At 46.6% G+C, this 60,948-nt stretch overlaps 2 protein-coding genes and 2 long non-coding RNA genes across 5 annotated transcripts in view; 3 read left to right on the top strand and 1 right to left on the bottom strand.

Moving 5' to 3' along the window:
* The first annotated feature begins 4,765 nt into the window (after positions 1 to 4,765).
* LOC137475666 (serine/arginine-rich splicing factor 5-like) lies at positions 4,766 to 20,053 on the top strand. The gene is made up of 8 exons (XM_068193195.1): positions 4,766 to 4,917; positions 7,019 to 7,157; positions 10,621 to 10,691; positions 11,446 to 11,532; positions 12,941 to 13,013; positions 16,780 to 16,853; positions 17,770 to 17,880; positions 18,891 to 20,053. The coding sequence occupies exons 2-8, from the start codon at positions 7,032 to 7,034 to the stop codon at positions 19,180 to 19,182; spliced, it is 834 nt and encodes a 277-aa protein (XP_068049296.1). The 5' UTR covers positions 4,766 to 4,917; positions 7,019 to 7,031; the 3' UTR covers positions 19,183 to 20,053.
* A 3,914-nt stretch (positions 20,054 to 23,967) lies between these two features.
* LOC137475665 (uncharacterized) lies at positions 23,968 to 47,582 on the bottom strand. The gene is made up of 3 exons (XR_011000015.1): positions 44,219 to 47,582; positions 41,845 to 44,133; positions 23,968 to 24,948 (listed from the first exon to the last, which is right to left on the bottom strand). It is a non-coding gene; the product is annotated as an uncharacterized lncRNA (long non-coding RNA).
* A 1,223-nt stretch (positions 47,583 to 48,805) lies between these two features.
* ZFP36L1 (ZFP36 ring finger protein like 1) lies at positions 48,806 to 52,533 on the top strand. Its single transcript, XM_068193193.1, has 2 exons — positions 48,806 to 49,168; positions 50,010 to 52,533. The coding sequence occupies exons 1-2, from the start codon at positions 49,112 to 49,114 to the stop codon at positions 50,958 to 50,960; spliced, it is 1,008 nt and encodes a 335-aa protein (XP_068049294.1). The 5' UTR covers positions 48,806 to 49,111; the 3' UTR covers positions 50,961 to 52,533.
* Positions 52,534 to 57,549: 5,016 nt separating this feature from the next.
* Positions 57,550 to 60,948, top strand: part of LOC137475664 (uncharacterized) — a 4,269-nt gene continuing 870 nt past the window's right edge. Inside the window, exons 1-3 of one of the 2 annotated variants that reach the window (XR_011000013.1) lie at positions 57,550 to 57,751; positions 57,839 to 58,057; positions 58,551 to 58,648. This is a non-coding gene — a long non-coding RNA (uncharacterized lncRNA). The remainder of the gene's footprint in view (positions 57,752 to 57,838; positions 58,058 to 58,550; positions 58,649 to 60,948) is intronic. The other variant, XR_011000014.1, reaches the window with a different exon arrangement.

The raw sequence follows: 60,948 nt of genomic DNA, 5'->3' as shown, positions 1-60,948 counted from the left end.
CAACATGAAGATTATTTGTACATTACTTGAAGGTTATTTGTACAACATTACTTGCACTACAGACACTGAAGTTGGACAGACTATGAAAAAACTTAATCCTGTTGAAATAATTAAACTCTTGAGGTGATTCTGGCTACTGAAAGAGTTGCTACTGTGCAAACCCTTAAAATCCGCTGCATTAGCACTAAGCTGCTGGGAAAGTCTTAGCATAGTAAACATAGATTAACAAAGTCTAGGGCATATCCTGATGCAAACAGGTAATCAGAACATTCCCCAGCAGACACTGAGAAAATGTGCTAAGTGCTACAGTCAGTAGAGAAGTCAGCCATTGCAAAGGATGAAGTTGGATGATTGCATCTTGTACAGGGAGGCATGGTCTAAGGCTATTTCAGATTTAAATCTCAGCAATTTAAACGTACTGAAAATGAAAGGAGAAAATCTCTTCTACATTCTGAGGACTCAGTGCTACTGTAGACTAGATCTCACCAATAAGATATTAAAATACATTCTTCTCATCATTGAATACCATGCAACAGCCAGGTAACAGGGTCTTAGTTTTGTTCTCTGCTTTGATTTCTGGGACATACATGCATGAAAATATGTTGACAGAAACTGCATTGCCTCCTGTCACTGTCTTACCTCTTCTCAGCAAGTCTCTTTACACCTGCTTTCTATTAGTCAGTAGTTCACATCCTGGTGGCCAAATCAGCATTCAAGCAAAATATTGAGGCCCTCTAGTTACCATCATGCCTCAGTGACCCTGACCCTCAGCCTGTCTGCAAAAGCACGATCTCTCACTGCTGCTGCAGCAAACATCTAGTGTTACTCCCACTGTGCAGATAAAGAAGGCACGGAGGGAAAAGGCCTAGATGTCACTAGAAGGTAGAAATATGAAGCCTTTATTTAGAGTTGCAATCCAAACTGGTGCTCAACTCCGGAGTATTGCTTACTAGGCTTTTCCCTGTTGCTCCTAAACCTTATCTGCACACCTCTGTTTCTACGTCTGGAGTGGGAATTTGAAACTATTGGACACCTGGTCCCATGGGACAGTCCCCTTCAGAGCCCAAGCACCCCTTTTGCAAACAGCCCATATCACCAGGGGCCACAGATCTCACCTCATGTAAAAAAAGCAGTACAAATCAGCAAGTCTGGCTGCTTCCTTTGCCAAGTGTCAAGGTTGGTTTGCCACCCCTTTGCTCCATAAAAGCCTAGTTGCCTAAAATACCTTCACATTAGGAGAGTAATGCAAATTCAACACTTCATCCCTCCTCAGGATGCACATCTTCTAACCCTACACCCTAACCAGCAGGAAACCTAATAGGCTGGGCCAGGGAGCATCACCTCAGCCCTCACTCAGTCTCTCTCTGAAATAATCAAGCACTCAAGCAATAGAAGAGAAAGTATGAGCCCATATCCTCATGGTTTAAGCAATGGGTTTGCAGAAAGAATGCTGCATTTCTGTCCCTGACACAGGTATCTTTTAGGTATTTTCTATTAAACAGCTACAGGATAAAGACCCTTAGGATGGGAAACAGGCCCTAGCATGCTTCTCTCAGCACCCCAACCACTAGGCTGCTCCTTACACTTGCTCTCCCTCAGCTATCTGCTCCAAAGTGGTAGAATTTGAGTGAGAGGAGCCTCCCTCCTCCACCACCACAGGCTCACACTGTGGTTAGGACACTGGTGGGTGGGAGCCTGAATCTTCAATCTGAGGAAGACAGCAAACCTGAGCTTCCAGAGTAATGAGTGTTTCAAATGATAAGCTATTTTACAGAAGGCAGCTGTTGGTCTGAACACATCTCTTGACAGCCAAAGAAAAGAACAAGCCCTAGTTAGTCCTCGTTACAAACAGAAGTTGGCACTCTTCTTGGAGACAAGACCATCCTTTGAATCCCAGATGGAAGAAGGCTCTGGCTTCCCAGCTGCAGGCAGATGCATTTATGTTGAGCAGAAGCAGGATATTCAGACCTACACCTCTCACCAGTGCTTCCTAGCAGCACCTCACACATTTGCATTTTCATTTGCTAGCATTTTTGGTCCCCAAATGTCCTGTACAAGACCTAGCTTTACATCTTGGCTTGGATTCTTTCTGGATGGCTGGCACCTGTTAAGTGCTGCAGTGGTTATTGTCTCCAGCCAGAGGTGACTTGCCTGTGGTGCTCAGGAAGGTTCATGGCGGAGCAATGAACTGGCCCAGCTCTGCCACCTTCTAGTCTGAGTGCTGCAGTCATCCTACAAGTAGTTAAAACTTTTCTCAGACCATCCCCTAGATTATTAATTGCTGTTGTGGCTTTTTTGTATGACCCTGTGTCTTTCATTGTACAGATTTGCCTAAAAATAAGGACTACTTTAATCTGCAGAGTTAAGAAAGCAATTTATACCTTTATTATTAAGCACATTCAAACATCATCATTATCATCACCATCACTTTAATGAAGACTTTCATTCCTTAATGAATAGGACATAATATTCAATCTGTGGTGCAGAGCCACAGCATCCCGCTTTCTGGGACAGAGAAAATAAAATTTCTTCTTCAGGGAAGTGAGAAAGTAGTTAATTTGCCCCAACAATAAACAGATTGGGGTTTTTACGTATTCTGATTCCAGATAAGTGTTTGTTTACATTTGTAGATGTGCAGTCAGGACAGTAATAGTTCCCAGAGGGCTTTCAGATGTGCTTCTGAGAGACCAATCTTTTTTTGCAAGCAAAATAATGAGGGAACTGAAACACAGTGTTATTATTAAAGTTGATTTTGCACGTGATAGCTTCCAGAAACACTACCCACACACAAGAGGCAATGCTGCAGATTCTCCTACTGATATATTTCATGCCTTTTACCACCCATGCAGAGTGTCCACAGCCAAGAAAGGGAAAGCAGGACTCCAGCCTGGCTCAGGCACTACTGGAGCAGCCGGAGCTGCGTTCCAAATGCACAGCCGCATTCTTCCCTGCTGACACCATCCCAGGGGCTAAAGAGAAACAAGACAAAACCAAAAATCTTTAATTGGGCTTCTAGCATGACTTATCTTCATTACTGCCAGTAACTCCAATCCCTATTACATCCATACCATTCCAAGACTGCCACTTAAGGAGCTTTTTTCTGCTTCTGAGCTTCTTAACACAGCAGTTCAAGCACACAGTCACACAGAGACTCTACTGCTGCTCCTGTAATAGTCCAGCTCTGCCCCCTACACAGAATTTGTTCAAAAAGTCACAGCACTGCCTTTTGAGTGTCCTGGACTGTCTTCTCATATAAAGAAGTAAAGCAGCCTTACCACTACACATTGTATTCAGAGTTGTAAGGCATACTTGCACCAGCTATAGCTACCCACATTTTCTATTTTAACCACAGCTAGCTGTGTTCTGTTGTCACATTTCTCCATTTTCTTACCGAGTAAGAGTTCACATCAGCTGCCTTGTGGCAACAGTCGACAGCATCTTGGGCTGCACTAGCTAGGGCACCACTGGAAGATCAAGAGCTGTGATTCTGCCCCTCTACACAGCACTGGTGAGGCCACATCTGGGGTGTTATGGCCACAAAAGAGACATGGACTTACTGAAGCAAATCCAGCACATCACCACAAAGATGACTGTGAGACTGGAGCACTTCTCATATAAGGAGAGACCGAGAGCTGGGATTGTTCAGCCTGGAGAAGGCTGAGTGTGTATCAATACCTGAATGGGAAAGAATGAAGAGGAGGGTGCTAGCCTCTTCTCAGTAGCATCCACTGACAACTGAAACCCATGACACTTCATCTAAACACAGGAAAATACTTTTTTTCTGCTCTAAGGGTGGTCAAACATTAGGTCAGGTTGTCCAGAGAGGTTGTGGAGCCTACATCTTGAGAGATACTAAAAAGCTGGCTGGACATGGTCCTGGAAATCCTGGGGGATTAGACCAGATGATCTCAAAGGATCACTTCCAACGTAAAAGATTCTGTTTATTATATGGATGTTTAATGTATAGGTTATTTCCCTCCTAGAGAGGGCAATAAATTTGAATGATGCCTGAATCTAACATACAATATCATAAGTGCAACTTAGATATTTACTCCAAGTTAAAACAGGAAATCCAGAGATGATGCTGTCAGACAAGGGGGAAAAATGGGCAAACCAAACTGTAGTTATATTTTAAGCATTAGGACAGTGAAGACTTAACATGCTATGCTGCATTGACAAAACAGATGATTTTCATCTCGGTCATCATACTGTAAACTGTCATTAATTACAGTGTAAGAAGTCCATAAAGTGAGTATATCTGACGCTGATAAAGCAGGAAAGTAGTGTGCTGCTTATTCATGGAAAAGCTGCTTCTGCCATACAGGCCTGGACCTTCTCTAGACGCTTTTCCCCAGCCAAGGTTTCCCCCTGGTGTCAGCGATTAACAACACTGCGGCGTTGTCCAAAGCAGCGTCATTCCGTGTGCCGAAGAGAAGATGGTAGGAAAGGGCCGGCCGCAGCACGCTCCTCCTGGCAGAACTGAGCTGCCGAGTGCAGCACTCCAGATGAATTCTCTGGACGCGGGACTTTTCTCCTCCACTTGTTAAGCGGAATTGTTACCCATCTTTTGCCATGTCTTAGACAAAAAGTCACAGGCAGTTCAGCCCGAACAGGCTGCCCAGGGAAGCTGTGGATGCCCCAGCCGCGGCAGTGTGCAAGGCCAGGCTGGACGGGGCTCTGCGGATCCCGGCCTAGCGGAGGCGTCCCGGCCCGAGCGGGGCGCTGAGCTCCCGCCGTTTCCCCCGCGCCTACATCTCCCGTCGTGCCGCGCGGCGCGCTGCGGGCGGGGCCGCGCGGGCGGCTGTGCGCAGGCGCGGCGGTCGCGCGGCGGTCGGTCGGTGGAGCAGCCGGCAGCCATTGTCGCCGCGGCCGCAGAGCGGTTCCCTCACGGCCAGCAGGACTCGCCGCTCCGCGACGGTGCGTGGCCGCCCCTCCACCGCGGGGGGCTCGGGACGGGTGCGGGGAGCCGCCGGCGGGGTTCTGGCGGCGGTACCCTGCGGTGGGGCGGGAACGGGCCGAGGCCCGGGGGCCGCGGGCGGAGGCCGCGCTGGCGCCGCGCGGCGCCGCAGGCCCGGGCGGCCGTGGGGGAGGAGTGGGGGGGGGGAACCGCCATCCATCGCTGCCCCGAGGGGGGAGGGATGATCCCGGCGGGATGGTCGGGAGGAGCCGTCGCGGATTGGAGGCGAGCGCAAAGCTTCGAAGAGCCGAAGGGCCAGGCGCCGCTGCGTGGGCCGGCGCCGCGATGGCGGCGGGCCCGTGAAGAGGGCCCGGCTGCCTTGGGTAGGCCGCAGGCCTGGCGCAGTCCCGGGTTCTCATGGCGTCTCGAAAGGAGGGAGGAGCAGATGGCCGTTTGCTGCGGGTCCGTGCTTCCCGAGGGCTTTTCCGCACCTACTGAGTCGTCAGCGAGCGGACTCGGTTTCATTGCGGTAGGAGCGACGTGTGAAGCTCGGCGCCTCGCAGGTGTCAATGCAGATCTCGCATCCATTGTGCTCCCTGATTATGAGTAAATAACGCGCGGATGGGTTGTTAGTAAGTCTTTCGCAGTATATTTGACAGGTTCAGTGGTGATCAGTTCCACCCACCCACCCCGTGTTCATTTCCTTTTGTGATTCTTCTCCCCACTTTATTTTTCTAGAACTAAAAATATGGAACAGCAGTTACGCAGTCATTTTAATCTTTCAAATCTCTGTTGTTCCCAAAATGAGCGCTGTTGCCAAAGTGGCTGTTCTTGCCGTGTTTTAAAGCATACAGTTACGTAAGGCTGTGCTTCCTCTACGAGGGCCTGCCTTTCCCTTAATACCCGCGGCTGGCCTGGCCAGTGTTTGTGTGGTAAGGGTGCGCCAGGCAAACCCTGTGTTGGAAGCGCTCCGCGAGGGAGCTGAACCAGCCCCCTGAACTGGATTTCCGTGTGGCCATCAAAATGCACGGGTGAGCACAGAGGAGAGAATGGCTACAAAGGGCAGCGTAGGCTCTTCCGAGGCTCGGGGATTGAGGCCAGTCTCAGTAAGTGCTGTCACAGTTCAAGCCCTCGCCCCATAGAAAACCCAGTACCCAGGTTTCCAAAACTCCGGCACTTGGTAAGTCTGAGTAAAGAAAGTATTCAATAGAAACCTAGTGGGTGTACGTTAACAAAGAAGGTAAATCACATTAATTCAAAATATTGCATCCAAACTGACTGGAATTATTTTCACTGTTAACATGATATGTTTACTCTGCCTGCATTAGAGCCCAGTATTGTTATGCAAAATCACGTCATATTTCTATTCCTTAGGGCTCGAATTCTTTGTTTTTTTCTATGACAGCAAGCTCATTGAGTGAGCCAAGTGATTAATATTTTCCAGTTTTGAGATCTTAAAAATTTTTAAACCACATAAACTGAAAAAGTGACACCTTAAGGTAAAAGATGGAGTTTTACATAGAAAATCTCAAATTATATATCCTGGATCAGTGGATAGCTTTAGAAATCTGAATGCCTCAAATAGCCTTTTTTAATTTTTGCTATTGTTGAAATCTCATAATGAAAATTCTTCAAAACCAGATAGACTGTTAAAATAACTTATATTTATGGTTACTGGAAATCAAAGTAATTTGATGTATACCATTTATCTTTTGTGTGCTAATAAAATTTTATTGCAAAGATTTTTCTAGATAAAACAAAAGTTTTAAGAATGTTTTATGTTGTTTGTTGTTATTCTAATGATTGGCATACAAATTTTGTTCTTTTTTTCTTTTTTCAGCAGCTGCTAAGCCAGTAAAATCGTTGAAGTTACAGATTTGGGATTTTAAGTTTCATGATTAAAAAGTACAAAACTGGAAGTTCTTTGTAGGTTCTGCTAGAAGTCAGCAAGACAGGATTTTATCCCTTCACTGGCTGTAGAGAATCAGGCTTTTAACATGTATACTTGGAGGACAGTAAAATCAAATCCTGTTTAACCAAGATTTCTGAGATGTGAAAGTGATCTTAATCACCCTATTTTAAGTTTGTTAATCTGATAAACAGTGCCGTTTTCTTTTTTAGCATCAACCTTAAGATGAGTGGCTGCCGTGTCTTTGTTGGGCACTTGAGCTCACGTGCTCGTGAACGGGATGTAGAGAAGTTCTTCAAAGGATATGGTCGCATACGAGAAATCCATCTAAAAAATGGATTTGGGTTTGTGGTAAGTAACAGCTTTGTTTTCCTTGCTCTTGATTACAGGTACTAACCTTGCTAAGATGATGTCAAGGAAAGGAAGATGTTTAAGATAATAGTTGCAGTGGGAAATAGCAAATATTAATAAACGTTTCAGAATGCTTTTCATAATTTTGGCTTGCAGTTATGGCCAAGTTTTGTTCAAAATCTTGGTAATATTCCAGCTGCATTGAATACATTGTTTGATCATAGTCTTCTGTGGGTTTAAAATTTACCCCTCATTTCTGAAGACTCTATAAGTATCCTGTTATGGCAATACAAAATTTTGCAGTCTTGACCCAGAAGAAAAGTTTATAAGAACCACTTCAGCTCCTCTCTCACCCCTTCTAGTCTGCTTGGTTGTATTTCTTAAATAATGGCTTGACATAAAAGCAGAGTAGTTGGCTAAGACAGCAGGTGTAATAGGTGCTGGCTGGTGGATTCAAGCAGCACAGCTTCGAAGTCTTGTGCAGCTGAAGTTCAACATAATCATTATCAGTACATGTTTACAGGGCATATATGCCTGCCAGACTATTAAATTGACAGTTTATTGTATCTCAGTTACCTACCACTGCTTTCTTGAGCTCTGTGCTCCTAAATGTCCAAATTTTGCAGTTTTACAGGCTCACAGATTGACTCAGAATCAGCCTGTGTTTTAACTGTTATCTCATGAGAATTGAGAATTAGCTGTTGTACAGCACTTAGTTCGGACTCGAAAGGCTGATACTGCCCTTGCATAATGGCAGGCTTACGTGCCACTCTTTCTGCCAAGATCAATCCCTTGAGTGAAGTTATTGGAAAAGAACAAAAGGACAGGCATTGCCTACTTTAGTTTCATGTGAATATTGCTCCTTTAACTCCTACACTTGGTGGTTTCTGGTTCCCCTGCATTATGAGCTGCTTCTTGCTGACTGCCAGCAGGTAAGTACCTGTCTCTTGAAAGTCCGGAGGTAAATGGCTGATGTAGACATGAGCCTGAGTTTATTTAGAGTGCTCTTTCCAATTGCTGCTATTTCTCAGTCCCCTGTCCTTGAGTGTTCCTCTTCTCTTCCTGGACAGGGCTGTTGACTGATTCAGGAACAACTTCTGTTCAGCTCTAGTAAGCGAGTCAGTCAATCCTCTCTCCTCTCTAGTTCCTAGGTGGAACCATTTTCTTTTCAAAGATCACTAATAAGCTTGAATAATTGTCTGATAAATTTATCTAAAAAATGTAATTGTTGTCTGGATAAATTTTTTTTTCCTTTGCAGCTAAACAACTTTCCCTCCCATACTTGTCATCCCATCATTGCGCACCCAATATCAGAAATCACTTCCATTGTTTGTGTAACTGTGTTCTAGGTTTTGGAAGGCTGACTGTGTTCCCTTGAAGCTGCCTTTTCTTCCTGCTGAACAAACACAGCTCTCTCAACGTTTCTTTGTTATCAAACCTTCTGATCAGTTTTGGTTGCCCTCTCCTAGTCTCAGTCCAGTTTCAATGTCTTTTATGAGCTGGAGAGACCAAAACCGGACACAGTGTTCCAGATGTGGCCTAATGAATGTCAAGTAGGGTGCAATAATAGCACCCCTTGGTCTGCTGATTGTACTCCTGCGGATGCAGCCCAGGATGCAATTTGCTGTCATTGCAGCAAGGCCATGCTGCTGACTCATGCTTAGCTGACTCTCCACGAGGATTTCCATGTCCTTTTCAGCAGAGCTGCACTCCAGCCACTCAGCCCCCAGCACATTCTGCTGCTTAGGATTGTCTTATGCCACATGCAGCACTTCATGTTTTTATCTTTCGTTAAGACTTGTGATCCTTGTTTGCTTAATCTTTCAGCTTATCTAGGTCTTTATGTGGGATGTTTTTTCATTCTGGTATATCTATTTCTCCTCTCACTTCAGTGTCAGACATAAAACTGGTGAGGCTGTGCTTGATCCTGTCATCCATGTCATTTATAAACACATGGAATGGCATTATCCTTCATGGCACTTTACTTGCCATGTGCTGTCAGTTCATCTTTATTTTCTCTTATTTAAGACTTGTATTTATAAAACATATTACAAAACCAAGTGAACGTTGTTACAGTGTTAAAAGCATGTTTTGTTGTGCTTGATTGAAATCATTGCTTAATCTTTTAAGCTAATTATATTTACTTGAATTTTGTAGATTTCAGGGCATAGTGTTTTCAAACTTCAAACCGTAAAGCTAGATAGACTTGAAGATGTTCACTTTGTTAGAAAGTAGTTGACATAGTGGGACTTGTAGTTGCCAACTACTGATACTTTTAAACGCTGAACCTAAATTATGTCTGAAGATAATCTTTGCATCATCATGCAAGGATGTGTGATGTTTCACTTGGTAGTGAAACAAATTTCAGTGCAGAAGGATGAAGATTGCTTAAGCCAGTATTGCTTCTGAAAAGCAGTTTATAGTTATGCAAACACTTTCTTCAACTTGAGAAGCTTCTTCTCTGTTGTTTGTTCCTTGAAAGCTGCAGTTCAACAATTTTTTCTCTCCATCTGCACTGTTGCTGCCAGCAGTCCCTACCCAGCTGCTTGTTCTCTCTGCTTTATTTCTTTCCTTTGTCCCCTTGCCTCTCGGTGTTGCTGCAATTGTCCAGTCACATATAATGAACCTACCTGGGAAGCTGATCTGGTTGAAAAGTAACACTTTTTGACCCCCACCTCCTGCAGAAAGTGTGCTGTTTTTCATCTGGGTAGGTTTCTTGACCTAGTTTCCTGCAGAGCTGTACAAGCAGCTTTGCCAAGAACCAGTGGGCTGGATAGTGGGCAGAGGCTACTCGGGCTGACTAAAGCAGCGTTTCTGCCAAAAGCGAAGTGACAGATTCCATTGCAGCAGTAAATGGAATTACGCTCGTTATAGCTGATCTGACCCGCAGGTGGCCAGCGCTGAAGAAGGGCTTATGTTTCATACTCTTCTTACTTGGGCATCTTTTTGCCCAGCTAGTGAACTGAATTCACTCAGAAAAAAATTAGTAGGGCTTTTTTTTCTGGTTCACTCTTTCTTTGCCGGTTCAGTAAGACTCTTGAGAGAGTTTTGGGAGCGCACAACTCTCCTGCATTTGACTGGTTTATGCTGTTATATTCCATTATCCTGTATGTGGAGCTGTGTTTTAAATTATATGCCTTGAAGTAATTTCCCCCACTTCTCCCCAAAAGCTTTTTAGATATTTCTTAGCAAGCCAGTTAATTTAATTAATAGGTCCTGCATATAAGTTATACTGAAACAATTGCGGAGGCAAAAAGGAGTTTGTGGGATGGAGGGAGAAGAAATTAACATGAATAGGAACATCTTGTCTTTTCAGTCATAAATGTACTAGGAACTAGCTTCCTTATTCAAAGTTCTTGGTGATACTTGCTGTAGAAATGTAAAATTTATAAAGAAAGCATGTTTATTAGTATTTGCATATACTGTGAGGGAAAATACATTTTTATTCCAATTTTCTTTTCAGGAATTTGAAGACCACAGGGATGCTGATGATGCAATTTATGAACTAAATGGTAAAGAGCTGTGTGATGAAAGGTAAGTGTGATACCATAATTTCCCTTAAGAATCGAAAAAGTGCTTTGCATCAAAATGCAGTGCATCTTGTGTTCTGACACCCATTTCCTGTGGTTCTGTGGTGGGATATACCTTCCATAACTTTCAAGACATTCATTAGTCTTGTTTAAGACAAAGATTAGTTTGGGACTGGAGGACGAGTAGTTTGGAGCAGGGCTGACCATTTTCTCTACTTGAACTTAGTTCTCTTTCAAAGGTAACTCAGGATCTTCTCATTAGGAATATTAGTAAGAGTGAATTGGACTTATTTAGTATTTATCTGTCTATTGACCAGAAAATAAGCTGATGATAGCCTGTTATCATTTGGATCGTTGCCCTTCAGTTTGCAGTAATGTGGACTATAGTCATTGAATGTTGCAGTAATTTTTATTGTGATTATGGAAGCTGTATTTTAGGTCATTAGGTTGTTGTTAGTTATTTTAGTATTCTTTTCTCTCTGTGAGTACACCTGGACTCTGGTTGAGCAAATTCAGTGTTTGTCTGAATTACAGATTCATGACAATTTTAATGAAAATCTGAGGGAGGCCAGTGAGACACCGATGTGGCTCTTTAAGAAATGCCAGTGGTTGTGTTATAAATCATTGCTTGCAAGGGCAAGATAATTCTTGTTTGTGCACATTTGCTTCCAGTTGTGACAAGATTAAAGTCAATGTCAAATACTTAAAGTTTGTTGTTTTAATTTATGTGCTTGGGTTTTTTTTGTTCCTGTCATAAGGGTCACCATTGAACATGCTCGAGCCCGAAGAGGAAGGGGAAGATTCTCACAACGGTTCAGTTATTACCAGTCGCAGAGTGGATCTAGGTCGGTGTTCTGGGCTCTCTGTCCTTTTCCAATAACAAAAGAACTGGAGTTTTCTTTTTGTGACTTAGGGATCCAGCTCTGTTTCCCTGTATAGCTTCACGAAAGAAGTTCTATGTTCTCAAACCTGCAGATTCATTATGATTACTTGCCTTCTCAGGCTGAGGAGAGTGGGGATTTTAAAGCAATTTAACTGTCTTGGAGAGGTTCACAAACCTGTTATGAAATGTGCCTTTGCCATATTGTAGGCACTATGCTGGTCTTGCTTCCTGCTGTCATGTAAATGATGTGAAGGAGTATTGCTGCAGTTGGATTGGCTGATTTTAACACTAAGTCAAGAAAAATGCAGAGCTTCTCTATTGTGGCTTTTGTCACCAAACTGAGCTTACATGCTAAGTAGGATATTGTAGAGCAGTAATTCAAGGTATTTGCTGCCTAACCAAGTTTTCACATTTCCAGTTGTATGGTTATCAAAATGCTTATTTCAGCACAGCCTAGAAAAGGAGAAGTGCTAAGGCATAAGATAAACACTTCTGCACGTGTTAATAAATACCAGTTGACTAAGTTTGCTGACCAAGCAGGAGAGTCTCTCTCCAGCAATGGAATGTGAAAACCAGGACACAGCTCATCTCTGGAATACCTCTAGAGAACATGCAATATTTGTGGGGTTGTTCACTTTCAGTGGTTAGAGCCAGTAGTGAACCTTGTGCCAACATGCAGTGAAAGTTCTGCAGATTTGCATGTATTCTGCCAGACAAGTACACATTACATCTTTTTGCTTTATATCTACCTGTGTGAAGGAAATATGTGTGGAAGAATTTGCACTGTAGAAACATTCATAGCTGTGGCCTTTGCAGAGTAGAGTTTGGAAGAAAGACAAAGATACGTGGGACATAAACCTTCACATTTGTTGCAAAGTCAGAATTGCTGCCAGTTACAAACCAATGTCTGGAACATCTAATTTGCATATGCAGGCATGTTAATTAGATTATTTTTACTTTAGTGGCAATAACCTTGGTGTGGTATAATTGGTCCGAGGTCCAGGCTAAAAGTGGACTTTCAGAGTAGCAAGTTTGCTTGATTGAAGGTCGTGGGTATCTGTTGTAGTCATGTTCATGATGTTACACTGCCAGTGCTAGACGGGAAGAGGTTTGCAATAATGGAAAATGAGACTCATCCTGGCAGTTTTATGACTCTGGGTCCTCTTGTTTAAATACTTGGAAGATCTGGGCGTTCTGAAAAAAATTATGACACCCTTCTTGACTAAGAAGAATCAAGTCTGCCGGCCAGCAATAAGGAAATTAATTAAATCTTTCAGCAAACTGTAGAAAGTGTCAGATTTCTTAAGTTTAAAATTCTTTATGCTGGAAATTTTTTTTCTTTTTTTTTTTTTTCCTTTGAATTCTTCCAGCCGGTATGGGCCTCCTGTTCGTACTGAGCACAGGATCATTGTTGAAAACCTTTCATCCCGTATCAGCTGGCAGGTGAGTTAGCATCTTACCTTCTCTTTTTTAGACCTTATTTTTTTACTCTGTAAGTAGACTGCGTTCAGTCTAATTTCTTAATAAAGCCATCATAAATATTTATTGTGAACAAAAAATAAGAAAAAAGCTTCAGGGATTGCTAAAAATTAGCATTCAAGCACTTAAAGAAGTCTTTTGTTTCAAAGAACTAGATTTGGTAGTTGGGAACTGATTCTTAATTCTGTTTGCCAACTGATAAAACTTTGGAAGACTCTAGATTGTTTCTAAAATACTGAAACATGGCATTAATTCAAACTATGTCATCCTCTTGTATTGTTACACCTGGAAGTGCATGCCTTTGTTTTGATTGAAATTTACAGTCTTTTCTTATGTTTTGCAAAATATTTTTGTGACTCCAGTTAATGATTGAGAGTTCTGGTAATACATCATTAATAGTGGGAATTTTAAGAGAGCTACTGTGTCGAGTATGCTTACTGTAGATGTTTTTTTTTTTTAAACCCAGACTTTCAGTACTTGCCATTTGAAGCTTTCTTACAACCTTTCTCTTTTTTTTTGTTTTTGTTTTTTTCACCTCTTGCTAATGTTTTGCTAATATTAAGCTGACTTTTAACAGAATAGCCATGTAATCAATTCTCTTAGTTGTGTTCTGTGTAGTACAGTGTATAGAAAGTTCACTTTGTAAGGACATAGCAACAGATGCTATTTACAAAAGGTGAGTGAATAGTGGAGTTTAGTCTTGTTCATTAACGTATATATTCTTTGTATAAAGAGACTTTGATTAAAGTCCTGAAAGATGCAGTAGAACATGTTGAATGTTCAAACCTCGGTCTTGAAGCTACTTCCCCACAAGGAGGCTTCTTGGCTTGCCCGGAGCTCTGCTGATGTGTTTCGTAAGAGTTGGTGCAATCCATGCAGATAAACAGTTGAACTCAGTTTATCTTGTGCATGACAGGTTCAAAGGGTTTGTAACAGTACAGTTGTGTTAATTATTGAATAATTAAAGAAAACCAGCTGAGTTGATGTGACGATCAACTGGATTTAATCTAAATATCTTCTGGGTTTGCTACGCAGTTACATATATGGAGAGATTGTCACTTGGAAACAGCAGTAGGGAACAGGGAAGTAAGCTATAATGGAGTGTTAAGGAAATTAAATCCTATAGTGCTGTTTAGTGTTAAGTGCATAACTTGAAAAAAGATTAACATTTTTGTAACATTCTTTTACTTGTGAATATTTATAATGGCTTTATGTGTACTTACATTTTAATCTGAAGCCCACCCAATTCAGATTTCATACTGGCGAATCTTTTAGTATCCTAATAAAATGTTTTAATGTCTCTTAAATACATGATAAGTTAGCATAAGAGACTTTTCAATACCTGCCTAAATAGACATCATTTGAAGGTAACAACCATATGCAAGCTGTATTTACTTTTGCAGTTGTACTGCTTTGGTACTGACTATAGTGTTTTAACTTCTAACTATGCTACTTTAACACATTAAAATAGCTAATCCATTAACAGTAGTGCCATTATTCTTCCCTTCTAATCCCTGCTAGGAAGCACACTCATTTATGGAAACTTGCTTTTAAACTTGCACACAGAATTTCATCTTTGGTGTGTCCAGATCTCCATACCTTGAGAACATCTATCTCCCTTAAAAGTTACTGTGTTGAGATATTTAAACATAGAAAAAGGCAGAAAAATTTATATTCAGATCAGTTTCCTCAGATTGTTGACTATATTGTTAATAGATAATCCCATCTCTAAGAGTAGACAAACTGTTAGAACTCGCCCTATTTTTTTAGCAAACATGTATGTCTGCATGTTCAGAGCTTTCCAACCACCTTCATCAGTTTCCCAGTATCAAATTTTCAATTAGTTGAGAAAAGTAGGTCTGTGTTACATCAAAATGTATTTTCCTATTTATGGTTGTCCTACACCTTATTCCTCTCTGCTGCTAAGGACAACGGGGTTTTCTTGTGCTATTTAAGTTGACCCAAAACAGTAAACTTAAGATAAAATTTGATTGTTCCACTGGTTAGGTAATACCAGGTAACTTTAAAACATTCCCCTGATAACAGAATGTTGAGCTTTTATAACACATGCACACTTCCTCTCTTTTAAGAAATAATGTTGGCATCTTAATCATGTTGACATTGCAATTACAAATGATATTTCATGTTAATGTTCCTTAGGATTCAGCATATAGTGTGGCAAGATTGTGGGAGCCTCAATCTTAAAGCCTCAAGTTACCGATTTGGGAAATAATTATGTAGATTAACATTTTCTAACTTCATTTTGACTTACCAGTCTTGGTCTGATTAAATTCTCATTGATTTGAGGAGAGCCAAAATTTTGTCCATCATCTCTAAATTGAGGTAATTTGAAGTATTGTTCTTAATGGTACTAATAGGGACCAATTTTCATTTGCTGTTAGGGTTTCTTTATATTGAGACCTGTGAAACAAGGAAAATATCTACTACTTTCCATATGCCAGTTTTTAACATAAAACTATTGAATCGAAATACTAGATAAAACTAAGCTTTTTTATATTCTGTGGCAAATGTTCTGAAGTTTTTTCTTGGCTTTTTGTTTTGTAGTCTTTTGTTCCTTAAGCGTATTTCTAATTCTAACCAAGTGCATTTTGAACCTCTTCTAACAACCTTGATTTGGTTAACCTTCATTTTTCTTGTGTGGAGGAAAAAGAACCAAAGATTTGGGGGTTTTCTAGTGGCTGAAATTCTAGGGTTTGGCCTGTTCTGAATTTTCCTTTTGGTTCCTATGACACTCCTGTTTTTTGGCAGTCTAGATCTTGGTTTGCCTGGGTTTGATCTCGATTGGCTAGCACAGATCATCCTCGGGTTCTTTAGCCACTTCTGGAGACTGGAGACTATGTCCAGTGCTTTCAGGGCCTCTGGTACCTCCGTGAAGCATATTGCTATGAGCCATCACTGCCTTTCTCATGTAAGAGAGTTCCTCTTGGCCAGCTAGGTATTGGACAAGCAGCTCTTTGCTTAAGGTACCTTCTTATATCACCTGCCACTTGTGGTGTGCTGCGGTAAGTAGTGTGGGATTATAAAATACCAGATACTGTTGGGTAAAAGTGCTGCCTTAACTTAGACAAATGTTTAGCTTTTTAGTGACCTTTTGCATTATTTGTTTGTGCTTTCTCCTATTGCTAAGCAAGTAATTTTACTTGTCCACATTTAGCCTCTGTTAAGTTTAAGACAAGGATGTCTATTGATGTGACACTATAGCGTGATGGATACTCAGATGAAACTTTAAAAAGTTCCTTTGTAAAATTTTAAATTACATTGTAGTTAGACCTTTTTGCTTTTAATTTTGCTTTGAAGCTGGGGGAGGTGAGCATAAAGGTTGAATTTGTCTACATTTATTGGAATGTCATTTAACTGGGGTGTTAATTACGAAAATCTGCATTTAATACTCTGCACTTCTCAGTTCTGATTTCAGGGGACGTGTTGTTTTTATGTATTGCGTTGTGTTTTTATAACAGCTGGTTTTGGGATGTAGGATTAACTTGAAAGCAGTGTTTTATTCACTGTAGCTGTAAAATGATGAATCCTTTCTGTATGCAGCTGCTATTACGTAAGCTGTTTCAGAAACTTTTTTCTAAATTATATGTATATTTTTATATATAGAAATAAAAAGCATTAAGCAGTTTCAGCAGGGAGAGCTTTAGGGGAGTATTCTGCTACCTAACTGATTTGTGTCTTGTTCAGACTAAAATGTTAACTTTTGCTGTAGGACTTGAAAGATGTCATGAGAAAGGCAGGGGAGGTCACCTATGTGGATGCACACAGAAACAACAGGAATGAAGGGTAAGTTCATTTTGTGTCTTTGTATGATATGATAGCTGAAGCTATTAAGGGCATGATTTTTCTTCTAATACTGAAGTGAAATACAAATTTATGGGGTGGCTTAGGTGCTGAAATTTCTCCAGTTAAAGAACCAAAACAATCCAAAACACAAACTGTCAGTAAGTAGGAGTTCAGTATTGAACTCTGTCTCTATCCTCTATCATGAAAACAACGTATGAAAGCAGAAAAGGAAGGGAGAACTCCTTTTAAATGTTAAGTCCTGCTGTCTTATTTTTACATAGTCATTTGTCATGATCTGAGGCCTGAGGCTAAAACACCTCCTGTATATGGCCGCTTTACACTGGTTCAGGAGTCAAAGTCATGGGAAATGAACGTAACCAGCTTCCATGGGGAATATCTACCTGCCCAGTCTCCCTTCTCAGTTCTGAAGACTACAAAAACTTTGCACAACAAAGCAGGAGAGAAGGAAGTATGAATAGAGTGAGTGTGCTGGCAAAACTGCTCTAGGGCTGCTGCAAAGAGTTCAAATTTAAAAAACCACCAAGACTGGACTTTTCTATTCACTGTTAAAATTCTTAAATAGGGCAGAAGAGTCTGCAAACTTGTTTTGTTTCATGGACAGCTTTGCAATGTTTAATGTAGTGAGGACTGAAAGATGTTTCCTCAGCTGATGCAGATTTGTGTATCTTCCTGCATTTTCTCAGTCCTCCTTGCAGATAGCAGTTCTGGTATTGTTTAAGAAGATGTGAGACGTATGGATAGCTAGGACTATTGGTGTCATATTTTCTTATTAACCATGTTAAAAACTAGCTTTCAGAAGATAAAACAGCTCTGAATCGGCAGATTTAAAAGGGCCAGACCTGCTTTCCCTACTTTTTATGTTGCTCTGAAGCTTTTATTTCATTATGGTATACAGGGTTGTGGAGTTTGCATCTTACAGCGACATGAAGAGTGCACTGGAAAAACTGGATGGCACTGAGCTGAATGGACGGAGAATTAAACTGACTGAAGACCACAGAAGGCATAGGTATGTCAGCTGACATGATAAAATTCTGCTGAGGACATGGATTTGGGTAGTATTGATGTCAAAGTTTTGTTATGTAATTTTTTTGGCCCCAAGCTAAATATCACTGCACAGAACCACTTTTTAGCAGTGTAAACAGATTAAGATAAGAAGTAACTTGCTGAAACAGGGTAAATAGATCACTTCTGAATGAGACTAAAGATTTTTTTTAAAGACAAAATGTGGTATTATAAAGAAAGAACTTCTTAAAAACATGAATTTTGGTATTAAAAATGTTTAATTTGAAGGAAAGCTTTTTCACAGTCCTGTGAAATATTTCTTAAATAGTTGCGAAAGCCAACTTGTTCATGAGAATAAAAGAAAATCATTCAGCTTGCTTGCATTATTCCTAAGCAGTTCTGCAGTTCAGTCATTAAAAAAACATGTTGGCTGCAGCTGTTTCATTGTCTCTTTCCATGGAAAAAGGGAAGCATTACTAGTGAAGGTGTTAAAACTCTAAGGCCTTAAAGTATGCTGGTGATCCACACCTTTAGAGACTTTCTTAGCCTCCTGAAAGAAACTCTTGTTTGCATGGCATTTCTAGAGAGACTAAACATCACAGGTATAAAGTTCCATTTCTGTGTTTGTCTTGATAAATTAAATGATACTTCAAGGCAGGGTATATGCAGACAAAGAGTTCTTCTTTGATAGAGACTCCTCTGCCTAAAAATTTATTTCTCTCCTCCTGGCAGGAGCTAAGGAGAGGCATCTTTTATTAGGCAGTGCATATTTTGCCACACTAGCAGAGAATGTCAAGGCCAGCAGTTCTTGATGGCCTTCACCTAAGAAGATACTGTCATTCATGATGGAGCATAGCAGAAATCTTGCAGCACTGTGAAATGACTGAATGCTGTAAATTGCGCTTTCAGATGTTCATATGGATGTGCTATGCATACAAAGTAGTGGAGAATTTTACATGATTGTTTTAAATTTAGTAAGAGGTGAGACTACAGCTTTTAATTATGTTTTTCTAGAAGCAGATCTCGATCAAGGAGTTACTCAAGATCTCGCAGCAGGTCCAGGTCTACAGGATCTTCCAGATCGGACAGCCGGTCCCGGTCCAGGTCAAGGTCCCGGTCCAGGTCCAGGTCTCGCTCTCGATCCCGCTCTCGCTCTCGATCCCGCTCTCGTTCTCGCAGTCGTACTCCTAAAAAGAGTTACTCCCACAAAAGCCACCGCTCCAGCTTGATAGCTTCTTCCCCCTCTCCCTCGTCTTCTAAAAGAAAATCTCGTTCTAGGTCGAGCTCTGCTCATAGCCGTAGTTAACCTGCTTTCAGCGATGTATTAATGAATTTGATTCAAGTTTCTTGAAGACTTGAGACAAGTTATATATGAGATCTGGGAGGGGAAGAGTTAACATGATGAAAGGGTGACCTCCTCTTACATTGCCAAAGTGCCTGTCATCAAATAGGCCATCTCTGTGAGGAGGGGCTGGCTGTCAGCTTTCTTCTTTCAGTGAAGTCTGGAGTGGGAAGTCTTTTTTATTTTTTCCCCTGCTATTAGTAAACATTTCTATCATAGATATATTATGTACACATAATGCTGAGGTAATGGGATGAGACAATACGCTGCTTTCTCCCTCTCTTGCCCCTACTTTCCCCTCCACCTCCAAGGCCTTTGACTTCCAAAATACTATGTTAGCTTTTGTCCTTGGTATTAAGTCTGAGAACAGGAAGTATAGATTTAATTCCTTTAAGGTTCTGTGGCTACTTTTCTGTGCGAGAATGAATGGACCAGATGAAATTAGTTTAGAGTTCCCCTTTTTCCCTGTTGCTTGGCTTAACAGGCTGTTTAAGTTCCAGCTTTACATGACCTTGACAATATGCTTAATTTGCAAAAGACTTTCAGGAATACACATTGGTTAGTTGAATATTGCTCACTTGGATAACGAATTAATACAATGTTAAGCAGTAATGAAAGCTGGAATTTTCTGTTAAAATGAGACATACCACCCAGATGTCAGGTTCATTGGGAATCCATTATAATAATTTTACAGTAATTCACTAGTATGTGGTATTGTATGTATAGGCCTTATTTGACAGGTGACTTCATAAAACTGCACAGAAATGTCAATATGCATGTCCATGTTTTTGATGTTTATAAAAGTGACATAGCTTTCATACCCAAAAGTGTGATACTGAATAACATGTGTATGACTAGCAATAGTCTTGATGGAAAGGAAGGTTATTTTAGTAATGAGAGCAGCAAAAAAAATTCCCAGGAAAAGTGTAGTCAAAATCTTCGGAATGCACAGTTGTTTTAATTAATAGAAATTTCCACTGCAAATACTGTTGTTCTTACAATTTGGAATTAGATTTTTTTTTTAACTTCTGTATTGTCAAAGAAGGGAAACATTTTTGGAAAAAATATGTAAATTAATCCCAAAGTCTTACATGTATTTAAATGTACCATTCCTAATAAAATCAAACCTTTTTCTGGCTTATCTTGCAGTTTTGTTTAATTGATGTTGCTGTTGTTCACTTCAGTCTTTCTGACATGATCACAAAGAAATTTATTTGTAGATATACCTGTATAGAAGCGAGAAAATGGCAACTAGAAACCAGTTATGATATATAAGAGACCAGATACTGACTAACTGGAGGGCAGGATAGGATTTTACTGTCACGGCCAGCAGTGGCTGTTTGAAAATTGGTGAAAGGATTCTTTCTGCAGTCCTTGCAAACAGGTTTGTGTGATACCTTCTGCTCTGACACTTTGGCAGAGGAGCCAACAACCAATTGGCCTCAAGTGTTGCAATCTTCCTATAGATAAATTAATTGATCACTTTTGAAATACTGAACTAGAGATTCTTACATTGCCTTACACAACTTGTGTACATATAAGGCTTCCAAGCTAACACCCTTTATAAAGTCAAGTTACTGGTGAGCCTGCCCATGGCAGGGGTTTGGAACTAGATTTTTAGGGTCCCTTCTTCCCACCCAAACTATTCTTTCATTCTTTGCATGTTTGGCATGATGTTATCTGAATATGCTAGCAGTTCTCTTATCACAGGACATTTTCCTCTTAGGGGAAGGAAGCCTTATCCTGCAGCATGCAACTGCTTGCAGCATGGGCCACACCTGGAAGTTGAGCAGTGCAATTAGTTGCATTTCAGCAACTGGCTGCATCATCCCCCAAAAACAAGAGCATATTTTCTGTGATGTTTATGGCACTTCTTTATTACTAATTACATTTTTGTCAGTTTAACACATGGCGTTTCATCCAAGGATATCCCAGTGGTTCCTAAGCATAAACTTTATTGTACTTGGCCACATCACATCTCTGCTGTATTGATGAGAAGAAGAAAGCAAGTGTTGTGTGCTCACCTGTGGTTGCCAAACAAGGGGGTGGGTAGGAGGAGGAGGAATATTCCCACCAGGAAGGCCAGGATTCCTCACTGAGCAGGTTTGGCTCGGGCTCGTGCCATCTACTGGCTGTCCTTATGCCGTTGCTCCAGGAGCCGCAAAGGGGCTGAGAAGGGTGTGGGTTGTGTTCGAGGACGTTTCTCTTTCAAAACCGCGGTGACGGAGCAACGTGAGTCCAAGGAGGAGGAAGTGCCTGAAGATCTGCTGTACCCACAGCGCTCTGCCCCTGCTCCAGCAAAGGGTCAAGCACCTTGAGTGCCGGGGGTGGAATTTCTCTGCTCTGCCAGCTCCTGCTGCCACACCCAATCTGAGAGCTAACTTGTACAGTTCCTGAGTGGAATTAGTCTTCTTACAGAGGTTTTGGAAGCATGTCATTTCCCATCTGTTTCCCTCATTTCCACTCCATAGTCATTCTTTGCTGGCAGACTAAATGCTTTATGCATCCAGTACCTGAGGGCACATTTCCCATTTTTTCCAGCCCTGCAATCAGTTCCCCCTTCACCTCCTTTCTCTGCAAACCTGCTGGAGAGTTGTTAGCCTTTCACCCCAGGTGATTTACTAGGACAATAACGTTGATTAACCAACTGTTACACCTGGCAGAAGGCTCCATGCATGCCAGCCCAAAGGAGGGGATACAGCAGAAACATCAGGGAGCCATTCAGGCCTTAGAGTCAGCACCAAGAGGAAAGTGCAAGGGTTAACAGGCTGGGGTGAGGAACAAGGCCAGTTGCTGTAGTGAAATACCAGCTAATGGTAACTCTGTCTGGGTAGTCTTAAGATGCTCAAAGGATATTCACTACTATTAATTTGCTGGGCCTAAGACCATGAGGGAGGGAATAATGTATGGCAAAACTTGTTTTTCAAGATTAACGAAGGTCTTAAAATAAGAGAGTTTCACTGGTAATGAATGCTATTTTTGTATAGTGTGATGGCATTTTCCTGTAACTAGGGATGAATGTGGTCTTTCCCAGTTCTCTCCCTTTCCACTCTAGAAATCTCTTGTGCTGTGTGGTTCTGGAAAGCTCCAGATCCAGAGCAGATGTTTCAGTTCAGACTTAGAATTTCTCTCCATATGTCTGTAGGTAGGTGTGAAACATCACTGGAGACTCTGAGAACAGGCTCAGCAGGGTCTTACAGAAATGCTGGATTTGTTTTACCCAAAAGCCAGCTCGCTGGTGTTCTAAGGCAACTGATTTCTCCTCTATCAGAGGCCTGTGGTTCACTTTGTGGTTCATAGAGGTAGGATGCTCCAGGATACTCTCTTAAGGGAAGTAAGCACCCATTGGTACAGCTGAAATTAAAATCTGAAAAGGCTCTCAGTCTAGAGCCTTGAAAAGTAGAGGTACCATAAACTGTTGTTAAAATTTGAGCCAGGTGTTGGTTGGGGGACAGAGTAGCAGTGGTGTAGCATATGCTGGCACAGCCATGACAAGAAGGAGATTTTAGGGAAACATACACAGTAAAAGAAGGGAAACTGGATGAAGTCTGCATTCACATCTACAGCTGAAGAAATTAGTCCTCAAACTCAGTGAATGAGGCTATGGATGTAAGCCCCATCTGTGACTTCTGGCTGGGATTTTCCAAGTCAGGGATACCCTAAGACAACATCCACTGCCCTGGAGAAGGAGTTCAGGTCTTCTTCATCATCAGACTTTCTACTTCAAAGGGACTCCGCTGGCTTTCTTGGTTCACCCTTGATACCTGGAAGTACAATAAGGGTCTGTGAAGTGAGAGTTAATTGATGACACTCAGTATATTTTGAGACCCCTAATCTCACCACAAACAGCTCAAAACTTGTGACTGAATTTACTTAACTCTGCCAAGACCTCACAAACCTGTGTTCTGCACTTTCCTACCCTTCTACAAGCGTCTCTGCTACCTGAACAACAGCAATCGCAGTGCGTGGAAGAGGAGCGTGCTCAGAGCGGGTTATGCGTGCGCTTACGGTGAAGCTGTGGTGTGACGGAGCACTCAGGGCTGCCTTGGGCTGGGCTCTAGGGCTGCCTACGCGCTTCTTCACCGTGACGGTGCTGTTTAGGTGACAGCGGGGTTTGCCCTGCACGTCAGCAGCGCGATCCCAGCGGGAAGTGCCATCGCTGCTTCCCACGGGGCGGATCCCGGGCACCCAACGAGCCCCGCGCAGCCCCGGCCCGCCGGCGGCCGGCCCGCCAGGTGGCGCTGTGGCACCGCCTCACGGAAACCGCGCTTCTAGACACTCCAAAATCGCCTCCAAATCGCGCTGTGGCCCAGAGCTCTGCCTTTGCGGAACCCCCGACACAGACAGGCAGACAGACAGACACATACAGAGCTCTGTCCTCGGCCCCCATGCGGTTTTCAGCACATTCACCTGCCGGGGAGCGGAAGGAAAGGGTGGAGGAGCGGCGGGGGGGTGGTGGGGGGCGGTGTGTGTCACAAATCAAGCATGGAGGTGAGCCATGTGCAGATCTCCTGGAGGACATGTCTGTTGGAAGGCACGTCTTTGTGTGCAGATAATCTAGGTCCCATAATTTTGACTCCCTGGCACTTCCTCGAACCCTTGGAAGTCTCTTTGTCATGACAGCCACCGTGAGAAATGCTCTGAAGGGCCGGGGACCTGTTTCTCCAGCCCAGTGGTGGTTGCAGGGTCGCTTCCCCGATCCCCACAACATCTGAGCGACCCAGACTGACAGCTCCAAGGGTCCGGGCTGCCCACCTTTGTGAGCTCTGGCAGGGTGAGGGAGGGAGATGGGGAGCTTGAATGAAGATCCAGGTGTTAAACTGCAAGCACCCAGGAAACCCACGCAGGCTAATCTTGAGAGGAGAGTGGTTACAAAGGCTCAGAAGTAGTGAGAGTTAACAAATGCTTCTCTTCTGCACTAGACTGAGAAACAGAACTGTCTGCTGAGGAAGCTGCCACCCCCACCCCCATCCCCATCCTCCTCCTTCCCCTTCACGTGTACCCACAGGAGCTGCCCAGAACTGGGGCTGCACCCTTCTGCCATGGCCTGTTTCTGGACAGTGTTAGGTATACGCTGAATATTGCCACTCCTCCAAAGGACTCTGGTGACAAAGAGGCTTCAGGAAATAACTTCTGGCTTGGTCTGGAGAAAATGTCTTGTCGCCTAGGTGTGACTTCTGAGCAGAATGGTCTTCTGCTGTTTTACCACCCAGTGCCTACAACAGGGCTGTTACTTCTGTAGGCTGTCCTGCAGGCTGGCTGGGGGCTCTTTCCCTGGGTTCACCCAAGACCTCTGGCCCTTACCAAGTCAACGCCTCTCCACATTCCAGTCCTCTTCCAAAGTCTTCCTACCCCAACACAACATCCACTGTCCCTGGAGAAGGAGTTCAGGTCTTCTTTATCATCAGTCTTTTTACTTCAAGGAGACTCAGCTGGCTTTCTTGGTTCACCCTTGATACCTGGAAGTAGAATCAGGGTCTGTGAAGTTTCAAGTCCCTGTCCCTCTGCTTGAGAACTTGAGGCCAGAACAGCCAGACTCCAAACTCCTGAAGGAGTGAATCAGCTCCCAGACTTTCTGGACCCCTGCTCCAGCAGCATGGCAACAAGGTGGTTAGATGCTTAATCATCTTATGGTCCGGAGAGGAAGGCACAGCTCTGGTCTTGGATTTCCCTGATCCCAGTTGTCTCTCAGGAATCCAGCATGTGATGCCTTGCCCTTTCTGGTACCCGCTGGATTGAAAAGAAGGAAAAACAGAAATGTTAATGATCTTTCTGTTGGCCCAAATTCCCATGGGCATTACTTCCCCAGGATCTGGAAATCCTTGGGCAAACAACATGGGTAATTTTCAACAGTCTCCATTTCATCTGGCTTCATGGACTTTGTTGCTTTATCCTTAGCTGAACAGTGATGCCATCCATTCTGAGTTCAACTCTCAGGAACAGCACCAGCAGAACTGGCAACACTCTTGCTCTTCCTACAGTACATTGCCAATGCAGCTCCATCTTCCATGTGCTGTCATCCAGCATGCACACAGCATCATTGGCTGGCTAACAGCCGCATCCCTGGCTCCAGGGATGGGGGCACCTGAGTCTCAGACCACGCAGAAGAGCTCCTCTTCACATCCCATCCTCTACTCTGCGTTTACTTGTTTTCTTTTTACTCCAAGAAGCAGGTTCAGGTCATTTTCAGCTCCAAGTCCTCCAAGAATAAGTACCACAGTCAAAAGGTAGTGTTTGGGAATATTAACCCAGGGTACTCAAACAAACACTTTCCTCTATTTCATTTACCGAGAAAACCCTCCACTGTGGAAAGCTTTTCTGGTCTTCAGTATCTCTGGGACTTTTAGCGTCCTCTTAGGGCAAGATTGTCACTGGGGCTTGCCCTACTTCTCCTTTGAGGGACAGGTAAAGAGGGCAGGGGAAGTGTTTGCTTGCAGCAGGGTGGGAAGGAGCTGCCTGCACGTCAAAGCTCCTGAGGCTGTCTGCAGGCAGGAAGGGCTGTTGGTGACGCTGGGGCGTGAGGCAAGCCCGCCACAAGGAAATGGCGAGGCCGATGGGATGTGAAAGCTGTGACTGTGTCAAAGGCAGGATGGAAATGTAGGGGTAGCACTATTTTTAGCAGCTTCTTGCAGAACTTTGCTAGAGCTTGCTGGAGTCAGTGGCTGCTTCCTCTTTTCTTTATGTAAGCAGCACTGGTGAGATTCAGATCTGGTTTTATTTAGCCACTCACACAACAGTATTAACAGAAATGTCCCTCCAGCCCCTTGGACATAAATCACCCATGGTCAGAGAGTCTTAGGTAAGGAGAAGAGAAAGCAAATCACACATCCCTGTCTCCATTTCAGGGCTGTGAGAGGTGAAAACCGATGCTGAGGCCGCTGAATGTGACTCTTAGTCACATCAGCAGGGGATTTTGCAATGTGGAGGGTGCAGGGTGGAGGGCAGGCAGTGTGCAAGCAAAACTGAAGTGCTTTGTGAGGGCCTTTGTTTGAACTTCTCCAGCTACAAGACCAGGGTATCATTGCCCTGCAGCCCTCACCTTCCTACTCCACTTCAACCTCCTCGTGTGCTCAAGGTGTGTGGAGGTGGCAGGGTTTAACACACCTGAAATTAGCATGGGGCACTCTGGAGGCTGCCATGAGAGTTCTCTGCCTGTTTCCCTTTAACATTTGTCAGTACTAAATGACTCCTACGCCTGCTGTAGGGAAATGCATAGGGGAGAGGCCATTCCTAAGCCAGATGAGAGAGAAGATGAGGCAGCAAAATAGAGGAGCAGCCATGGTAAAGAAGCAACAGCTAAGATACAACTTTTCTGAACAGGCTGTAAACACCAAGACATGTTACAGACTGGCTTCAGTTGCCAGGGGTTCACATGAGTTTGACTTGCAGTGTTCAGTCTAGGAACAGGTTGGGAAGGACAGTGTCCAGGCCTAGGCACCCAGAGCTTGCTCTTGGTCACAGAAAATCTGGCTCCCTACCTTATTGTCAGAGAGGAATGAGATCACTGTAGGGATGGGAGAAAAGCACATTCTGAGCCAAACCAGATACAGTTCTGGGGCATTTCCAGAGCAAACTCTTCCAAAGCCTGGCAATAGTAAGGAGTATCAATGGAATGAGCAGATGAAAATCATGCTTACTCTGGCTATAGGGCTTGATGTGCCTAATAGGCAACACAAACCCTGTCCCATGCTTGAGTCTTGCTGCTAATAATCTTTTAATACCACACATTTAACACCATTCCCAGAAACCTAGAGCTCCTCAGAGTCTCTCAAGTATTTCTGCTTTGTATCTCATATTTCATACTGACTTTCATCCCCATGGCAGATGCATCAATTATCTATATAGGCTATTCTTAAGCTGGATTGATTAAGGCAGTATATGCAATCCTTGAATGAGAGATGTGGATGGAGAAATGCTCTGTAGTGTGGCAATTTTATTTAGAAATGGGGAATCCTTTAGAGGTAGGTAGTGTGGAGAGCAGGTGATGGCCAGTGCGCTGCTGTCCCAGGGAATGTGCTGGAAGGTCACTTCGGCCTCTAGATGGCAGCCCTATTGCTGCCCCCCAGCATGCCGAGACACAGAAACGCCTTCCTTTCAAAAGCGGGGCACAAACACAGGCCGCACACTCTCTACCCAAAACCAAAGGGCAGACAAGACTGCATTCTAACAAACTCTTTTGGCTTTTTTCTCTCTGGAAATCAGAGCAATAGCAGCTCCATTAGACCTCACACAAGCTTTTAACGTGCTCTGGCTGATGCACTGGCAGCTCTCCTGAAGAGAGAGCCATAGTCTCCTTAGCACATTGTACTTGACCTCTGGGGATATAGGGCTGTCAACCTAACAAGAATCTAAACCCTACTTTGCCAAAGCGATCTGTATAGTAAATTGCTTTAATAGTTTCAATAAAAAAATACAGCCAAGCATTTAATGGCTTACAGCCGTTGCAAATCTCTGTGACTCCATTTTAAGGTTTGAATGCTTCTAATATTTTTGAAGCATGGGGACGAAAAGGGAGAGTTAACATAGCTAACGCTGACAGATGTATCTTCATTCTCTCTCTATTTTAAATGAGATAAAACACAGCCTTCTGAAGGAGAAGGGTCATAATTATTTCCGTATTAGAGATGTTGGCAGTGGGAATCATGGGAATCTACAGAGCTGCTATTAGCAGAAAATGTTAGTAAATTGTCTTTCTGATTAAAGTTACTTAGTTAACTTACTTGGAAGTGTCCCATTTCTGTATTTCCTGAAAACTCATAATCATCACTTCTTGCATCCTCACAACACTGTGAGACTCACGTACTATATTCTAAGAGGTGAGCGAGACTGTTACCCAGACTTGAAAAGTGTTCAGTACCTAGAGATGGGGACTGGGGTGTAGTTGCCCAACCTGCACTGACATCAAAAGGCAGCAGGAGCAATGTCCTTTAGAAATCCAATTAGACACTATGACAGCATCTTCAAGTGCTTTGATACCTGCAGCACTACTCCTCAGACGATTCATGGGAAGTGTGTGTCAAAACCCTGCAAGAACAAACTGTGCAAACAAGGCAGATGACATCCACAGGGTACAGAAATCTGACATTTTTTAATTGATAGCTTGGGAAGGTGATAATAAGATAGGAAGAATGTCCTCTTGGTGTGTAATTCTCTTGTGCCGGTGCCTGGTATGAGTGACAGGCTTGGAAGTGGAGCAGGACTAAGGCAGTTCTGTAGGGCCAACAAGGCTGGGGGGCTCAGGAATGCGTTTCTCATGGTACGGGAAGTACTTGGATCACGGGCTTGTCAGAGTGGATATACTTTGCTCAGTGCCAAGAAGCATAAAGGAGAATAAATATATAAGAAAAAAATGGAAACAACTTTTAAGATAGTTTTTTAGTTTGGTTGTTTGGGGTTTTCTTCTGCTTTAATAAAGCAAAAGAAAATTTGCAAGAAATTTATGGTCTGATTTGAATTCTACTAATGCTCATGGAAATCCCTTTAGTGAATACTGGACCAAGTCCAAGAAAAGCAGGTTATTATTCCCTTAACTTCTATTCATCCATAACGGTTCCTTTCTGCATGCAGTTTTGTTAAATCTTGCCAGTAGATTTAATGTGAGCCTCATCAGCAGTGGACCTGGATAAGACACTGGGATCAGCTGCCTCTTAACTCTGAGTCAGTCTTTCAAGGACAGTGGTGGTAAGGGAGGATGCCTTGACTACATGGCAGGTAGCTGTGACCTTGACCAGAGCATCCTGGTAGGATCTCTTATGGTAACACCCAGCTGAGAGGTGTGACCTCTCTGTCTTGCACTGAACTGCTCGGGTGGGTGGGTGATTTTAGCACAGCAAAACCAGAACTGCTCAATAAAATGGTTTGGTTGTAGTCAAAAAGTGCAAAATCGGACCTCTTTGGAATAGACAGATAATGGACCAGGAAATGGCCTTATGTAGCCAGGACTAGAACACGGCCAGGCACCTGGAAGCAATCTTTCCCCTAGTCTGGGAGACTGGAGATGAGAGGAAGCAGGTTCCAATCCCAGCTCTGCCAAAGACAGGGTACTCTTTTTAATGTGTCACTGCTACAAAAGAGTTCAATGAGAAAACTTAGCTCTTGTTTCATTGCCCTAGGGATAGAGGAGTGCTTTTGGGGAGTTTTGCACTTGCATCACTCTACACCTGTGCTGTCCTCAGCAAACCAGTTTGAGTTTGCAAAGCCAAGAGGTTTGAGCCTGGAGTACGAGTACTTGTGTTACTGGTAAGGACATAATTTCTACATGGATTGGGATCTTTTCTGCTGTTTGGAGAGTAAGTCTGTGTATGGTGGTACTAACAGTGAGTTTGGGCTTGAAACTAAGACAGAACCCTCAGTTGCCCATATAAATATCTACCAATACTTGGAAATTTACATTGAAGGTTGTACCTACGGTACCTCCACCCACATTTAAAGGTTGGAAATATAACTTGGGATAATTTACTAGCCTTTCTTTCTTTCCCTGTCCTGTTTCTCTGCTCTATGACTGGGATTATCATAGAGAATGTAGGTTCAGCCTAGACTGAATACATTTTTGGGGGCGTGGTTTTACGTTTTGAGTCACAAGGTAGCTATGACTGCTCCTGGTGAGGTGGAACAGCCCTCACATATCCCACCAGCTGTGTGTTGTTCTGTGATGGGGGTTGCTTTACAAGGTGTAGATTGGGAGCCTCTCATGCATGGACACAGAGGTTCCTGTTGAGGCACAAGGCAAGGAAGCTGGTGGTGTGCCACCAAAAACAGGGAACAGGAGCTGCACCCTCTATCCTCTTGGGCTATAAACAAAAAAAACCCACTTCTCAGCTCCCAGGAAGCTGAAAGCTGCTCCAGATCCACCCTTGTGTGAGAAGAAAACACACCCCATGCTTTTGCCAACATGTGGCTGCAGGTTCCTCACCGCAGCCTGAGCCAGCCCTCCCTGATGATGTGTGGCCCTAGGGTGGTGTGACACTGTGCCTCTTGGGAGCAGGGCTGTCCAGGCTGGTGCTGGAGTAGGCTTCCCCAGCTTCCCCTTCTGCTGGGTGCTGCCCCTGTGAAACAGCCTCCAGCCATCTGAAAATTCAGTATGGCCCTGTTAAGTAGTTTTATTTTTCTAAACATTACAGAGCTCTGTTGTAAGTTTCTCAATGCCTGCCTCGAGCAGCTCATCTGAGTTGTTCCTCCCATGCTAATCTCTGTGATCTGTGGCATGCATACAGCATTGATGAGAACAGGACCTTCCCTCTGCTGCACCATATTTGCCAGAACAGGCATAACTCAAGATAACCAGATTTGAAACAATCAGAGCAGGAAGCAGCAATAACTGGCCTGGAGGAAAGGCAGGGAGGGAGTTGCCCATATTTAGGGGGCAGTATTTAGGGGGGTGCCTGATTTGTGGTATCTGATGTCTTTTCACACTCTAGCCTCACCTACAAAGGCAGGATGTAAAGCCTGCAGGATCATCCCTCATCTCCCTGGCTTGAGCACTTGAGTTTAGATCTGCACAATTCTGTTTAGCTGCAGTGTTTTGTGTGTGGGTATTGACCTATGCACGACAAAGAACTCCAGAGCTGCAACTGGTTCTGACACCAGTATCATCACTGAGGATGGACAAGGTGGCAGACATTCATGTTATTTTTTTCTCTAGAGTACATGGTCCTGATGGCTGGTGCTGGTGCAGCAGCTGATTTTTCCCAGGATTTGCACCTTGCAGTCTGTACACAGCAAACACAGCCAGTCTCCCAGCCAGGACCTACACACCGTGGGGGTCAGGACAGGCCGAGGCAGGTCTGCAAGTGCCTTCCCCTACGAGCTGACGGCTTAGTCACCAGGGCTCTCCACAAAAGCCTGTAAACACCACCCACAGTTCCCTGCAGGAGCCCTTACCATCGGGCTCTGCCGGAGCCCTGTCCTCCTGCTCCCCGTGCCAAGGGTCACGAGCTGGACCAGCAGCTGGGTGCCAAATGTGGGCTGCAGCTCAGTGCAGCCGGTCTGCTAGAGGTCATCACACGCCTCCTTAAGCAAACAGGGATCCACGCCAGTTGATAAATCATTTACAAGAAGTCAGAAGCAAAGAACTAGATTAACCAGGTCACTGGGTGTCCTGGGGGAATGACGTGTCAGTGGAGCTGAAACAGCAGATCCCACAGTTGCAATCTGTTGCCTTCTTCTGTCCTGACAGCAATTCATGGAAATCCCTGGAACTAGACACCAGATATGGAAAAACCCATTAGCTCATCCCAGTCAGCTCACTAGTTAAAGCAGTCACTCCCACTGTACATTTTCTGGCAGAGTTAAAAATGTCTCAAGAGAGGGGATTTCCACCAGCTTCTTCTCAAGGGGAAACTATTCCACCTATCAGGAAGGCTGCCCTGTGGTGATATTTTTGTAAACCAGAAGTAACTCCAGAACCCAAGAGAGAAAAAACAAAAAAGGATTCTGATGCAGGATCTGGGGCAGCGATGTTTTTCTGCCTGAACAGATACGTGCCACATGGAGCACGTCTCCAAATGGAAACTCTGTGGGTACACGTGTTTACACAAAGCCACCGAGGTGTGCTCATGTGTGTGTAAATACACCCGTGTCCTCCCTCCCCTTCCCAAGGGTGGGATGACCTTGTGCCTTCAGCACAGGCAGTGTGTTGTAGTGTGATATCACACCTAGCTCACTTTTGTGCAGCTCCACTGACATAAAGGCACAGCACGTTGCTCTGAAGAGGGAAGACGCACATGAAAGACAGGAGGCAATAGTTGATGGTGGTGCTCCAGCACCCAATTCCTCTGTGAACAGGGAGAAGTTGCTTCTCCTCAGCTGAGCCGAGACAAGAACAGCCCCTCTCCCCACCACTGCTGGGGGCTCCGAGGCTTGGCGCATTAAGGGTTGAAACCCAACATGAATAGGAAAGATGGTGCAATGCAGAGCTGTCTTGCTGAGGTTGACAACAAAGGCCTTGAGATTTTGGCAGCTAAGCACCTGGGAAGCACTTTGGGACAGTGGGGAAATAAATTAGCTGTGTGATGGCATTTAAAGCCTTATCATTAGTTTCAGAACTAATTCTGCATTTAGATGAATGGGTGTAGCACACATTGCTGAGCTGGAACCTGCAAGAGATAGTGAGGATTGCTCCCTGTTCCCATGTAGAAATTTTTTGGCCAGCAAAACTGTAACTTGCTGTCTTAGTGGATTAGGTCTGGGAGCAGGGGTCTGTGGCTGGGGTAGGCACAGCAGCTACACCAGCAGCAAACAAGCCCTGTGCTGTTCAGGGCTCTGATTACCTGTGCCACTGGGTGTTGACTTATGCCACCTAGAAGAAGGCGGGGTATTACCTGGGTGTTTGCTCTATATTATTGACTCCTCAGTTAGTCATTTTATTTGTCTCTCACAGCTGGCACAGCTGCCTTCCCTACTGGGGACCCCTGAAATTTAGGCACTGTGTTTTGCACTGTTCTAAGGACTGAAGTTTCCTTTCTCAGCAGTGGTGTTGACACTGTGCACTCTTCCTGCAGGACAGCTGATGTGCCGACCATACCTAGCTTTGGCCTCGGCTTTCTTCTCTGCAGGGTTCTTACTTTGTTCTGTTTAGCACAAAACACACTGAAGCGTGAACAGGGGCTATAAAAGAACAACATGAACTGTGGAAAAGGATCTAACCAAGGAGGCACAGGTCACACTCTGGGCCTTGACTGGGTCCCTGCAGTTGCTGTCAGGTAATAGCCAGCTGACCTACTGAGCCCCTTGCCCCTTGCACTGTGGAAGGATAAAAGCAAGTAGAGCCCAGTAATATTGTAACTAAGAGATTAACTTTCTGCCAGTTCAACAACAATGAATCTTCTGTTTCTGTGGATGAACGGTGCTGACTTGAGGCTCTTCCACATGCCACTCCAAGCTCTCCTGCCACTGGTTGCTCTACCCTCCAAGCCTCAGACAGGAAAAGAAACCTCAGCTCCGGATACAACAGCCCAGAAAGGTCTTGTCCTGACTCTCTACAACTCCTGTCTCTGGCACAGTGTGAGTGGCACTTAGTTCCTAAAGGAGGGCCAGAGGAAGAACTACCCATCTGCCTTCCAGATGCTCAAGACTCACCCATTTCCCTTCAAAGTCCCAGTGCAACTCGAACCCACACATGATGGTTGAAACAGATGTAGAGAGGCTTCTAAACAGTCCTGGCACTCAAATGCATTCCCTTCCCGCTCTGAAGTACTTTTGAGACCTTTTATGTCTCACACTTTGAAATTTGTGGACATTTTGCTATTGCTCCCAACAGGTACAGTACCAGCCCCTGAAAGACAGGTCCCAATCCCACAGAAATCAAGATGGATCTTTCTGCAAACATCATCATGGCAATGCAAACAAGTTTTGCACGTGACAAGGCAAAAAGCAACACCAGATTCACTGAAATGACTTATTGCAAAGGTTATATTCCAAAGATGAAAATACCAAGTGTTTTATTTTAAAACTGAAGTTAAGATTCATGCAGGGAAAGCTGACCTCCCCTCCAGTAGCATGAAGCTAGGTGCAGCAGCATCTCGTGGGGCCCAAGTCCCAGCCAGCCAGATCAACCAGTCTCAGAAAGGGGAGCTGACTAATCTGAGTCGTCTGCAATGAGCTGGGCATGAGTGAAATCATGCCCTGTGTAAACAGTGTGAAAAGCAAAGGAAGATGATAAGGAGCTAGGTTTTTTTATTATTGTTGTTCTTGATTCTGTGTGGGAGAGGGTAACAACATAGGTGAGGATTTTAAATAGCAAAGCAAAAGCAAACAGCAGTGGCAACATGTGGCCCTGGATATTGAGCTCTGATGAGACACTGAAGGGTCTGTTTCCCAATGCTTGTAGTGAACCACTTTTAGAAGGCTTAGTTTCCAGTAAGTGCTCAGCACTTAATAACAACTACCCTCATGAAGAACTGGGGCCATAATCTTTGTCTCCTGACCATGTTCTTTGACAGCCATTTCCGCTCAAGAGGCAAACATTTTCCTTCCATCTCCTCACAGAGCAATCTTTCCTCCCTCAGACATTTGCACCAGGACTGCATGGGCAGAAATTAACCCAGGCCCCAAAAGACAAGGTGGGGAGACCTTGCCCAGCATGCAGACTGCTTGCAGATCCTTGCAGTGCGGTGGAATCAACCAACACCCTGGTACAGGGTGTGTGCCTGTGATGTGGTGGAGGAGCACACGGTCGCTGATTTTCAACTGCCTACCTCTGTTCTGTGCGTGGCCTTGCGTTAGTTTCAGGCCTAATAGCATCATGATATCGTAATGATATATCGCGCTCTGATGACAACACCGCGTGGAGTAAGCCACAGCAATCTGATCTCATTCTGCAAATGCGGAGATGAGTGTTACTGCTCCACAGGACAAGTGGGTGGCAGGTAGATGGAGCTGGCACTGCCTATATTGTCAGGCCTGGGTGGGAACGTGACCTGCTGGATTAAATTAGGTGGCTGGGAGCTTAACGCCTCAGCTCTAAATCAGCCTCAGCGGTTACGGGTGAGTCACCAGACCTATCTGCATTCACTTCTTCCATCTGTGAAATGGTGACAATAATATTTCCTCACCTGACTGGGGAGGGAAGGGAGCAAGTGTACAAGAATGAATAAATGTTTACAAAGCACCTTGTGAGCAGTGCACAGGCTCTGGATGTGCTTAGAAGGAACCTGCATTTTTCCCTCTGCTCTGGGTTGCACCATACTGTGAGGTATAAACGCTCCCTTCAGAGTCAACAGTTTCAAATGAGAGCAAATGGGATAATTCCTCAGGAGAGAAACAGAGAGTGAGGACTTCATGTGTTACCAGCAATTTCAATAACTTCCATTCAAGGAAAAGCAAAGTAACCTTTTAAAAGATAATAATAAAGCAGAAAAACAAATGAGCTGTGACCAGTATTTCTTTTGTGATGGTACCATGACCTTAGGTTTCACTTCTCAAATGGGAACAAGAACAGAGAAGTGAATCCCCTTGAAATAAAAGTGAAGTTAATAACGGGACGCCTTTAGCTCTCACCACATCCTGTGTATGCTGATCACTCTGCTTGTAGCTGGCAAGAGCACTTCTAGATTTTTCTTTACCATGTTAATTCTTTGCTGAGTCAAACCCTGTTGTATAAACAGTTGGGAAAAAGCCTTCCTGCACCTCCCCTCCAGCACTGCAGTGCCATGTGCCTGTCCTGCTCCCTTCCCGCTCCCTTCCCATGCGTGTGGGTGCGTGTGCCCACAGTACTGCTCCTTTGCCCTGCTGTCGGTACAGACCCACACCCCCCACAGCTGGCAAAACCACCCAGTGAGCTCTCACAGAACGAGCACTCACACAGCCCTGCTCACTCTTGCTCCCTGTCATAGCTCATACTGTTTCTGCCACAGTTTCGAGCGTTCGCTTGCAGATGTGTGATGGCCACTCGGTGTCTTGCTACATATTCACTAGCACTTGTTCTTATGCACATACACAATTCCTTAAGCCAGCACAAGCACACAAATATGCACACTCTTCTTAGTCTAATACATACACAGAACCACTTACTGTTTACTTTTTCTGGTATAAAAGAGAGGCTCTGCAGAGGGATCTGGACAGGCTGGATAATTGGCTGAGGCCAGTGGTATGAGGTTCATTAAAGCAAAGTGCTGGGTCCTGCACTTGGGTCATAACAACCCCATGGAGCTGGGGGAAGAGTGGCTGCAAAGCTGCTCAGCAGAACAGGACCTGGGGGTGCTGGTCAACAGGTGGCTGAACATGAGCCTGTGTGTGCCCAGGCAGCCAGGAAGGCCAGTGGCATCCTGGCCTGTATCAGCAATAGTGTGGCCAGCAGGACCAGGGCAGTGATTGTGCCCCTGTACTCGGCACTAGTGAGGCCACACCTTGAAACCTGTGTTCTGCTCTGCGGCAGTGGAGCTGGTGAAGGGTCTGGAGAGTAAGTCTGATGACAAGCTGCTAAGGGAACTGGGGATGTTTAGCCTGGAGAAAAAGAAGCTCAGGGGAGACCATATTACTCTCTACAACCACCTGAAAGGACGCTGAAGCCAGGTGGGGGTTGGTCTCTTCGCCCAGGCGACAAGTGACAGGACAAGAGGAAATGGACTCAAGCTGCACCACAGGAGGTTCAGGTTGGACATCAGGAAGAATTTCTTCACTGAAAGGGTTGTCAAGTATTGGAATGAACTGCTCAGGGAGGTTGTAGAGTCACCATCTCTGGAAGCATTCAAGAAATGACTGAATCTAGAACCTAATGCTATGGCTCAGTTGATGTGGTAATGTTTGGTCAAAGGCTGGACTCAATAATCTTGGAGGCCTTTTCCAACCTTAATGATTCTATGATTCTGTGAAATGTATGCACTTCACAAAGCAAACTGGTCATACAGATACACAACTCAGCTATGGGACAGAGCTCCAGGCCTCTCCATAGCGTCAGCATTGCAACAACCTTCTTCCTGGGATGAGCTTTGGAGCTGAGGGCTCAGGACATGTGGAGTAGTTAGCATATTAATTCACCAGTACAGCTAATTTATTGGTCTGATTTAGGCCGAACACATCTTTTGGTGCATTGCTGGCTTTTGCTGCTGCTGCGGCTTTTCATTCTGCTTATACTGTTGGAGGCGACTGTAGGATCCTCCCTTCATCAGCAGACTTCCTCTTATGAACAGTTTCATCTAAAAAGCCTTTACCATCTACCACGCAACACTTGCTCCTCAATGGGTCTTCAGCATTTTAGTGACACTTTGAAGTTCTGGTTTGCATTTTGGAACAGCTCCATTTGCAACAGACACAGTTACATCCACCACATCTTGAACTTGTAGGATTTTTGTCCATTGACAATATTACAGGTAACAGACTGGTCATCTTTGAGCTGCACATCTCAAACACATCTGAACTTTGAAGGAGGGGGAGAAGTTTGCCCAGCATCCTGGCATTGTACTGGTAGGCCAACCAACTGCCCACTTCAGTAACAATTAGTGGGCATGATTTCTCAGCTCAGTGTACACAAACTGAAAGGCACTGAGCTTTGGAGTCAGAAGACTTCTTAAAAATTACTTTGATATGCCCAACAGTGCTTACTCTGTAGGCCTGGAGATAGCAAGTGTCCATCTACACATAAACGAAGCAGCACTGGCTGAACTCTCATTTCACACAAGACATCAGGCAACCATTGAATGGGCAGAGTTTCCTGCTTGCTATGAGTTACTGCTGGACCTATTATCCAGTTGGACCAGCCACATGCAGGAGACCTAAAGAGAAAAACTGATCTGTTTTCTCCTTGACCATCTGAGGCGCTCCCATATTTCTGATTAAGCTCTTGGTACTTGCCAAGTAACACCTCCCCCTGAAGAGCTGTGGGCTGGTATTTTGGCATTTCCCAAGTGGCACTAGAGGGCCCACATCTTTGCCCTTCCAAGAGAACTAATCCCAAATGCTTGACAGTCAGGTTCCAAAATACTGTCAGTCACCTAAGGAACACAACTAAGAAAAAATAAAACCAGAAATGTTGAATTCTGTACATTTGCTTTTGAATTTAGTCTCTGACTCACACTTCAGAGTTTTCATGTTTTTCTCTGTGCTAGCTAACATGAACAGCATGCTCTTCTGAAAAATTAGATTCTCTGATGACCACATGATGTATGGAACAAAGACTTATAGGAAAAAAAAAAAGAATATGAAAGTAGGAGGATTAGCCTTCCTCTTTTTTCAGCCCCAGCAGCCAGCAATCAATGTCTCATGTGTCTGCAACACCTTTTATCCCCTTACAGAAAGCAAAGGATTGGTAAGGAGATAAGGAGGTAAGGAGGAAGCATCCTGCTGTGGATTTTCAAGGCTGCCTGGGCTTTACAACACCAAGGAAACTGTGTTGTGGAGCAGAGCATCACGTCATCCCCGCAGTGCTCACTGCCTGCACTTCACGGTAGCCCAGACATCAGGCCCAGTGTCTCTGCTCTTGTCAGATGCATGATTAGCTCCTCTTTGATGACAGTAATTCCATGCTTTGCTTTTGTTTCTCAGCCAAAAGCCTACCTCCCTGTGGATCCGTGGCCCCAGCACAGCACTGGTAGCTGGGGGCACCCAGAAACCCTGATTGAAGTAGTGACAAACATCATCCAGCCAAAGATTTTCCCTCCCTGGTCATCCACAGAGCATGTGGCAAATGCTCCCACCTTTCTGGTTCAGCCACCTGTAGAATATGGGGCATTTCTCCCTCTCTGGTTTCTCCACAAAGGCTTCTGTATGCAGGAAAAGTTGGACATTCAGAAGGCATCTGTCCTCTCCCAGCCTGGCTGCCTTGCCACACACGGGACGGATGCCTTTGTTCTATGTCACTTCTCTGGTCCCCCACACTTGTTTCAGAATCAACATGGTTCTTTAGTAACTTCAAAAAAATAAACAAGGGCCTGATAGCCAGGTCATACTAGTAAATTATTTACACACAGCCCCCTCTTCCATTTCTTATTGGATGGGTCTTGGTGTCACCACGCCCTGCCAGGGACCACATTTAGCCCTGCAGTGTAGTCCCCACTCCGTGACAGCCGGGCACGGATGTGAGCAGGCTTTCAGTGCACAGGCAGGGCTTCACCAGCTGCTGCCCAGGGCTGGAGGCTGCCCACAAGGCAATTGCATGCAGTGGGTGTCGGCAACTGCTCCGGGTGGCTTGGCACGCAGAGGTGGCTGAGTTCAGGCCGGGTATAAGCTTATCAGCAGATCTCATCCAGCCGGGAACAGTACTGAGAGGCAGTGGCAAAGCACAAACTTCCTTGCAACTATTTTTAAAAGCACCTTTACAACTCTCTTTTCAACTTGCAGAGCACAAATAAACTGAAAGCATCAGCCAGTTGTTGCTAAAGGGAGCTATTGTTTTGTAGCCTTCCTCATCCCTGTTGCAAGTGAAATAATATTATACTCCTCAACGTCCCTTCATGGAAGAAGTCCCCCATCTAGCTCTGCATTTGATCCTGATTCTATTCTTCCATGCTGCCTTTGATGGACTTTTGATCTTGACTCAGTATGGTCCATCTTACAATGTTTCTTTAGGTCCTGCTTCACAGTGGGCAAGTGGGCATGGAGTGTGGTGGGTACCCAGGTTATACATGACACGTTTTTCATGCTGACCCACAGTGCAGGTGTCTTATGTGTGATGCTTGAGCAGTTATTGCCTTGTCCACTGCTGACCCTCACAACACAACTTCTAATTCAGAGTAAGAGGCTTGCCCAATTTCTTCTAAAACAGTTCGCTTTGGCATTTGTATGCACTGAACTTTCTCCGTCATGGTGGTTGGATTTCCAAGTTTAGTTAGAATCTTCTGGAGTCCCTCCCAGTCCTGCCAAGACTTGCTTGCATTTATAATGCATGGTTCTTTGTTGGCAGCAAATGCTGTTGCCTTTTTATCCTTCTTCCCCCTTCACTGATTTTTGTAATAGTATTCAGAGGGCTGCTTTCATCTCTGCTAGGCATGGTCCCACCACCCCCTTCCACCCAGTAAACTTTTCTTCCCCAGCTGGAACACTGGCCTTTTACTTTTAATGGATTTTTCCCCCATTCTGCCCGTTCTGACTCAATTTTCAATCCATGATGGGACTTTTCATACCATTGCTGCCAGGTTTGTTTCATTCTTGGAAAGGCCTTTATCAAAAGACCTTTTGAAAGCATAAATTACTATGGTCCCTACTTGTTCCTGAAGAACTTCTTCAGAAGCTCGCAGAAGTCAACAGACTAGTGGGTCTAGTGCTCCATCAGTGCTCCTTCCGCTGGGTGCTGGTCCACCAGGGTGACCGGCACGGTCCCCATTTTTCTGGAAGCCTCATATTATGCCCTGTCTGGCCTTTTTTTAAGAGGCAGCTGCTACCTGGGGCAGGGCAGGAGGGAGGAAGGAGACTGGGGTTCTGCCCGTTGTACTGTGGAGAGCAGCAGCAGGACCAGTGATGGACATGAGGGGTGCTGACTCCAAGGCTGCACCACAATGCCTTGCGTTTTCCTAGGTAAACCCCTTGAGCCCAGGTGTCACACAGAGCAGTGTCCTGTCACTGGTACTGGCAGCTGTGCCGGGTGCTGAGGACGCTACTCTGGGCACTGTCATCCATCCCTGTGTGCTGTGCAGGGTCCACACAGGGTTAAGGCCAGAAGGAAATACCTCAGACTGGTGTAGGATTGCCCAGGTCTCCCTGGGGAAAGCAGATTACGGCAGCCAAAATGCCAGTCCACCACACCCCAGGGAATGGCATGTGGCAAAGCCATTCAAGAGCCACCAGAGCAGCAGCCCTGGTCCTCCCTCACCTTCCGAGCCCAGCTCTTGTCCTTTAACGCTGAGTGCTGGCAGCATCTGCTTGCCATGATGGGTGGCAGCATGGTCCCACCACTGCCCAATCCCACCTTCATGCCAGGATGAGAACAGCACAGTTTAACTCTCCTGTGGCCAAATGTGCCAGTTAAGCTGGGGTGCCTTTTTCCAGGGAACTGGTGGGCACTGCCAGCCCATCGAATCCTCTGCCTTTTGCTGCTTTCCCCTGCAGTAACGCTGAGTTGATGTGTGTCAGGAGACACATCCAGAAGTGGGCTATGGACCAGGAGGTTCAGAAGTGGAGGGGCCAACATGCCCCCAGGATCAAGGGGTAGGTGCAATTGCCTGAGGTAAGAGCCATGTCCAGCATATTTGGATCCGGGTCTTGCTCTAACATTAGTTTAGTTTCCCAGTTTACCTGTGAAGTGCTTCAAAGGGCACTGAAAGAGTCTGCAAAAGGCAGCAGGAGCATGAGCAACTGCTGAAGCCCGAGGGAAGGTTCTCGTGCTGCCAGGGCAGGCTGCAGTGGGAATTTTATCTCTGACTCCTGGATGAGCAGAACTAGGCGAGCACACAAAGCTTTCCCAATCTGAGTTCAAATGTATGAATTTACCATATCTAACGCCTCCCTGAAATCCAAACAGATTCAATTACATTCTCTTTCTGTAATGAATCAGTAATTATATTGAAGAACACTATTATTTGTTTGGCATGACCTATATAAACCTGACTTGGGGAGTGCATAGTTGGTGTGGTGCCAGTACCCTGCGTATTATTGCCTTATAAACACAACCATTGTTTGAATTTCAGATCAAAACAAACCGAGCCATGTCGCTTGTCAGTTATTAGATATCTTTTTCCCAAATGCTCACCCAGGCCGTATTACAATAACAATAATTATTATTACATACTTCCTTATTGTATGTTTGTGCAGAGGTAGCACATTTGCCTTTTTCCCACACATTAGTTGCTTCTCCTGACTCTTATGATTCACTCCTGCCTATTTCCCAATGTCCATGAGGTCTTTCTGCATTCCCAGCTGCATTTTGTCAAGACCTGCAGATTGGCACATGGACTCATGGTGCTGTATTACACCAGACTGCAAAGGGTTGCAAACCAGCACAGGGGCTTTGCTCCTCGAGGGAATATACAAACTGAAGAAAGATGTGGACCCTGCCCCCAGGTGCTTTATAAATATTTAACTTTGTCTGATAATGTGATAAGGGCTGATAATGTGATTTGGGCAGACTAAAACCCAGCCCTTCTTGGGCAGAGTTGGAAATGGACCTTCTGTGGGAAACAGGGTGGGAGGGGGGCAAGCCAGAGCAGCCAAGTGATGATGCTTTCCACAGCCACTGCCACAGCTGGGAGTAGTACTCACCTTGCCCAGCTTGGGACACCAAAATGTAGCTGTCGAATCCTCAGTGAGTTACCGATCTGCCTTTACAGTCACAGAAGAGAAGCGGGTGCTTGGCTGTCAGGTGAGTCAGCCCTTCTCAAGATAAACTTCAAGATATGTGAAATGAATCATACACTAGAGGTGCCTATTTGTCTCCATTGACTATGCAGGAAGCCTGTCCAACTAATTAGGTTTAGACACCTAACTTTTAAGCACTTAAAAACACATGAGAGGAATCCCATCGTCATTGACATTCCTCATTACTGGCCTGACAAGGGAGGCAGTGGGAGAGGCTCCCTGGAAATGCCCTACCAGATTTGGAGCTAACCAAACTCCTCATCCTCTGTGCACGGGAATCTGCAAAGCCTCACCTCCATGTCCTCCCCCTTGGAGCTCCTACGGGCATAGGGTTCTCCAGCCATGCCCAGCTGGCAGAGATGAAAACATGTTCCCTGCTGAGGTCTGAATGAGGCAACGGTCTTGTGGGAAAAGATATAATAATGGAGCTGAAGTCAGTATTATAATGTATTCAGAGCAGGCAGGAGGAACAAAAAAAAAAAGAAAAGGAGACTTGACCTTGGCTTCCTGCCTGGTGCTAAAAGTGTGTTTTGATGGAACGGGATAGGCGGGAAAGCAAGCTGCCTCCCTAATGCAAATATCTCATGGAGCTGTAAGATGTGTGGAGTGCGACCCATGTGTTTGGAAATAAGGTTATGACAAGCTCCACTGTGAAAGGACAAAATGGTATTTTTCAGAGGGTTACAGCTGAGCCCATTGGAGGTAAGTGGCCACCAGCACAGCAAGCAGCACCTTCTGACACCAGCACTGCATATCACATAAATGTCATGATCCCAGAGGCTCCAGAGTTGTCTTAGACTTTTGCAAAAAAGAAAATAAAAAGAAGAAAGCATTTTGTCCCAGCTCTCTTTTATTGAGAGAAAAAAAAATGGAAACATTCCACTGGTTAATGTCTGCTGAATAATCAGCAGCCAGGGCTGCTGTGGCTGGGAACAGGCAGAGGCAAACAGAAGCCACCGTGCTGCATTATCATCTTGCTGTGTATCAGCTTGGGACCATGGATGCAGGATGTTAAAAAGCTGATTTTATCCTGGTTTCTGAGATCTATGCCTTTCCAAGTCCCCAACCACTTATTACATGCATTAACCATCTTATTGATACAAAGGCAATTGCTGTTTTGATGTGCAGCAGGTGTCACTTGTTGTTTTTTTTTCTGGAATCTGCCAACAGCCTCTTTAAAGCTTCTGGCACTTCCCTTAATCTGAACAACAATTTATTGAGGTGAGCTATATTTGACTTCCCTCTGCCCTGGCAGGCACAGAGCCCTGTGCAGATTAGGCCAGGTTAAGGGCACTTATTTGAAACTGTGCCCTTGCTGCACACAATAATCTGCTCCTGAGTTGGGCCCAGCAGGGATGCTGGGGACATCAGGAGGACCATGTGCCCGCCTGAGACCTGGAGGAAAGAGGATGCTGGCACCTGGCTGCACAGGCTGTCCCATGGATGTGGACTCTCCAGAGGGAAGGGATGGGGTGCTGCTCCAGGGACCTGCAGCAGGATAGAACACCAGCTTCCCCAACAGCAGCTTCATGGCTCTGCTCCACCACTGATGAGAAATACATCTTGCTCCATGCCTCGCCTTGCTGCAGCCAGGCTGGGCACTTCCTCAGCTCCCATTACCACACTGGCAGGATGGAAATCCCTTCTCTAGCTTCACGCACTTGCGGCATGTTCAGGGAGGAGACCAGACGAGTCTTGCGCCTTGCCCTAGAGGGTTTATAACTTCGCTGAGAACAGGCACACACCCCTAAAAAGAGGGAGGTTTCTCTGCAGGAGGTGGTGGGTGCAGCAGCAAGTGGGCAGCAGGGAGATCTGTGGTGCTGTGTGAGGGGGCTGTTGGGCTTTCCTGTTTGTCCCTGTGTCCAGACAGGATGTGCAGACCTCAGCTGGGGACTGCACTGCCATCGAGCTGGGGTAAAGTAACAGCCCCACACCGAGGTCACAGGCAGCGAGAAAGATGCTCCTTGTCGGGCACCTTCACTTTCCACAACCATGCAGCAGCCAGTCCTGGTGATGGTCCTCTCCTCCAGCCCCTCAACCCTACTGCCACACTGGTGTGTGTCTCAGCCCTGCTCCCACGCTCAGCACAGGCTGCATGTGTCTGGATGCAGCTGGACAGACCCCAGGATGTGGCTAGGCCAGCCTCCTGAGCAGTCATGACAAACAGCTAAACACTTGTATGGGCTTGCTGTACTGCTGTGTGGAAATACATTAATTGCATTAGTATTTCCACTGGAAATTATAACTTAGATCCATTAACTTCAGCCAGTTTCCTTACCCAGTGTCTGCTTAAAAGGACATCTCTGCTTTTTCCACTGCAGTGTCTTGTCAGCGCCACCGGTGCTAAATTTGTGGCAGGCTAGTCACATCCATGTGACACTTCAGAAGACGCCACACATTACCTCCATCTCCTGCCTTCCCCTCACATCCCCCATAGGTAGTCCAACATCTGAGCTACTGCAAAACAGAAAGCCCTTTTTATGAACAACTAAATCAGATCCCAACCCCCATTACTAATTAGTAAAGATGTGCTGTAATTTAGATCACCTTGGATGGTCTTCAGGTCATTCACAGGTGTAAAGTCAGGAGGATTAAGGGCTTATAATATTTGTCTGGTATGGCTGCTACCAATTCCAGCAAAAATAATGGAGCTAGCTTCTTGGGTTTCCTGCCACCACAAAGTACACACATGCACACACTCTCTATTTTATTAATGTTTACATACCCGAGCTGCCAGGAATCTCACTCCTGTTGCTTCCCACCACCTTAACACACTTTCCTGTATCTCTGTGAATTTGTTTTCTCACCGAGCAGCTGGTAATATCCCTTTTGCTTGGGAGCAGGCAGAGACTCGACTTCCTCGGGTGCCAGAAAAGCCTGGCAGAGGGCGCACCTACAAGCTGCGGTTTCCATCTCAAGCCATTTACACCTCCCAGTGGCTACCCAGAGATGTTCCATGGAAGAAGCGTAAGGCCAAAATAAAAAGAAGTATTAAAAAGTTACAGACAGGTGGGAAAAGGCCATGCTGACATCCGCCTACTCCCCCTGAATGGCCACAGAGTCTGAGGAGGCGCCTGGAACAGAGGAAACATCTACACCCGCTTGCAGAGAGCAGCAGAAAGGCACTTCCACACCTACACCTCCAGGGTCACAGCCAACAAAAATAGCATCAGACCCAGAAGATATGTATAGCATAGTGACTGCAGAAAGCCTTGGTTCATTTTACACCCCCAGCAAAAATAAAGTCAGGAGGTTTGTCCTTCCTCTGTTCCCAGTCTCTGTACATCGGAGCACCCCTGCAGACAAGACATGTCTGTTTACCTGAGAATTCCCATGGGAGCAAGGGAGTGAAATGCCCACCTCATCTGAAACTCACAGGGGAAAACGTTGCTTGTGACAAAAGCACTTCCCTTTCCTACCTTGAAACTTTGGGAACTGAGTGGTAGAAGGGAGAATAAACCAAAACACCCCACCCCCCCCCCCCCTTGTTTTCAATAATTCAGGCTTTTTCGTACTCGAGTTCTTGCTCAGTAACTCTGACGCAAGCCGATCTGCAGGCTTCTGACTGCCAAATGGCTCCAGGTGAGGGGAAGTGCAGGTGTCTTAAGATAGCAACCTTGTTCTTTTGCCACAGGAGCTGCACCATCATCAAATATATTTGTGGCAAAGCTGGCGCTTGGATTCAGTTTACACTCAGTGCTCAAAGTAACCTCTTATTACCCTGGCAGGGAGTTAAACTGGGCAAAGAGTGCAGTCACCCCATGAGACTGTTCTCCAGCCTTTAGCAGAGGCCAGCGTGTGAACCCGTGCTCAGCGGCTCAGGGACAAGATAGTGCTGATTTGAACATCCCAGTGCCAAACTGGATCAGACCAAAGGTCTGTTATGGCTTTCCCCTTACCTCCAAGAGCAGTCAATGCTGATGGGGGAAAATTGGGATGAGAGAGTGATACTTTTGCTGTGCATTGTCCAGCAGCATGTTGCAGAGGTCTGTCTTGGCCTTTAGTAAACCTCCAGGGACTTTTCCTCCATAAATTTGTCAAATTGCTTTTTTGACCTGGTTTATACTTTTGACCTCTACAGCATCATGTGCCAACGAGCCCACAGTTTTATACACAGACGCAACTGGAAAAAGTAATCCTTTCTATCTCCTGCCTTTATAATTTCATTTGCTGCCCCCTTCTTCTTCCCTGCCTTCTGGCCACTCTGGCCTGTTTCAGCTCTCATGCAGGAAAGTGGTTCTTAATTCCTCTCCTAAATGTGTGCACAGGTCTAATGGAGAATCTTTTCCCTCTGTATTTTGTGACAACTTTAGCATCTGCTTGCATTTGACCCAGAGAAGAAGAGGGTTCCAAAAGTGGCCCTTGTGCTGCGGACAAGTTTGAGAAGGGCCTGGGAAGTTCTGGACATTTATTCCTGCTTCCCAGACCCAGCTATAGTATCCCAACTGGAATGTGCTGGGCCTGGATGGACTGACTCACACAAGAAGGCTAGTGAACATGGCATTGCATTAATTCACTTTTTCAGTAATCTTCTTTAATAATTGACTTTCATTTATTCATTTACCTATCTTTATTCATTTGCATCTATCAAAGTTCTGGCACGGCTCTGGCGGGCGATGTAAGGCTCCAATTTTTTCATTCCTCTGCTCGGTGTGAATTCATGCCCACACAAATTCCCACTCTGGCCCGGAGGGCTCTGACTTTTAGCCACGAGGTGGGGTGAGCAGCTAAATTCCTGAGCTGAGCATGTGTGCAGGCAGTGCAAGGCAGACCACCATGGAGTCAGGGTTTGCCAAGCTAAATCACTGGAAAAAATTCCTTCTCGGCTTCAGCCTTTGCCACTTGATCCGCGGAAATGTACAGCCTTAAACCCCAAGTTTCCAAAACAAATGCGGACGGGACAAGCGAATACCACAAAAGCAGCAGGGGCAGAGGGCTCTTCTGGCTGAGGGGCTGCTGGCCCTGGGCTGGCTGCAATCCCACTCCAAGATCAGCCCCATGCCGTGGCTGGACGACAGGAAGAACGGGGCAAAAACCAGGCTGGGAGCGACTCGGTAGTGAAATGGTTATCTCGGCTCGCTTTCTCCGTAACTCTTGGAAAGTCCCCGAAATGACGTTTCTAACTAACAATTAAACTGGGTTTAATTATAGAGAGGCTTAGAGCCCTGGGAACAAGCACCATCTACAGAACGAGTAAACAACTGCAGAAAATAATAGGCTGTTCGCTCCCCTGTCTACTCCTCACTTCTGGCCAAGGCGAGGGGAAAAAAAAAAAAGAAACTATAAAGAGAAGGAAATTCGAAGAACCTGATTGCTCTCCTTAAGGAAATAATAATAATAATGATCATAAAAAAAAAAAAATCTGGAATAGCCCTGTGGGCATTTCTCTCGGTTGGTTATTTTAGCTGTTCTTGAAGACCAGAGGAGGGGGGAAAAAATCAGCCGCGAGCGCAAAGTCCAGATGCCGCGACTGCAAAGCAAACAGAGGAGGAAGTGGATCATTTGTTTGAAGTTTTCCGTGCGATGGCCGCTCGGGTCAGCGCTCTGCAGCCCACAGCAGGGGCCTCTGTTCTCCCAACCAAGCCGGAGTGCAGGGAAGGAGGAAGAGCCTGCGGTGCAGGGGCGGGGAAGAGGGCCCAGATGCCATTGCTCAGCCTTGGATGAAACACCCACCGAAGTTATAGCTGGGGCAAGGCTCGGCCCAGCCGGGGCTAAGGGCGATAACTGGGCAGAGACAGCGCTGAGGCGCCCTGGTATGGACAAGCTTTCCACAGCCGGGCTCATTTTTCTTTTATATACAGAAACAGCCACCACTGCCCCCCTCGTCCCTGCCATGCCGATATCGGTATGAATCATTGCAGCATACCTTGTTTACTAAAACCTGGAACACGTTGCTTGCTTAGAGACAATTTCCTTAATTTTTTTTTTTTTTTCAGTTTTAGACTGTTGAGTCCTGGGGACTGTGAGAAAAGGCAGGATTTATCAAACACCCTTTTAAAGGGCGGACACGCATCTGAACAACTTAAATTGCTGGGGATGTGAGCTCTTTCCCCCGGCAGAGCCTGCCAGGTTTCAGTAAAAATTTGGAAGAAGGAGTAGGGCTCCGAGGGAGGGGAGGAGGGCGGCGGGGGGCGATCGGCACAAAGCCCTCCGGGGCGCACAGCCGGTGTCGGTTCGAGCGGGCAGACGCGGCTGGCTTTCCGCGGGAAACGTCCGCGAGCCGCGGAGCCGCCGCCCAGCGCGGCCGTTGGGCGCGCGGCCGCCGCTCCCCGCGCGCGGAGCGGAACGGGACGGCCGCGCGCGCCGGCGGAGGGGAGATCGCGCGCGGGCGCGTGCCGAGTTAAACGCGCGCGCGCACGCGGACACGCGCGCACAACGTGGACGCACGCGGACAAGCGCGCGGGCACACGCGCACGGGGGCGCACGGGGGCGCGCGGGCACACGCGAACAGAAACGGACGCGCGCGCACAGGCGCGCGGAGTCGCTCGGTGCGGCCCACAACCGCCCCCTCCGGCGCGGCGCGGCGCGGGGCAGGGGCGCGGCGCGGCGCGGGGCAGGGGCGCGGCGCGGGGCAGCGGCGCGGGGCAGGGCCGCGGCGCGGCGCGGGGCAGGGGCACGGCGCGGCGCGGGGCAGGGCCGCGGCGCGGCGCGGCGCGGGGCAGGGCCGCGGCGCGGCGCGGCGCGGGGCAGGGCCGCGGCGCGGCGCGGCGCGGCGCGGGGCAGGGCCGCGGCGCGGCGCGGCGCGGCGCGGGGCAGGGGCAGGGGCGCGGCGCGGGGCAGGGCCCGGCACAGCCACCCGCCCGCCCGCCGGCCGCTCCGCGTTCTTTCCCCCCTCCCCCTTGTCCCTCCCCCTCTCCTTCCTCCCGAAAGTTTTTTTGGGCCCGCCCGCCCGGGTGATTCAGTCGCGGTGTCAATCACCCTGCCCTCCTCCTCCTCCCCTTTCCCGCCGCCGGCTCCTCCTCCCGGGGGTAAGTCACAAACTTTATAAGTTGAGCTTTCCCCGAGCCCCCTGGAAGCGGCGAGCGGGCGCGGCGGCCGGGCGGGCTGGTGGCTGTATCGGCGGCGGGGGGAGGCTGCGAGCAGGGGCGCTGGAGGCTGTGCCTTACCCACGCCGTGACTCCTCGTGTCCGAGTGCCGCTGCCCCACTCGCTTCCCCCCTCGCTCGCCGAAGATGTCCACAGCCCTGGTGTCGCCCACCATCTTCGACTTGAGCGAAGTTTTATGCAAGGTAAGGGCGCCGGCGGGGGTTCCGCCGCCAGCTTCGGGGCTTTTCAGCTTCCTTAGGGCTCGTGTTCGGGCTTTCCCCCTTCCCCTCCCCCCACTTGGCTTTCTGATCGTGAGCAAGTTCAGCGCCGGGACCGGAGGGCGCGGGGCGAGATCCGAGCGCGGCCACCCCGTTTCGGGACTCCGGGGTCTCTCCCGCTCGCGTTTCCCGCCTCGGACGCTCCGGAGGAGGAAGGGTGGGGGAGCCGCCCGCGCTCCCGGCGGGCTCAGCCGCGGCGCCGAGCGGGGGGGCCGGATCCTTCCCGTGCCCCCGGGGCCGCCGCGCTACAACACGCCCGGGCGCGGCGCGGAGGGCGGCGGCGCTGCCGCGGGGCCGGGCGGGGACGAGCGGGCGGACGGGCGGGCGGGCTCCCTCCCCGCGGGGCTCGGCCGCCCCTCGCCGGCCGCGCTGCGGGAGCGGTTGGGCGGGCGCCGCGCCGCGCGCTGCCCTTCCCGCGCGCCGCCGTCCCCGGGGGCGCTCCCGGGGAATCGCTCCCGTCGCGCGGGGTTTTCGGGCGCCCCCCCGCGCCGGGCGCTCGGCCGGCCCCGGGACCGCTCCGCGCCACGGACGGGGAGGGGCGCGGCAGGGGGCCCGCGCGTGGGGCGGCGGAGGGGGCTGCAGCAGATGTGGCTGCGGGGGAGATGTCGGGGCACGGCTGTCGGGGCAGGGCGGCCGCCGCCGCTCCCCGAGCCGCGACGGTGGCCGGCGGTAGGGTGCCGCGCCGCGCTCTCGGGGCTGCGTGGCGATGTCGGAGGAGGTGGTGGCAGTAGCATTGACGTGACCGGCACTCGCTTTGTCCCCGCAGAGCAACAAGATGTTGAATTACAGCCCCTCGGGTGTCAGCGGGTGCCTGCTGGACAGGAAGGCGGTGGGCACCCCGGCGGGCGGGGGTTTCCCTAGGAGGCACTCTGTCACTCTGCCCAACTCCAAGTTTCACCAGAACCAGCTCCTCAGCAGCCTGAAAGGGGAGCCGGCTCCCATGCTGGGCCCCCGCGAAAGCCGCTTCCGGGACCGCTCCTTCTCCGAGGGTGGCGAGCGCCTACTGCAGCAAAAGCAGCCCGGGGGACAGGTCAACTCCAGCCGCTACAAGACAGAGCTGTGCCGCCCCTTCGAGGAGAACGGCGCCTGCAAGTATGGTGACAAGTGCCAGTTCGCCCACGGCATCCACGAGCTGCGGAGCCTAACCCGTCACCCCAAGTACAAGACCGAGCTGTGCCGCACTTTCCACACCATCGGCTTCTGTCCCTATGGGCCGCGCTGCCACTTCATCCACAACGCGGAGGAGCGCCGCGCCGTGGCGGGGAGCCGGGAGCCTGCCGTCACCGACAGACCCCGCCTGCAGCACAGCTTCAGCTTCGCCGGCTTCCCCAGCACTGCTGCCAGCGGGCTGCTGGACAGCCCCACTTCCATCACACCGCCGCCCATGCTGAGTGCCGACGACCTGCTGGGCTCCCCCACCTTGCCTGACTGCGCCAGCAACCCTTTCACCTTTTCCAGCCAGGAGCTGGTCAGTCTCTTTGCCCCCAGCATGGGGGTGCAGGTGCCCAGCGGGAGCTCCCCCACCACCTTCTTGTTCAGGCCCATGTCCGAGTCCCCCAACATGTTTGACTCGCCACCCAGTCCTCAGGACTCCCTCTCTGACCAGGAGGGCTATCTGAGCAGCTCCAGCAGCAGCCACAGCGGCTCAGATTCCCCTATCCTGGACACCTCAAGACGTCTTCCCATCTTCAGCAGACTCTCCATCTCCGACGACTAATCTGGGGTTTACTCTTGCCCCTCCCCACCTCTATTACAATGTTAAGCTGAACTCCCCCCACTTTGTCCCCGGTAGTCCAAGCTGGATGTTAACATGTCCACCTGCCTGCCTGATACCCACTGGCTTAAACCTTAAGTGCCAAAATTACCATGAGAAGCAATAACGTTTACAAAATTAGTGCCTTTTAACACTTTTCACTGTGACTGTATTACCTCTCCAGCTGCAGAGGGCACCAGCAGCTCTGTGCACTTCCAGATGTGCAGGAAATGTCCGAATCCGGCTCCCTCCACTGGCCATGGACTGCATCGCCCTCTCCCAGTCCCTTCCCAACTGGCCAGTTTCTGCTAGGCTGCAGGCACGTGGGCGAGTGTTAACATCCAGTCCTCTTTCTCCCCTCCCCTTAAAAGACGAAATCTTGCCTGGATCTGCTCAGGTCTGTGGGAAGAAAAGCTGAGAACGGACAAAGATTGTAACATGAGTGGGACTTCGACCGGGAGGAAGAAAACAAAAGAAAAGCAAAAAACAGATGGACTATGAGAGACTTGATTTTGGTGCTAAAAGTTCCCCATGTATACATGTGACATCTTAAAAAAATAAAGAAATAGAGGGTTGGGGCTAACAGAAGTCATTCCACACACACAAGTTCGTGTAAACAAAGTTCCAGTAGACATAGCTTTAATGGTTTTGCTCTAGAGTACTTTAGACCTATCTTAGAGCACTCACGCCAAGCTTTTTATTATTTTTTTCTGGGTTTTTAATTTTGTATAACTTTTCAGAAATTGGAGAGCAAATTTTGCTTGTCACTGCACAACAATATAAAAAGCTTATTTAACTTATCAAAACGTATTTATTGCCAAAACCTTTGCTTTTTAATTTTGTTCATATTTATCGGGATGATGAATCCATAGAATATATTCTTTTATGTTTAAATTATGATCTTCCATATTAATCTTAAGATTGTGAAGTGTCTTTTTTTCCTTTTTTCCCCACAGTTTAATATATTATACTACAATGACATTTTTTTGTAACTTTACACTTTTTTTTGGTTATTTTATTTTAAAAAATGAAAAATTAATTTAAAAAAATGCAAAAACTGTGTTTGGATTATTTATTTTAGAACTCCCTCCCCCTTTTTTTGTGTTGGACTGCAAATGGAGTTGTTGTGCATCTTTGCCTTTTCTCTTCTCCTTCTCTTCTCCTCTCCTGGGTCTTGCCTACCTGGGCTTTAGAATGTACATATCTGAGCTCTGTCGCGAGACAACGTGGAAGGAAGACCTTTTTCTTCCTCTTATTGTATAGATTCTTCAAGGAGAAAAGCCTTGGGCTCAAAGTGCCTAACTGAAGACATTCCAAATACAGTTTGTCTTTGCATTTCTGTATTCCAAGTTTGGAGTTTTCCTTGCCTAGGTGAATGGGACTGGCACAAAGAGAATAATGAATGTAATTTTTTCCCCCTGTTACTGTTCGCTACACTGCTTTTTCTTCCTCTTTGTGTGAGTTTATTTAAAAGAGAATCTCTTTTGTAATGACTGTTTGCAGTTTAAATCAATAAACCCCAAGTTTTTTCAAGAAACTGACAGTGGAGCTGGTTTTACTTACAAAAATTGAGGGGCTGGTTTTAGACAACCCCACAAATGCAGGTGCTTCCCTTCTCTTGACCCTTGAAGTGCCCACAGTGTGCCCAGGCATCCCTCCATCGATCCTCACTGATTCAGCAGGTCAGCCATGCAAGTGCCTGGGAGCAGATCAGTGGCAGCAAATACCTGGTGTGACCTACCCTGGTGGCCTCTAACCTCTGTCTCTTACAGAGTGCTTGAGTCACTCAGTCTGTTCCTGACAAGTTCTTTCTGATAAGCATGGCTTAAACCTGGGATTGGCTTTCGTGTCCTGTGTGTTTTGTGTTCCTGCATAGCTCCTTCCCCTTCAAGGAGGGCTTATGTGTGTTCTGAGTGAGGATAAAGTGGGATGTCGAAGTGTTAAGAAATACTCCAAATCTCAGTCCAGGCTTCTTGATACAGGTCTACTTGCACAGAGGGGCTCTTTGGTGCTTTGTGGGGGAGAGGAACATGAACCCCCAGTGAAGGCTCAAGTGCATGCACACATCACCCTGCTATTGTATTTAAGCCCTTGTACATCTCGAAGTATCAGGAATCCGATAAACTTTTCAGGTCATTGGTTTTGTTTAGGAACACAACCTTGCCAGCACTGGTCATGGTGTTAAGTCTTGCGTTTTCACCTTTGAGCTCTTCCATGGAGCAAGCTTTTGCTTCCAAACTGAGGCTGAAATGCTGTTGAACCACCAAACCTTCAGCTGTCATAACATGTCTCAATGTTCAGTTTTCCTAATTCATGTTGGAAAAGTTCCTGCCAAACAAAAGCTGTACGATACCTCAAAGCTTACACCAGTGAACCAGCCCTCTCTGCTGTTAGCTCTATGCACTTTGTGTGGCCTGGCACTAAAGGTGAGCTGGGTGGAGGAAAGGTGGAGGAAGAAGAGTGTTGCTGATGGAAGCTGCTTCCCTTGAACACTGCAAAAGCTATGTGGGGAGTTTCTTTGGCAGATACTGATGTAAATTAGTGCATGGTGTGGTTTGCATGCTGATCCCTGAGAGAAGAGCCTCAGGCACAGCTTCAGCATTGCTGGCCTTCAGCAGTACCTTTGACTGAAGCCTTGCTCCTGGGCATAAAGGCAATGAGCCCCATGTGAGGATGGGTTCTGCCTGGGAAACTTGTGCCCAGTTGCAGCAAGTGCCCAGGTGTGCCTCCTCTGCTGCTGGGAATCAAGCTGTCAGCCCCTGAATAGTGAGAGTACCTGATCTGGAGGGGATCCCAAGCCTATTGCAGGGCACACACATGGAACTTGAAACTGCTTGCTTCCTTTCTGGACTTTCAGTGCAGCTCTTCAAACAAATAGTCTTTGACCAGTTAATAATTGATGAAGAAAATAGCTGTATCAGTTGCACAATGCTATTGGTATGACAAACAACCAGGAAGCTGTGCTAAAAGAAGGTCTTTGCCCATGGTACTTGGGTACTTCCCTTGCCCTCCAAGTGCACTGATTGCAGGAAGCCAGCACCGTTTTCTTCTGTGCATTTATTAATGATATATGCTCGGTCACTCTGTGTTCAGCTTTTTGAAACTAACCTTGAGCTGGTTCACACAGGGGATAGAGAAGAGCAGAACAGGATGCAAGAGCCTTTAGGAGTGTAAGGATTTACCAGATCTGATACCATTAGGATTTGTTGCAGCTTTGGTATGTGGCAGCAGACACTCTAGAGAGTGTCTCTCCTTCCTTGTATTTACCATGGATGAGTTGTCCATGCTCTTTCTCACAGGGTTAGCAAGTTCACCTGGTGGTTGTTTAGGTGAACCTACCTTGGCTGGTCAGGCTAGGCAAGGCTCAGAAAAGTATAAATAGCCTATTCTGACAGGCTAGTTCTGAGAGACACATTCCTCTGACTGGAGGACTCCACTCTGGCTTATTGATTTAGTATATGGGACTTTCAGAGCGGCCGTAAAGTAGGGCTGGGCCTGTACATCAGAGCAGTTGGTCCTGGCATGCCTGCTGTGGCAGGGCAGAGAGAAGCACCAACAAGAACAAGATGCCTGTAACGTCCCATGGCAAAGTGTGCCTCTGTACACTGCACAGGTTGTGCTTACAGTTCTTACTGTGGGACAAGGGGACACCTATGGTGGCTCGAGCTTCTCTTTGCATACATTTTGTTGTAGTCACGGGCGCTTGCTGTGGGCTCCTTCTAAGAAGGGACTTGGTCCATGCCTCTGGGCTACAAGCATTTGCTGTTTTTTGGCTTTGAGTCAGGTGTGTCTAGTGCTATCCACCCTCAATATGTCTTGGAAATTAAAGCCATTATGTATGGCTGGCTGTGCCAGTTGCCTGTTGGTATGGAATAATGTGATGACTTTGATCTGCAGAGCTCCAGGTGGCTCAGATCCCACCTGGTACCTGCCTCCCCCTTCCTAATTCCTGCAACAGCTGCATGTGTCCCAGAGACACTATTGACTATTCACTGCTTTGCTATGGACTAGCTGTGGCTTTTGTGCCAAAACACCTTCAGTTCTGCAATTAAGGCCTGTAGAAGCAAAGACCATCTCATTTCCTGAACATCATAGGAGAGAGACGAAAAGTCAAATAGGGGTTCTTTCTTGTTACTGATGATTTTGTTTTTAAAGGCAGTTGGGAACTTAACTGTTTGATTTTGGCCAACCTTTGTTTAGTATCACTTGTACATAGAAATGTTGTACCATATTGCAAGAGATGAAAAATACCATTTAAAAGGAACCCTGAAATTTTCCAAGTTCTTGGTCCTGACAGAGTTTGCCTTTTCAGTATAGTCATGAAATTGGGAGGCAGAGAGGGAAAGAATTTGGAGAAGAAATACGCTTGGAGGACTATTACAAGCTGCCTCAAATTTTCAGTCCATATGGTTCATATGCAGGAAGTGCAGTGGTCTGTGGATGGGACTTTGGGCTGCTGATGCAAATCACCTCGAGAAGAATGGGCTCTGCCAGGCCTTTGCACAGCAGAAGGGACATGGCAGTGGGGCAGGAAAGGATGGGGTCACCAGTGGAGATCAAGAGCCAGAGATTGAGCCCACACAGCGTGGGGATAGCATGGATGAGAAATAAGCCATGCTGCCTAGAGTCTGAAGACTACTCATGCTCAAGTGCATAAAGGCCAGTATTCTGGGTCTGTCCATTGGGGCTCAAGAGCATCAAATTGAGGGGAAGGTCTGGATAATGTAGCCTGCTGGACATTATCTGATGACCATGCCCAAGGATATGAATGACTATTAAGATGCAGGAATACAGGCAAAAACTACAGCATGCCCTTTACACTTGCTGATTGCTGCCATTTGTGTGGTCTGTGCTGGGGAAAGCTAGCATGTGCTTGAGTCTGTGCTGTGGTCAGTGTGTGAACACAGAGGCTCCTCACTTCAGTGCTGGGGGTGTTGTGGGGGCTGGAGGCTGAAGACCTGTTTGGGGCAGCGCTGACACAAAAACACTGCCTGGGAGGGAGAGACTTGTGCTTCAGGGAGGCTCCTCATGCCCTACATTACAACAGGCAGACATGAAGGTGTGAGGTCTGGAACCACGCAGTGGGGCTGGTGAGGCAGTTCTCCTGCAGAGGGGAGGTGTGCTGAGTGACCAGATGCTCCAGCAACAAGCAAAAGTGTGGTGAGTGAAGTGAAAATAGGCAAAAAATTTAAGAGTGAAGAATGGTTCCTTTCTTACCTGGGCCCCACACAAGAGGGATCAGGAGGAGCTCATAGCAGAAGCAGTTTGAGGGGTATGAACCAGCCACAAACACAGGAAGAAAGCAGCAAAACCAGTGTTAGGAAGGAGTTAGGTGAGAGGAAGGGGTGAAGGAGTTGTAGAGGGTCTCCTGGGCTGGGAACACTGGGACAGATGGTGAGACTGGCTTGGTGGGGACACTACAAGAGTCTCCTGGGAACTCACAGAACAGCTCTTCCCCTCGAGGCTGAATTCAGTCCAAAATGTTAGAAGATGATTCTGCCTGGTGATGTAAAACGTCCTTTGTTTAGAGACTCTTTGGCCCATTCAGCAACGCCTTTTCCTCACAAAGCCGATGCTTATTCCCTAGAATACTTACAGAAAAAAAAAAAAAAAAAAAGCTCCTCTAAGACACCCTAAACCAATACCTGCTGTGACTAAGCCCTGTGGGCAGCTCCGCAGCTGATTTATATCCTCCTCCTCCAAACTGAAGGGGTTAGAGTGGAAACAGACGCGGCGTTAAACATAGCCGAGGGCAGCGAGCGAGCGAGCCCTGCAGTGGGGCGGGAGGAAGCGGGGCTGCGGGGCGGCTGCTGCCAGCCGTGACGCCGGTTCGGGTTTCCTCGTAGGCAGAACAGAGCTCCTTTTGGCTAGTGCAGCTTTATGGGCTCGCCTGGGTTTATTATACTGCAAATGTTTTGAATTCCACATGTTAATTTCCAGAGAGGCTTTGTTTCACTTCTGCTGCTTTCCCCCCCAGCCCCTCCCCCCCGTCCTGGTTTTCATTTCTTTTTTTTTTTTATTACCACTGCCCTAACCTCTTCTTTTTGACTGGGTTTTGGTAATAGCTGCCGTTTTCTGAGCAAACAGAGGACTGGAACTCTCCCTGCCTGGGCTCCAGGTGCAAATTAATCTCTTTTCATAGTTTCGTTTTATGTCCGCCCACTATCCCCACCACATTGACTCAGTCAACACGTGGAAGTGAAATTTTTCCGTCCAGGATCCTGCGGGTTGTAAGGCTGCTGTGGAGCACGTGACTGCCAGCTCCAGCTTTTCTTGCACCTCTGGGTGGAAGGAAGTTTTCTCATCCCCCACATATGTGAGCGGTTGCCGGTGGGATGTGAAAGGTTTTAACAAGTGGAGTTGGTGGAAACATTTCAGGGTTCAGCAGCATTTGTGTGTGTATTTAAAGTCCCAGCGCAGCTGCCGGGTGGAGGCACAGCCGTAGGTACGGCACGTTTGCTGTACCTCCGGTGCTACCAGACCACTGCTCAGCAAATGAGCCGGGCAGGGGGCTCTCCATGGAGCCCTGCTCTCCCCGCAGGGTTTATCTGCCTCCCGGGGAGGACAGAAAGTGCAAGCAATGGCGATATTGACAAAGACGGATGGGGTCTGCTTGGCCCATGTATTTTGTAATTTCTACATGAAGCCTTTCACATGTGGGCCTGGGAGAGCTTTACAGGTATTTTGGGCACTTGGCAAATATATCTGTACCTATTCCACAGGTTTTAAAACCCTGTTAGAGATACAACTGCCAGGTAAAGGGGATTGATACATCTGCACAGTATCGCAAAAAGAACTGCAAAAATAATTCAGGACTCCTGATACTTTTTCTCCTGTCATAGTTTCCAGGCAACAGCAAATATTTCTCCTGAATACTCTGGATGGGCAGATGCCAACGTTGATTCACAGGAAAAGGATGTAGCCACGCAAGCCATAGAAATGTTGTTTGGGATGGTAGCCACGGCCCCTAAGGAGACATTAAGCAGTATGGAACAAACGCCAATGAAGCTCTTAAAGCTCTTGCTGTGTTTGCTATAAAGAGATTTCTTGAGCAGTGTTAGGTGGGAACCTTTGTGATTTACCTTGATTACACCTATGTGGAGGGAATATACTGTGTTTCACAGCTCTGGAGATGCTGCTAGGGCTTTTGAGCACTAGCAAAATTCTGGTTTACTGAGAAGTTACAGTCACAAGATATGAGGAGAGCTTTTGTTTAAAAACCTTTTGTTAAAGGCCCACAGCAGAGCATAAAAGGTGCACTTCTGCTTGGAAAAAGGATGGCAGTGAAAATGTACAAAGAGGCTCCCTGTTTATTTTCTCTGTGACTCAGATACTCTGTGCTGTGTTCACAAATAACCCCGTTTTCCCCCATTATTATACTTACAAACTTATAATGAGATTGAAAACCTGAGAACAAACCTAATTCACCCTCTCTTCAGGGTGCCCAGCCGAAAGAGCTAGAAGAGCTGAAGAAAATAATTTTCCTCTTTTAGGTAATGTGGGCTTTAGATTCATTGACTGAACTTGCTGACCAAGATATTTTCTTTCTTCCAGCAGTTTTTCTGACCAGAAAAACACTTCCAATGTGGATGAAAACAGAACCGGGGATGTTTTGAAAACATGCAAAAGTTTGTTCCAAAAGTGAGCAGTTGGTAAGAAATTGAGGGTAGACAGCTGGGGGAGGCCAGTGGTCCACAGCCTGGCCTGTGGGGTTATCAGTGTGTCATCCAGATTGGCAGGGACTTCTAGTGAATCATTCAGACCTTCTCTTTTACCTGTGACAGGACTGAACTCCCTATTCTCAAACCACCTCTCAGGCAGAGGGAGTTGACTCTTGATAGCCTTGAATGCCTCCAGCACCGAGGTGTGCACAGCATTCCCTTGTCAGGGAGTTTCAAGGCTCAGGCAATTTTAACCTCTCTATATGTAACCTATACTGAACCTGAATGTCTCCTACAGAGGTTTGTGGCCACTAACATTTTGTCCCTTTGCCTTTGATTAACAAGACTGGAGCCCAACTTCCAGACAAAGTCCCGCAAAATGGCGCGTGTGGTTTTACCTTTCAGCTTTCCTGCCAGCTGTTCTCTTCTCCAGCCTCTTCCCAGGGAATGTGATTTTCAAAACATTTTCATGCTTCTCTTTGCATGCCTGCTGGAAATATAGGATGTCCTAGACCCACCCTGCACTTTAATTTCAGTCTGGCTCTGCACTTGGTGATGCTGTCCTGCCTTTGGTTCTTGAGATGGTAAATTTAACCTTCCCAGCCTAATGTGGGGTGAGGTCAGGGGAAAAGCACATGTCAAATTATACTGGTTCTGCTAGGAATACAATGGGAATCAGAGTTCCACAGCATTGTGCTGCCAACCAGGGCTCTGCCCCATTACTGTGGGGCGTCCTGGCTCCCCTCACACAGCCTGGCAGTGGTGGGTGCCTGATTATGCAGAGTTTATCCCCAGTGGGTTGCATCTGTGATTACGTGTGCATACCTAATAGCTAGTAACTAGCTCTGATATTAGCTCTGTGCTTCACAGCACCCAGGGTCCCTGGGCTGTCACCCCACTGTCAGGCTGGAGCAACCTGGGGCCCCCACCAGTACGCTCAAAGGGAGCCTTACTCCTGCCCTTTGTTTTTCCTCCCTGAAGGAGAGACATTATTCCCTGTCCCCAGGGAACATCAGCTTTGAAACATGGAGCTGATTTGTTTCCATTTACCATTATCTTGGTTTAAGTAAATTACAGCGCTTAACAGTGGTCATAAAATTATCTGGCTTCAAAAAATTCAGCTGTAGAGTTTGGTCCTGTGGCCTCCCTGTGGCCTCCCTGATCAGCTCATTTCCAAGGGGCCAACATGCACTGGGAAAAGAAACAGTGTCTCCTTGTTCATCACAATGGTCATCTCCCCATTGTATCAGCAGCTGCCTTGCCTAGTGCTGGTCGCTTCAGAAAAGTACAGCAAGCCTTTCACCATGCGCTGCTTCACCCTTCTGAATAACTCTGCCAAGGTATTTAAATCAACCAGATCATCCACCATCCCTCACCAGTGGCCACCACATCACCAACATTTCAGAATCAAGTTCTGCCCTGGAGAGGAGGCTCCTTGACAAAGCAGTGACGATCCTCACTGAGGGATTTTGGATCACCTCTGGGTATACTGCAAGTAAAATATTTTCTCTTAACATCTGCCTCATCTGGAAGCTGATTGGCAGGCTGGCTGGTTTTAGGAATCACTCCTGACCTTGACCTGTGTTAGGATTTCAGCAACAAGAATCTGGTTTCCAATTGTGGTATTGTATGGAAGGAGGATAGACCAGATGCCTAGTGTATCCAAATAAAAAACCCAAACCAATAAAGTCTTATTTTTGTTGCTGAAACAGAAACTATGAATCTAAATACCCATAAGGAGTAGATGAGCTGGACAAACAGCAATATCAGACAGACATTGTTCTAGCAATGCACTTTATTTCTGTTGGTGAGTTTAGGTAGTGATGTGTCTCTTCATTTAAAAACTGGTAGATAGCAAGGTCCAAGATGACAATTTATATAATTAGAATTTCAAATTAATATATTATGCCCCATTTTCTGGTACATAGAGATTAACTGTGAAAAGACCAGAGCTGGCAGAAATGCGGATTTCTTCAATTTTTGCATATCTTTCTTTGTGCTCCTGCTGGTAGGACTAGGACTGCCATGACTCTTTCTCACAGGTGGCAATAAAAAATGATCGGAGTCCAGCCTGTTCCTCTGCTTCATCTAAGTAAAACACAAAAAGTGGACAAGAAACATGAATGCTAAAATGTAAAATCCAGTCCAGCTCCAGGTAAAGGCAATGTACTAACTCCTTTTCAGTGCTCTCTGACACACGGAATTGGTCCTTGAACTGCTATCATTTGGTCTGCTAGTAAAACAAATCATAATGTTCAATATGAAATAGACCAGGAAGAGAAGAAGAAACT

The sequence above is a fragment of the Anomalospiza imberbis genome, chromosome 6, assembly GCF_031753505.1.
Source record: "Anomalospiza imberbis isolate Cuckoo-Finch-1a 21T00152 chromosome 6, ASM3175350v1, whole genome shotgun sequence".
Taxonomy (NCBI): domain Eukaryota; kingdom Metazoa; phylum Chordata; class Aves; order Passeriformes; family Viduidae; genus Anomalospiza; species Anomalospiza imberbis.
This window is presented reverse-complemented; position numbering and strand designations above follow the sequence as displayed.

Coding starts and splice junctions, on each gene's coding strand:
- ZFP36L1 (XM_068193193.1), top strand. CDS start 49,112: ATGTCCACAGCCCTGGTGTCGCCCACCATCTTCGACTTGAGCGAAGTT. Junction 49,169..50,009: donor TGAGCGAAGTTTTATGCAAG/GTAAGGGCGCCG, acceptor TTGTCCCCGCAG/AGCAACAAGATGTTGAATTA.
- LOC137475666 (XM_068193195.1), top strand. CDS start 7,032: ATGAGTGGCTGCCGTGTCTTTGTTGGGCACTTGAGCTCACGTGCTCGT. Junction 11,533..12,940: donor CAGTCGCAGAGTGGATCTAG/GTCGGTGTTCTG, acceptor GAATTCTTCCAG/CCGGTATGGGCCTCCTGTTC. Junction 16,854..17,769: donor AGAAACAACAGGAATGAAGG/GTAAGTTCATTT, acceptor TATGGTATACAG/GGTTGTGGAGTTTGCATCTT.